The following is a 72,089-nucleotide window of genomic DNA, read 5'->3' as shown; positions in this document are numbered from 1 at the left end:
TCTTAGTTTTTCACGAGCTGCTGCTCATACGTGAAAACACCTGCTTGCTTATTCTGCTGTAATTTTTGCTTACCTTTAGAAGCACTCTCGATTACAAATCTATTATTACTAAATTGCTTTTGTTCCTCAAGTGACTCTTTGTAGTATGTATACTTGGGAGGACTAAGAGATCACTCTCTTAGACGTTTGGTTGTATTAATCTTTCAAGATTAGTGGATTAAGTCCTTTTTGAAGGCGAAATCACATTGGTCGGGTGGACTGGAGTAGCTTTGTGTTATAAGCGAACCAGTATAAAATTCTATGTGTTCTTATTTTTGAAAAAACTTTTATTTTCCAAAACAATTCAAACCCCTTTCTTGTTTTTCTCACCTTCAATAGACGTCGGCGTTGTGGCGGTCGCCGGAGCTGGAGCGGCCATGGATGAAACCGTAGCTCTATGATACCATATTAGAGTGAGAAAAGGGAAGAGAGAAAAGAGAGAGAAGAGAGAGAAAGTAGATCTGAGAAAACAAAATTCAGTTATTGTATTTAATAAAATGAACTGTCACAATGGATATGATTAGGGCTGGAAATGAGTCGAGTCGAGTCGAACCCGTCGTCAGCTCGACTCGACTCGATAAAAATTGGTTTAGCTCGAAACTCGACTCGAGTTCGACACAAACTTTTTTTTAAGCTCGAACTCGACTCGTTTTAAGTTCTTGAACAACTCAGTTCAACTCGTTAGGTCCAGTTCGTTAGGTTCAGTTTGTTTACTTCACGGACTAAAAAGACATTTTTTAAAGTTAAAAAAAATATTTAAAAGGATACAAATCTACAAATTAAATCATATAAATGGTACAAAAATATTTATATAAATAATATTAATAAAGTCAAAAATAATATAAAAGGATACAAATTAAATCATATAAATGGTATAATATTTAAAAAACGTTATTTTTAAAGTGGTAGTTTAAAAAATAAATTTAGAAGTAGTTTAAAATGACACTTTAAAATTAAAAGTCACGGTGCATTATGTTTTTTTTTAGTTAGAAGTATTTTACTTTGTATAAAAAAATGTCACAAGTATTTTTTAAAATATTTAATTTGATAAGTTAAAAGGTTAAAATCTATACATTATTTTTTTAAATGATACTATTGAGATATATGATTTAAAAATATTATATATATATATATATATATATATATATATATATATATATATATATATATATATATATATATATATATATATATATATATATATATATATATATATATATATATATATATATAACCGAGTCGATTCATGAACCTAACGAGTCGAACTATACATAACTCAAGTTCAACTCATTTATTTTACGAACTTAGTTTTGAGTTCAAGTTCGACTCATTTGGTTCATGAACCAAGTCCAACGAATTAATAATCGAATCGAGACTCGAACTATTTTCGAGTTGGTTTGATTCATTTCCGACCCTAGATATGATATATATTTATCTTATCTTGTGCCACTAGCTTAACCTACACCCCACACTAACATACTGCAAGATAGTTGTGCTGATGTGACACTATAGAGTGTACATTAATACTCAACATTTCTTAAATCGGTGTTGAACATCCATATAATCCATAAAACAAGTGTTTAAAAAAAATATATTTTTCTTTATTTTGACACACTTGTACTGTTGTACATTCATTGGATACAAAGATGCATACAATGGATCAACGGGAAATTAAAGACATTAAATTCTGAAACAATGGATCAACGGGAAATTAAAGACATTAAATTTAATTATAATATTTTAAACTATTATTTAGAGAATGGAAAATTTTAATTATGTATTTGATATTGAAGATGTTCGTATTGCTTTAAGTTAGCAAAACTTTAATAAGATTTTGAATTGAAGAAAATGTTATTTTAGTTTGAATTTGTGCTTTTGATAAAGAAGAAATTAGTTTTCTTCTTCATATATAGTTGTATTATATTTTTAATTTTAAAAAACAATCTTATTAGATTTTGTTTTATTTTAAATCTACTATGAAAATGGTGGTTAATTTATATAACAAATAGTCAGTTTTTCTGGTAAACTTTTGTGTTTTCTTTTGTTAATTTCTAATCTGGATCATGTTATATAGCCTATGAATCATCATGCAACTCTATGAATCTCTTAATTTTCCTTAACAACGCGTGACCTTTCATGCTATTGGAAACACCTTTGTCTATAGCCTTCACTAAAGCCAGTGAATCCACGTTAAGCTCCACTCTTTGAATACCTAATATATAGGCGTGCTTCAAGCCTTCAAACCAGAGGCGGTACTAGGAGTTCTGGTGGACCATATGACCCATCCAAATATGGAATTTACTATAATGCCCATAAAAAACATTATTATATAAAAAAAATTCTTTCATTTTAGTCTTCAGTTCACAAAGAACTTTCAAAATTGATGAAATTTCTTCTCTGTTTCTCTTTTTTCTTTCTTTTCTGGATTACATTCCATTGTAGTCTTCACACAAATCCAAATCTTTTCTTCTTCTCTTTGCTTCTTCTTTCTTCCTGTAATTTTTATACTCTTATTTCTCCTAAAATTAAAATTTTATGTTGCTTCCGCTAAAATTTTGTCATAAAAATAGATAAAGAACTCCCTCCGTCTCATAAAAAATATCTTATTTGTATTTTTTTCGATGTCTCAAAATAATTATCCTTTTATAATATCAATATAATATTTATTATTATTTTTTGAATATCATACCCCTATTTATTAGTTTTCACTTTATTCAACCACTCTTTTAATTATAATTAATAGGGGTGTTCTAATAAATCATATTAATTTTATTATCAAAATCAACACAATTAATCATTTTCTTACAACTGTGAATGGTTCAAATTAAACACTTTTTATGAGACGGATGGAGTAAAAGTTAAAATTGTATGTTTCTAATTATTGGATAGTATTTTTATTTATTTATTATTATTGTTATTGATGATCGTTATTGTTATTAACTTGTAAAGTGTTTTTTTCTTCGGTTTGTTATAACTTATAACAATAAGTTTGATTGTGATTCTGAATGTTCGTTGTTATTGTTATTAACTTGTAAAGTATTTTTTCTAGTTTTTTATAACTTATAACAACAAGTTTGATTGTGAATTGTGATTGTGATGGTTCATTATTTGTCACCATTTAATATAAATTTAATTGATTGATTATCGTTGATTTCTTGCAAGACAGAAGAAATAAAGAAGAAGAATGGAAAAATTAATCATTTTTTAAGAGGAAAGCTTGTGAGAATGCTTCTACATTCGAACTGGTTAACGTTTCAAGAATCGAAGAAGTGATAACTTTTATGCCCCAATCAGTTGAAGTTCCACCAATTGAAGAAGTGACCACTGCTACCTCTCAATAAGTTGAAGTTCCATCAATTGAAGAAGTGACAACAACTATCCCTCAACTAGTTGAAGTTTTAGATGATATTTTAAATTCTTTAGAACGTGATCCTGGAAAGAGTCCTCCAATATGAAAATATTCACCAAATCAAGTCGATCAAATACGGAGAGCTTATATGAAATGGGGTCCATATCAAATATGTTCAGAAGAATATCCTTTGTCCGGTAAAGAGGATCATCCAAGACGGTTTCAGAAAACTTAGTTTGAAATCTTTTATTCATGGCTTGAATATTAACAAAGGACCAAGTAAAAATTCTAGATCTGATGTCTATTTTATTACAAGTTTTAAAGGTTGGAAAAGAGTGAGAGATGGAAAGAACTGTGCTTTTCTTAAGCATATAGGGAATGATTACATTGAAGCGAGTCGAGACTACTCGTTCGGGATCACATTTCAATTCTATGTGTAGCTTGATAAATATGTATGGAGCAACTTGTCATGTTTTAAAAAACATTATCAAAGGAAGGAGCAAACTATAATACACATGCGGGGATGGTGATAGTGGTTACAATTAATTGAAGGAATTTGATTTTATATTGATCTTGCATTTGATGAAAGAATTTATGGGGATAACATATGTGCTTTGTCAATCTTTACGACAACAATCTTAAGATGTGGTTAATGCTATGATTTTAGTTCGTGCAACAAAAACTCTTGTTCAAAAGTTGAGAGAAAATGGTTGGGATAAGTTGTATGCTAATGTGACATCTTATTGTGTGAGACATGATATTAAAATTCTTAATCTTGATGATACTCATTCAGCAATAAGATATGGACGTTCTCGTCTTGCAGAGAATCAGGCCACACTATAACATTACTTTAAAGTTGAAATATTTTTTTGCTATTATTGACTAACAATTACAAGAGTTGAATAATAGATTTAGTGAGCAAGCAATTGATTTGTTAACTCTAAGTTATGCTTTGATTCCTACAGGTAATTGTAAAGCTTTTGACATTGATACTATTTGCACTCTAGTTGAAAAATATCCTATAGATTTAAATGAGTAAGAGAAGATTACTTTGCAATTTTAGCTTCGACAATTTCTTGTTGATGCTCGTCAATCAGACGATTTGAAGAATTTATCACCTATTCAAAATTGTGTTCATGTTTGATTATAATTAACCGGAATAAAATTTACTTCTTGATTGATAGACTATTCAGTCTTATCTTGATTCTTCTAGTTTCTACTGTCACAACTGAGAGATCTTTTTCGTAAATGAAAATTATCAAAACTAAGTTGCGAAATAAGATGAAAGGTTTGGTTCTAGCGGATAACATGATTGTTTACATTGAAAGGAAAATTAATGCATGTATTAGTTCAGATTCTATTATTGATGATTTCAAATAACTCAATACACATATAGTATTATTTTAAGGTATGTAGTTTGTTTTTCTAGAATTCAACTTTATGTTTATTACGACTTAAATTTTTATATGCAATATAAAATTTATATTTAATTTAAATATTATAGTTTATTTTACTAGCTCACCCACATTTTTTTCCTGGTTCCATCACTGCTAATTCAGCAACAAACACACTGCACCTTCCAGGATGTCTAGAAAAACCACATATCCATTCACCTATATTGTTACTGATGAGACCATCACAATCAGCTCTAGCGTTGTCTTCACAAGCCCTGTTTGTCTAAAGTTTGAACACATTACTGTAAGGGAGTTTCCACCCTATAATCTCCATAGTTTTGTCTTTTGAGAACATACACTCGTTTTGAGATTTTGCACTATAATAATCCTTCACCATTTGCGCGACGTAACTATTGGGATCATAAGGCCGGGATTTTTTTTTGTCATGCTCCTCTGTTTCTCCATCCATGTCTATAAGCAATTGCAGGATACTGCCCAGTAATCACGCTAAGGGTTATCAATGATGTGTTTCGTATCAATATTCAAAGTTATCCAATTAGTAAGATCAACTTGCAAAAACTAATTCAAGATGTTAGTTGGAATATTGTTTTCCCAAATTTGCATGGCAATCGACCAATCATAGAAATCATGGAGAGTGATTTCTGCACTTCTCCCACAATTTTTACACACCGAATGACTTATCCCCATTTTTCTCTTATTGTAATTGGTGAGAAGTCAATCGTGTGCCATAATCCATACAAAATGTCGAACTCTCTTTGGGACATTCATCTTCTAATTTTTCTTCCAGTCAAAGTCACTTCTATCACCTTCTATTGTAGTGATGATGGCTTTCATACTTTGTTTTGATTGAAAAGTTGCTTGAAGTTATGCCCAGTGTAACTTAAACATCATTTCCTTGTTCTTCTCTCGGGGGAAAACAAGCAGCAATTTTAATCTTCAACTCATGTGGTAGCCAACCTTCAAATATATGCCACTTCCATTCTCCATAATTGTCAACTAGTTCGCATACCTTTAATATCTACTTATAAACTATTTAATGATTATTATAATATACCTAAATTATTTAAAACTTATTAACTTCTTATAAATTGGACCTTATATGTTATTTTTTATTTTTTATTTTGCGTGAAATAGTCTGTTGATCGAATCTGATTTTTTTGGGTATAAAAGAGGGCTTAAGGATCCAAAAAAGAAAAAATAACCTAACGACACACTCTAACACATATAGAGAATGAGACTCCAGAATTATCATCAGCTAGCATAAGATTCAACTTAATCTACATAAAATTCAGAAGAATGAAGTAAAACTATAGTGGGATATCTAATATGCGCATCGATTTCCTTCTCGACAAATATGATTGAATTTGATGTTCCAATTCTTTAAGTCATTCTTTTGATTCCGTGAACTAAGGTTAGTAAGTTGTGATTGTCCCTAATCTCTTGGTTAACCATATCCACTAGGACTTTAGAGTCACTTGTGACCACCAGGTTTGTAATTCTTTTATGTAGTGGTAGCTCAATCCCATGCAACATCACTCACATCTCCATCACGAGAGCATCACAAAAAACTATTTTTTGCGCATATCCTATCACCCAATTATCATCGGAGTCTATGATTATGCCTCCACATCCTGCGGTGGAATTAGATTTTTTGTACACACCATCACAATTGAGTTTAATCCAATTCCCCTCGTGGTGGTGATACAATTGGACATGCTTGATTTCTAGCGCCGAGGATCTAACATTGTTTTGAACACAAATATCAATCTCAATCTCCTTAATCAGATTCGTCATTGTTTAAATTGGGTTGACAGGTCTTTGAAAGCCTTCTTCGAACAAAGCTTTATTCCTCCACTTCTATAAATATTAACACAAAATCATAAATAATGACATCCAATGGTCTTTGTGCAACTCCATAGAATTTTCTTTAAAGTTGTAAAAGATCTAATCCTGCAATAAGAATGAGTCATCTTGTTAGAAGGAACAAGTCTATTTCATACATGTGTGGCATAATAGCAATCATGAAGCACATGGATAAAGTCTTCTTCCTTGTTTGTACACCACTTGCATCCCCCAAGGTAGACAGGTTCCATCTACGACGGTGAGTATTAGTGAAAAGTCTCTCATGATACATAAGCCAAGAGAAAGTTTGGAACCGGTTAGGTCCTTTCCACTTCCATATGATACTCCAGTCCCTATCAGTTTCCCTTAAATTCATGTGAGGAGAAAGATAAATATAGGTGCAACGCATCGAATTTTCAATTAATTATTTAATTAAATTTTTAATTGCTTTTATCTTTCTTTTTTTGTTGGTGAATTTATATGATTTATTTGATAATTGTGAGATTTATTAGATTTTATGTAATTAAAATAATAGAAAATAAAGAACTAGGAGTTTTTGGGTAAAGACTGAATTAATGATAAAATTAGAGTGTAAGGGTGGAATAAAGAAACGTGAAGGGAAAAGTGTAGAAATATTATTATTAAAATAAACTTAAATAAATAAATAAAGTGAGGGGAGTGGGGAATTTTTTCTAATATGTGAAAAGTTGAAAAAAAAAAGAGAAAAATGCAAGGAACCCTAAAGACAACTCTAGGAGGGAGGAGCCAGAATCAAAACATGGATTCTTTATTGAAAAATTATGGTAAGGAAGGATTACTCTAATAATGGTGTCAAATACATGAAGGATAGAGAGGGATCATCACCCTCATCTAGGTTTTTCTCTTACTTTTATCATTGTTGATGTTTATATGTTCTTTTGGATAAGTTCATGTAAAACATATTGTAATTGATGTGAATAACATGAAATTTGTTCATTATTTTATTACTGATTTTCATATGCCTTTGTATGTGATAATCGATTGAGTTGATATCCATGTGCATATTTTTGGCATTATGAACATAACCTTAGATTCATGATAAGAGACAAATTAGGTGTTTAATCATTGAATATATGATGTATTAATCATGGAATGTTATGTATATGTTGTCTTCTGTTTGAATTGGGTGATTCTGGCTCAAAGATCGGAGCTTTGATAGGGCTCCATTTATGGAATCACATTTCTAATTTTTTCAGTTCTGGGTCACTCCGCTTAGCGAGGATGAACGTTGCCTAGTGAGGAAGACGCTCACTTAGAGAGCTATGACAGAATATGTTGTTTTCTAGTTTTTGGTTCTCGTTTAGCGAGCGTAACATCACAGAGTTTCCATTTTTGACTCGAATTGTTGGCCCGTCTCCAATTCTAGCGACTATTGGTTATTGTTTGGTCGTGTTTAATGAGATGAACTGATATGCTTAAGTGTCATGTTAAACTTTTGTTCGATGCATGACATATGTTGTGAAATGCGTGCATAATTATATCATGAGTTATAATTATATGTTGTTGAAGTTGAGAGATATAGTTCAGAGTGAGAACTACTGTGATTACATTATGTGATGTTGTGTATGGTTCAAAGTGGAACCATCACACCTGTAGGTTGATGTTACATATCATGCATAATGAGTGTCAGTGTTGAAAAATGACGAGTCGCTAGTTCAGAAGAGGGGATCAATAATGAGTTTGGTACGAAGAGGAATCAAGTTCAAAGAGAAACCACAGTGAGTGGATAAGTATCAATAACATAACTTTGATGTTCGCAAAATGGTACCACATGCATTGAGTCTAAGTGTTAGTTGCATTGCATACATAAAGGCATTATGAATCGTTTGGTTGATGTGAATGAATTGTGTGTTTGTTGATTGTGTTGAATATGTTACCCTTCATATGTTTTGCACCACTAATAAATTTGAGCATATTCTCACCCCTCTTTTGTTTTGTTTGTGGTGTTTTATACACTATGCTATAGATACTCATAAGAAGTAATAACTTCTATGAGTGGAAGATGGCATTAAGGCTCTTCTTCGTTTTATTTATAATTTCCGTTATTTAGTTTCAATTGCTCTGATTTGTAACACCCGGAACAGGTCGTTCGTTAATGTTTTGGATTTGTTTAAATCTAATCAAGTACTTTATTTTGAAGAGATAAATTGAAGTATGATTTATGTTGAATTTCATTGTCGTGTTTTATGTTTTAAATTGAAAGAATATGCATGTCGAGAATGTGTAACACCTTAATTGAGAATAATATTGTTTATCTTTTAAAATAAAAGAGTCGGAATTTTTAGGGTGTTACTGAAGGTGAGAAAAACAAGAAAGGGGGGGGGGGGTTTGAATTGTTTGAAAAATAAGCGCTTTTGCAAAATGAAATCACACAATGATTTTATACTGGTTCGCTTATAACACAAAGCTACTCCAGTCCACCCGGCCAAGGTGATTTCGCCTTCAACAAGGACTTAATCCACTAATCTTGAAAGATTACAAACAACCCCTAAGAGAGAAGAAAATCTCTTAGTCCTCTCAAGTCTACAGACTACAAAGAGTCACTTGAGGAAATCAAATAAAAATAAGATACAAGATGTGTAATCTAGAGTGCTTCTAAGAAAGCAAATATTACAAACTTAAGAACAAATTTTTCACTTGATAAGCAAAAGCTTAGTGAAAATCTTTGAAGAACAAAGATGTTTTTCTTGAGCGTGATATAATTTCAGTATAGTTTTGGCTAGTGATTTCTTGTTTACTGAATGTTGATTTCTTCTCTATTTATAGGAGTTGAAGTAGAGTTGAAGTAGCGTTGAATCTGTTGGATATTGAGATGTAATTACGCCATTCCATTAATAGCTTCTGCAGTAGACTTTTTCATCTTAGAAGTGACTACTTACCACAATTAGTATCTTCTCTCTTGGAAGTGGAGATTAACGTCTCTTTCTAATTGAGGAAATCCATTTGCAGAACTTTAACTTGGCTTAAACGTTACTTCATCATGATTAACAATTCTGATTAGAGTCTTTGTGTATCTGGAGAATCTTGCTTCTGATGTTATTTCTTGAAAGTTCAGATGGCGCTGATAACTTCAGAATTTACAGAAGGCATTTGTTCAGAGTCAGAGCTTCTAGACTTTACTTCATGTTCAGATGCTTCTGATACTTTGTAGTTTTGTCCAGAGTCAGAGCTTCTTGAATGAGATTCCTCTTTAGATGCTTCTGATACTTGAGATTTTGCATCTGATCTTGTATTGCATCTGATGACATCATCAGATTTATTTCTTCTTTCTATAGAACCCTGCACACTTAGAAACTTTTCGTTAGGGTGCCATTTTTGGTTTCATCCTTTGTTATCATCAAAATCAAGGAATCTGTTGTAGAACAATTTTTGTTCTTACAATCTCCCCCTTTTTGATGATGACAAAACAAATAAAATTATCAGATGAAACTTGAAAAATATTAGATCAGATAGACAAAAGCTCCCCCTGAGTTAGTACTAGGGAGTTCAGAAGTTCTTACCAGAGCTTTCCAAGCAATAAGATTTCTGAAAACTTTCTGCAATTTCTTAATTTTAATGTTAGAGTTATTTAATCAGAGCTATTATTTAATCAGAGCTATTTATATCAGAACTATTTCTATAATTGTTGCAGAATGCTTAAGGTTTTAGACATAATTTTCATCAGAGCTATTAATAATTTCTCCCCCTTTTTGGCATAATCAAAAAGGCATAAAAAATAAAAAGAATAATAAAGAGAAAAACACTTCATTAAAAAGCACAAAGGCAAACAACAGTCAAAACATCAGATTCAAAGACGAATATCAGAGCTAAAAAGAAGACAGAAGCAAAAACATTAGGCAAGCAAACAAAATAAATCCTAAGTGCCTAAGGGTTTGGAGGTTGAGGAAGTCTCTGAAGCAACATGGCAAACATGTTCTGGATGTTTTCATTCAGAGCATCTTGCTTGTCCATCCTGGCACGAAGCTCATTCTGATCTTTCTTGATCTCTTGCTGATCTTGCTTGATCTCCTTCAGAGTGTTAAGAATCAGAGGGATCGCAGAGGAAGACTCCCCCTGAATCAGAGCCTGCTGAGCTTCAGCTTCAGCAGCAGCTTGGGCTTCTGCATCTGCCTGAGCCTTGGCTTCAGCTTCCTGAATCCTTAGAAGTTCTGCTTCCTTTGCCAGTCGTTCTTCTTCTAACCTCTTAGCTTCTTCTTCAGCTTCCCTAGCCAATCTTTCCTCCTCTAATCTTTTGGCCTCAGCTTCTCTGGCCAATCTCTCTTGGAGCCGTTCCTCAGCATCTCTGATGTAGCCATTTCTGACTTGTTCAGAGATACCCTTCAGCCTATAAGACTCAGAGGTCATCCAACTAATGACTCTGTTCCAGTGTGTCCTAACAGATTTAGGATCATCACTAACTTCAGAGTTTTTAGCCAGAGACTTGATCTTCTGGACTGAAGCTTCTGCAACCTGTATAATGGCCTCCTCAAGGGTAGGTATGGTAAGTTCAGGTTCAGGTTCAGGTGAATGAGGTGGAGAGTTTTGAGGGCTGAGATTTAGAGGTTGAGGTTCAGTTTGTTGAGGTTCAGATTCTGCTTGAAGTTCAGAATCTGCGTCTGGTTGAAGACTGGGGGATGAAGCATATAGTGGATTTAGGTCTAATGGGTCAGAGTCTGGTCCAGGTACAGCGGGAATAAATGGTGGAGTGATATTAGAGGTGAAGGGATCAGATGGTTGAGTTTCAGAGGGTAAGGTTGTTGTTTGTTGTGGTGGAAGTGAAGTTTGGAGGGGTGAGGTTACTTCAGATTGTGTTGAGGGTTGTGGAGCGAAATTTTTAGCATAAATTTCAGCTATTGTTGGGGAGTTTGGGTCAGAGTGTTCTTGGTCAGAGGACTCTTGTTCAGAGAACTCTTGGTCAGAAGAAGGGGAAAGGTAAGGGGGTGATTCATATTCAGAGGATGAGGAAGAGCTGTGGTGATATAGTTGATTAGGGTCAGAGGTTGTTGTGAAATTACGAGCAATTTTTAGAACAGGTGGAGGTTGAGAGGTTCTGATGGTTGAAGGAGGGATTTCAGAGGTTGTAAATATTGGTTGAGAGGAGAGAGGGTTAGAGGAAGCCATTATAGATTCAGAAGAGACAGGAGGAATAGACTTACCAGAAGAGACATTCAGAGGTGCTGAAGCTTTGGTGCCAGAGGTTTCTCCAAGTCTGGCTTTCTTTGCCTTCCTTGCTTCCTCAGCTATCTTCTTCTCAGAAAGACCTCTTTTGTATCTGACCAAATCTTCTACAGAGTCCAGACAGTCTTCAAGGCGGAAATCAGAAATATCAATGCCTTCATCCAGACGATCCTGAAGGTAGATAGCAATGGCATCTCTGGGTTCATTCTTGAAGAACCTTTCAAGGCCATGCGGCATCTTCCTCTGATCTTTCAGAGCTTCCCAGGTCACATCCATAGTTGGCTTGACTCTGATGTCTTTGATGATTCCCATACTCCTCAGATTTTTGGCATTCAGAGGCTTTCCCACATCAATTGCCAGATCATCCATACATCTGGTCTTCTCCAGAGCATCTACCAGCCCATGCTCAATGAAGATGTCAGAGAGCAATCTACCCAGAGGAATGTAGGATCTGGGCTTCATGTTATTCCTCGTTTCTCTGACTGAATCCCTCAGATATCTGAAGAGAAGAACAGGGAGGTTGATCGGGATACCCTTCTGAATACAGTAAAGGATGCATTTCTGATCAGCATTTATGTAATCTGAAGAGTTGGAGGCTGGACGATGATGGATTGTTCCCAGAATAATCTTCAGCCAAACTCGGAGGTTCTGATGAAGCTCCTTGTTCTTAGAGGGGTTTCCTTCAACATTTGCTTTGAAGATTGTAGGGTTAATGACTTCTGTGATGCGCTTGGACCTTGGAGGAATGTTGTAAATCCTTTTACCTCCAGCTTTCTCCATGTTTAGCAAGGAAGCAATTGATGCTTCAGTGATGACAATCTTCACACCCAGAACAAAAGAAACAATGAACTGGTCATCAGCATCTGCACATCTCCAGAATTCCTTCACCAGAAGAGGATAGATTGGACCATAAAGCCTGTCGAAGTAGGTTTCCCATCCTTGCTTGCGAAGATCTTCAGTGAGATCAACGCCATTTCTTCTTAAATTCTCAAAATCTACCAGCGATTCACACAGTACATCTAAACCTTCAAAGGGAGTTGAAAGGTTTATGTGTTGTTCACGTTCCAAAATGTGAGGTTCTTGATAGACTGGGGTCGTGGTAACGTCTATAACCATGGGTGTTTGAGTGTTTGAGGTTTGGGGATTAGAACTGGCTTCCATTTGTTGGGAGAAGTTAAAAACTTCTTGCTCTTGAGGATTCATGAAGAAAATTGATGAAGAAGATGAAGAACTGAAGGAGTTGCAGAGAAAACTTCGAGAGAGGGTTTAGGGTTTAAGAGTGAGTGAAAGTGATAAGTGTGTGAAATGTGAGAAAAGTGTTTATATACCTAAGTAAAAACGCATGCAAAACGACACACATACCAGCGTTAGCACAAAAACCAAAATAGCACGTTTGGGGGAAAAATGATTACAGCTCATTAATGAATGTCTAATCCCAACAGTAAGCACACTGCTCGAGGAGATTTCAAGCGTTCTGACCTTTGATTTCTTTTGACAGCTGTCTAGAAGTTCTAGGGTTAGACGCATGTTCCCCACGTGTTGATGTATCTGATCTTCAGGAATACCAAAGGATTTCTGAAGATTTCTAACTCAGATATCTTCTTAACTTGGTAGAAGTATCAGAGTCAGAGGCAGAAGTGTATTTGTTTTTATCAGAGTCTCATTTTACATGTTCAGAGCCAAATTTTACTCAGGGCAATTTTTAATGTTCAGATTTTCTAAGATAAAAAGAAATCTATCTTCAGCTAGAGGCTTAGTAAAGATATCTGCCCATTGATGTTCTGTATCAATGAACTTCAGCGTTACTATCCCTTTCTGAACATAGTCTCTAATAAAATGATATTTTATTTCTATGTGTTTGGCTCTGGAATGTAAAATAGGATTCTTACTCAAACAAATAGCAGCAGTATTATCACAAAAGATAGGAATGTTACTCTCAAATATCTGAAGATCTTCTAGCTGATGCTTCATCCAGAGCATCTGAGTTGTGCATAGTGATGCTGAGATGTATTCTGCTTCTGCAGTTGATAGAGCGATAGTTGACTGTCTTTTGCTAGCCCAGGAGATTAAGTTGTTTCCCAGAAGCTGGCAATTTCCAGAAGTACTTTTTCGTTCTATTCTATCTCCTGCATAATCTGCATCACAATAACCAGAAAGCCTATACTCTGATGTTTTCTCATATATCAGGCCCAGGTTAGGAGTTCCTTTCAGATACTTAAGAATTCTCTTAACAGCTATTAAATGAGATTCTCTAGGATCTGATTGGAATCTGGCACAAAGACAGACGCTGAAGAGAATATCAGGACGAGTAGCAGTCAGATAGAGAAGAGAGCCTATCATACCTCGATAGAGCTTCTGACAAACCTTGTTGCTTACCTCTTCCTTCTCCAGAATGCAAGTTGGATGCATAGGAGTTTTTGCAGACTTGCATTCAGTCATGTCAAACTTCTTCAGAACGTCTTTAATGTACTTGCTTTGATAAATGTACGTGACTTCTGGGGTTTGATTGATTTGAATTCCCAGAAAGAACTTTAGTTCTTGCATTAAACTCATTTCAAATTCTGCCTGCATTAACTTAGAAAATTCTTGGCAAACAGAGATATTAGCAGAACCAAAAATAATATCATCAACATAAATTTGGCATATCATGAGATCATTATTAAGGTTTTTACAGAAGAGTGTAGAATCAACTTTCCCTCTGATAAAATTTTATTCCAGAAGAAAATTGCTCAGACGTTCATACCAAGCTCTGGGAGCTTGTTTAAGTCCATATAAAGATTTCTTAAGTTTGAAAACATGTTCTGGAAAGTTTGAATTTTCAAAGCCTGGAGGTTGATTAACATACACTTCTTCTGAAATATAACCATTAAGAAATGCACTCTTGACATCCATTTGGTATAATTTGATAGAATGATTAATAGCAAAAGATACAAGGAGACGAATAGATTCTAACCTCGCGACTGGAGCAAAAGTTTCATTATAATCAATACCTTCTTGTTGACTATAACCTTGAGCTACCAGTCGAGCTTTGTTTCTGACAACTTCTCCTTTCTCGTTCAGTTTGTTTCTGAAAACCCATCTGGTTCCAATGACATGAGTGCCTCTGGGTTTAGGAACGAGATCCCAGACATCATTCTTGGAGAATTGATCTAACTCTTCTTGCATAGCTGCCACCCAATCGTTATCTTGAAGAGCTTCATCACAGGACGTAGGCTCAATCAGAGACACTAGTCCCAGAGGAATATCTTCAGAAGTTCTGAAGGTAGATCTGGTTCTAACAGGTTCATCTTTGTTTCCCAAAATCAAATCTTCAGATACGTTGCTACGACTCTTGACTTTCCTTGGAATTTCTGGAGATTTAATTTCTTCAGAGTCTGGAGTGACAGTTGCTTCTGGAGTTTTCTCAGATTCTACGAGAGTGATTTCCAAATCTGCAAACTTTTCAACTAGCTTTGACTTTTCAGGGTCAAGCTTATCATCAAATCTAACATGAATTGATTCCTCCACAATTTTGGTTTCTGTGTTGTATACTCTATAGCCTTTAGAGCGTTCTGAGTATCCTAACATAATACCTTTCTGTGCTTTGGAATCAAACTTGTTCAGATGTTCTTTAGTATTTAATATAAAACAAATGCATCCAAAAGGATGAAAATATGAAATGTTGGGTTTTCTTCCCTTACACAGTTCATAGGGAGTCTTATCCAGAATAGGTCTAATAGAGATTCTATTCTGAATGTAACACGCTGTATTTACAGCTTCTGCCCAAAAGTGCTTTGCAACATTTGTTTCATTGATCATGGTTCTGGCCATTTCTTGGAGTGTCCTATTCTTCCTCTCTACAACTCCATTTTGTTGTGGAGTTCTAGGGCAGGAGAAATCATGGGATATTCCATTAGAATCAAATAGTTCTTCAAAATCTTTATTTTCAAATTCTCCACCATGATCACTTCTGACTCTAACAATTTTAGAGTCAAATTCTTTTTGCACTTTAGAACAGAAACTGGTGAATACAGAGTGAGACTCACTCTTGTGCTTTAGGAATTTTACCCATGTCCAGCGGCTGTAATCATCAACGATTACTAGTCCATACTTCTTTCCATTGACTGATGCTGTTTTCACAGGACCAAATAAGTCAATGTGAAGAAGCTCCAGAGGCTTGGAGGTAGAAACAACATTTTTCTTTTTAAAAGATGTTTTTGAAAACTTTCCTTTCTGACAAGCTTCACACAGAGCATCTGAAGAAAACTTCAGTTTAGGTAAGCCTCTGACTAACTCAAGTTTAGTTAGCTGAGAAAGTTTTCTCATGCTAATGTGGCCTAAGCGTCTATGCCATACCCATTGCTCTTCGTGAACTGACATTAAACATTTAACATTTTGATCTTTTAAATCAGAAAGATTTATTTTATAAATGTTGTTTTTCCTCTTGCCTGTAAAAAGGATAGAGCCATCGTTCTGACTAATTGCTTTACACGTTTTTTGATTAAAGATTACATCATAACCGTTATCACTTAATTGACTTATGGATAACAAGTTATGCATTAATCCTTCTACATAAAGAACATCAGATATAGAGGGAAGAGTACCGTTACCAATAGTTCCGGAGCCTCTGATCCTTCCTTTCTGATCTCCTCCAAAGCCTACGAAGCCAGCGTCTTTAAGTTCCAGGCTTTGGAACATAGACTTTCTTCCCGTCATATGTCGCGAGCATCCAGAGTCCAGGTACCATGACTGGTGTCTGAACTTTGCTGCATAGGATATCTGCAACATAGATAATCTTATCTTTCGGTACCCAGAATCTCTTGGGTCCTTTCAGATTAGTTTTCCCAGAGTTTCTTACAACTTTGGGTCTTCTAGCATTTTTAAATTTGTGTTCTTGTGTGTGTGTGTAGTGGTATGAAAAAGGCGATTTAATTTGGTTACTGGTAGAAGTTTTATCAGAATCAGAATCATACCCAATTCCCTTTTTATTATTCTGACTTACTCCATAAATCATGGATGCCATAATACTCCTATTTATCCCATTCTTCAGAAATTGTTGAAAGGCTTCTTCATATTTATAAATAATTTCATTTGAAGTTTGTGGTGCTTGAGACAACACTTCTTCTAATTCTAAGCTTTTCGTTTTAGCTTCATCTCTTTCTAACGTTAAAGATGTGATTGTATCATCTCTTGCTAGAATTGTTGTCTCAAGTTTACTACACTCTTCAGATTTTGCTTTAAGAAGGCCTTTAATGTTTTTAACTTTTTGTTTTAATTTCTGAAGAGAGGTAAGAGTTTCTGATAAACATGATTCTAAGTCAGATCTAGAAAGTTCAGAAAATACCTCTTCAGATTCTTCATCTGAGCTGCTGGATGTGGTAGCCATAAGAGCTACGTTGGCCTGTTCATCAGAGTCAGATTCTGATGATTCGGATTCACTATCGTCCCAGGTGGCCATTAATCCCTTCTTTGTTCTGAAGGCATTTTTCTTGAAGCTTTCTTTCTTAGAGTTATCTTTCTTCAGCTTGGGGCATTCATTTCTATAATGACCTGTTTCTTTACATTCAAAACAGGTAATATCTTTATTAGGTTTACCTTTTGAAGTTGACTCTGATCTATCCCCTCTGGGTCTTGATCTTCTGAAGTTGTTGTTGTTCCTTCTTTTCCAGAGTTGCTTAACTCTTCTGGTTAGTAAGGACAGTTCTTCTTCATCATCAGAGTCTTCAGGTTCAGAGTCGTCAGTATCTGCAGTTTCTGCCTGGAGAGCTTTGGTTCTGTCTGACTTCCGTCTTTCAGGTCTGGACTTCAGCGCCACTGACTTGTTCCTTTTCTGAGGCTCATCCTCCTCCAGTTCTATCTCATGGCTTCTGAGAGAACTAACAAGTTCTTCAAGGCTGATATTGTTCAGATCCTTTGATAACTTCAGAGCAGTAACCATTGGTCTCCATTTCTTTGGCAGACTTCTGACAATCTTCTTAACATGATCTGCAGTCGTATATCCCTTGTCTAGCACTTTAAGACCTGCAATAAGAGTTTGAAATCTGGAAAACATAGCTTCTATAGCTTCGTCATCTTCCATCTTGAAGGCTTCATATTTCTGGATCAGCGCCAGAGCCTTCGTCTCCTTGACTTGGGAATTTCCTTCATGGGTCATCTTCAGAGAGTCAAGTATGTCTTTAGCCGTCTCTCTGTTGGTGATCTTTTCGTATTCGTTGTATGATATAGCATTTAGAAGTATTGTTCTGGCCTTGTGATGATTTTTGAACTCGCGTTTCTGATCTTCTGACATTTTGCTTCTGGGAACTTCAGCTCCATTTAAGGTTGGAGGTTTGTATCCATCTGTGACAATGTCCCAGAGGTCAGCATCATAACCCAGAAAGAAACTTTCGATTCTATCTTTCCAGTAATCAAACTTTTCTCCATCAAAAACAGGAGGCTTGGCATTGTAAGAATCTTTCTCATTTGAGTGGGCCATTTGTTTTTCTCGCACTGGATCTCTCTACACGGTTAAGTGTTTGATTTGAAAATCAATAACAGAGCCGGAGCTCTGATACCAATTGAAGGTGAGAAAAACAAGAAAGGGGGGGTTTGAATTGTTTGAAAAATAAGCGCTTTTGCAAAATGAAATCACACAATGATTTTATACTGGTTCGCTTATAACACAAAGCTACTCCAGTCCACCCGGCCAAGGTGATTTCGCCTTCAACAAGGACTTAATCCACTAATCTTGAAAGATTACAAACAACCCCTAAGAGAGAAGAAAATCTCTTAGTCCTCTCAAGTCTACAGACTACAAAGAGTCACTTGAGGAAATCAAATAAAAATAAGATACAAGATGTGTAATCTAGAGTGCTTCTAAGAAAGCAAATATTACAAACTTAAGAACAAATTTTTCACTTGATAAGCAAAAGCTTAGTGAAAATCTTTGAAGAACAAAGATGTTTTTCTTGAGCGTGATATAATTTCAGTATAGTTTTGGCTAGTGATTTCTTGTTTACTGAATGTTGATTTCTTCTCTATTTATAGGAGTTGAAGTAGAGTTGAAGTAGCGTTGAATCTGTTGGATATTGAGATGTAATTACGCCATTCCATTAATAGCTTCTGCAGTAGACTTTTTCATCTTAGAAGTGACTACTTACCACAATTAGTATCTTCTCTCTTGGAAGTGGAGATTAACGTCTCTTTCTAATTGAGGAAATCCATTTGCAGAACTTTAACTTGGCTTAAACGTTACTTCATCATGATTAACAATTCTGATTAGAGTCTTTGTGTATCTGGAGAATCTTGCTTCTGATGTTATTTCTTGAAAGTTCAGATGGCGCTGATAACTTCAGAATTTACAGAAGGCATTTGTTCAGAGTCAGAGCTTCTAGACTTTACTTCATGTTCAGATGCTTCTGATACTTTGTAGTTTTGTCCAGAGTCAGAGCTTCTTGAATGAGATTCCTCTTTAGATGCTTCTGATACTTGAGATTTTGCATCTGATCTTGTATTGCATCTGATGACATCATCAGATTTATTTCTTCTTTCTATAGAACCCTGCACACTTAGAAACTTTTCGTTAGGGTGCCATTTTTGGTTTCATCCTTTGTTATCATCAAAATCAAGGAATCTGTTGTAGAACAATTTTTGTTCTTACAGTTACATAGTTTGTATTAGAGCAGTTTGGTCCGTTCGGCTAGGTTTTGTGATTTTATTTGTTCCCTAGCATGTGACAGGTGTATAAACATTATTTATGCAATGTTTCTTCTAATGGATGTTTATTGGTATGTAGAGAAACGACTTGAAGAAATGATCACGCAATCACTGATGCTTTAGAGGCTATGACTCATGTGATGGGTCAGACAAATCAGGTGTTACAGAATCAACATGGAACATTAGATGAATTATGTGGGCTAGGAAAGTTCCATAGAAACAATTTGTTGACTTTTAAGGGTAGATACGACCCTGAGGGTGCTCAAAGCTGGTTGCAAGAGATTGAAAAGATCTTCAAAGTGATGACTTTCACGGATGCTCAAAAGGTCCTGTTTGGGGCTCATATGATGGCTAAAGAGGCAGAGTATTGGTGGGATAATTCTCTCCAGAGGTTAGAAGCTGAAGGTATTGAGATCACTTGGGATAACTTCAAGATTGAGTTTCTTGAGAAGTACTTTCCTACCAATGTCCATAGCAAGAAAGAGATCGAGTTCCTTGAGCTGAAGCAACAAAACATGATTGTAGCTGATTATGCGGCTAAATTCAAGGATTTGTCTAGGTTATGTCCTTATTATAATGGGGTCGAATCTGAAGGATCTAAGTGTATTAAGTTTGAGAGTGGAATGCATCTAGAGATCAAGAAATTCATTAGGTACCAAGAGATTCGTCAGTTCTCTGTATTGGTTAATAAGTGTAGGATCTAGGATAAAGATAAATGTGACAAATATGCTTACTACAAGAGTGTTACTGAGAAGAAGAGTGGAAATACACATCGTGGGAAACCTTATAGAGCTCCAGCTGATAAGGGAAAGCAGAAGGCTACGGGTGGAAAAGGAACAAGAGGGGGAAACATTTTTGCTTTTCTTAGATGTTTCAGTTGTGGAAAGATGAGGCATCAAGAAAATGAGTGCAAGAGCTATGATCATAAGTGTTTCAAGTCTGGGAAGCCAGGGCACCATATTATTGACTGTAAGAGTAATGTTATGACTTGTTACAACTGTGGAGATCTAGGTCATATTAGTACTCAGTTCCAAAAACTAAAGAAAGCCCAGTCTGAAGGAAAGTTCTTTGCTTTGATTGTAACTAAGACTATTGGTTTTGATAACTTGATTTGAGGTATGTGTCCCATTAATGGTGTTTTTTTTTGCAATTATTGATATAGACGCATTCGTTCATATCTCTTGACAGTGCTAGAAAGTTGAATCTAGAGGAGTCTTTTACGATTGTTGAAGTGTGGTATATGGGGAAGACAACTTGAAAGCTGTTTGATTGGAATTGCACTAAAATCTATGAACGAAGACGAATACTTTGAGTAACTGAGGCCTATGCTCCGTACTCAAAGGTACTCAGAACAAGGTAGGAATGATATCTCTCGTTCTTTTCTATTGCTTAAGGATCATGGCATGTAACCCGCATCATAACTAACAAGTGCCTATAGAGGTAAAATGGTCATTTTGTTTATGCTTAAAGGGTGCTCAACAGTGATCAAGTATTAATGTCCAGAGTCTTCAGAGTCTTGCATGATAGGTCTTGAGCTTGAATTGGGATCCAGTGTAGTGAAATTACCAAGGTCTAACCCAATCAAGTGATCAAGGGACTTATGATCACTTGACTGGATAGGGGAAGTAAGCAAATTATCCAGGACAAGTCTAAGACAAGGTCCAATATCAAGTGTAGTTAACTGATCAAGCATTAACTTGATCAACTAATTAAAGGGAAAATATTATGCAAAGGATTCACAAACACATGGATTTTATAAGATCAAGAACCAAGATAAGCATAAATCCTAATTCTAAAGAAACTAATTGAAAATTAAATGGAATTAAATCTAAAAACTATATTTAATTAATCATAATTAAAATCTTAAATGTGTTATTATTGTTTAAGAATTTCAATCAAAAGGGTGTATTAATATGGATTAAAAATGTAGAAAAGGTGGCAAAAAAGAAATAATAAAAAACAAATTGATTAAAATGAGAAAAAACAAATGCATGGGGTGTAGTGCCAGAGAGGAGTGTGTGTCAAAGCAGAAAGGGTATTGGGCTTCCTTGAAAGCCCATGTTTGTTGTTGTAGTTCAGAAAGGAGGTACGCATGGAAAAATAGGGTGCAGGACTTAACACTCAGAACTTAACACTTTCTCCAAGTTGAACCAAACTATTTAGGAACCCTAACCGAAGAAAATGAAATTAAATTGAAACGGAGGGGAATCGAGCCTCTCCACCTTGGGGCTTTGATTCCCCTCATTGAGAGCTACATGATGGTAACAACTTTATTAAGAAAGAAGCAAGGAGAGGAAAATACCTATTTGCAAGACCACGGTTTGTCTTGGATTTCATTGGAGGTGCAGATGAGGATCACGAAGAAAAGACCAGAGGAACGTTCAGGTAATGAATTGAATCCTTCACTTCCTTTTGCAGAGATTCTTCTTTCTCTTGTACGCTAGTCCGTAGGCTATGAATGGATTGTTGCTGATTGTGCTGCGTGTAGAGTAGTGTGTAGTGGAGTGTATGAGGATGAGCTCAGTTGTAGCAAGCTTCAATGTGAAGCTTGCTCAACAATGGTGGAACTTGAGCTTTGGTGAGTGGTGAGGAAGAAAGATTGAATGCAGAGAGAATGATGACTGTGTGACTTTGCAGAATGATTGATGTTGCTAATGAATGAATGGATGAACTGTTTATATAGAGGAAATGATGCAACCGCTTCGGGAAAGCTTTTAGGGAAGTTGGTTGAGATTTTGGGCACTGTGAAGGTTGAATGAAATCATGAAGGAGTTAGTTTTGAATCCTAACGTTGTTAATCTTTCTGTTAAATTTTGTTAGTTTAGTTAGTTACAGTTAGTGTAGTCAGAGTTTTGGAATAGGAAATATTAGTTAAAGAGGAGTTGTTAGTTAGAATTGAAGTTAGGAGGTTAGGGTTGTTAGAAGTAACTTGGACAATTAGGTTGTATTATTTGATGTTAGATGTTAATGACTTATGATGAGAAACCGTTAAACTTAGGTGCGTTAGTATAAATTAGTTAGTTAGGTTAGTAGTGTTAGTTGAATTGTGAGAGTTAGGGAATTTTAATGAGTAAGTTGAATGCTATGTTAATGAAGGGGAAAAAAGAACATGAACTAAACGATGCATGTTGTTAGATTAAAGTCAATGTTATAGTTAATTCAGTTATTCATTTAGCATTGAAAGTTAGTTAATTGGAAAAATCATGTTAGCAAGTTAGTATTAGAGATGGAGTAAGTTAGTTGTATGTGAGAATGAATTGAACTGTTATTGGACTGTTAGAATGTTAGTGTAATTAATTGGGTTAGGTCTCTGTTAGTGAACTTTAATATTTGGCTGTTAGAATGGAATTGGAAATTAGTTATACAGTTAGTGTTGAATGTAAATGAGTTAATATTGTTTGAATTAGAGTTAGTTAGGGAATTGCTTTGGATCGAGTTAGTTAGTTATTCTGTAGGTTTCAATTAGTTATTTGAAGGGTGTTAAAAAAGAGGTTAATGAATTAGTTAGTGAAGAAATGAGTTTGAAATGTTAGTAAAGTTGGTTAGAGTTGGAATGTGTTAGTAAGGATTGAGATGAAAAATGTTAGTGAAGAATTGAAGTGCGAGTGAATTAGAAGAGTGAACTAGGTTAGTTTGCAACGTGAAATGAATTAAGGACTGTTAAGACATGTGTTATTGAATCAGTCTGACAGTTAGAATTATTTAATTGATGCTAACTTAGCAAAACCAGCTAGGTTAGTGTTTGGTAAGATGTAAACAGTTAGTAGATTTTGATTGAGTTAGGAAATATGAGTGAAAAGTTAGTTACAGTTAGATTAATGGAAAAATAGTTAAGAGTTTGTTGTTGATGAATTGGGTTGTTATGACATTGGTTCGAAATTTGAAGTTAGTGTGGTTGTTTTAAAAAAACGTTAGTTAAAATGCTTGATTAGTGTTGATGGTTAATGAATTAGTTTTGGAATTTGTTAAGTGAAGAGGTTAGTCTTGTTTGAATTAGTTAGTTAATTGTGATTTTGACTTGGTGTTATGTTAAAAATTCAATGCTAGTAGAGCTTATGAACTGTTATGAAACTTGGATTGAGTATGTTGGCATGGCTGGTTATCAAACTGAAACTTTGTTATGGAATTAGTTATTGTATTTAAATAGTTTGCTAAAATGTTAGAAGTTGTTATTTGTTGATCTGAACTGGGATGGAAAAAATGTTGGTGAATTATAATTTTAATGAATTGCTATGACATGAGTTTTAAATTGAAGTTAATAAGTTAGGTTAGTGAATTGCTTATGAATGAATTGTTTACTATTGAACTGCTATGGTTACTTGAACTGGTGTAATGAGTTAGATAAAGAACATTTGAACTGAGCTTGAAATATTGGGTTGAATGCTATATTAAATTTTTTTTTTGACATGGTACTGCTATGAGGCTTTGGGTTAAAACTGAGCATGTTAGCAGGTGTAATCGGTTAACCACTTTGGTTAATTGGTTACCAACACAACAATTGGTTAATGGTATGCTATGTATGCTAACTGTCAGAATAAAATGAAAGTGGACTAAATATTGTTAGTCGAATTAGGTTAGTTGGTTAACTAATGAAGATTTGAAAGTGACAGTTATGGATTGCTATCAGAACTATCAGTGTGAATGCATCTGTCATGGATTTTGGTGGTACTTTATATTGGCTGTATGTTGAATTTGTTATGAAAAGATTAGTTGTTATGTTAAATGTGGTAGAGATCAATATCATGCTAGGCTATGTGTGAATGTATAACTGATCATGTATGTATCTGGTGTGGTTTTGCAGGATTTGTACACGTGGGAAGGCTTGGCAAGGCATTTTGGTCATGAAGATGCTTATACAAGTCATCAATATGGAAGTCTTTCTTTGGAACACACCAAGAGTCATGAAAAAGCTTGAAGGTTTTAGAGGCTTGGAGACTTGAATGCACAAACAATAAAGTGTCTTGAGGATGAGTAGGAAAGTAGACTAGGGTTTAGGAGCAGGTTGACTTTGGTCAACTGTTTGAGCAAAAAGTCAATAATTGACCAAAAGTCAATTGTAGGTCGAAATGTAATTTTTGTGTAAAATTTCTAATTTGGATTCTTTTGTAATGAATGTTTGAAGGTTTTTTGAAATTGGTCTTTGAATGGCAATGTTGTTTGCATTCTAAAAAAATGTCATTTCCCTCCAAATTGAATTTTGAAATGATCTTGAACAAGAATGGACTCGAATCTTGATTTTTCCTTGAATGTGAGCTTGAATCAAATCTCTTGAAATGAACTATCATGTCTCAAAACAAATAGAATCAAGGCACGTGATAATTTCTAAGTAAACCCACAAGGAGGTGGTCAACAAAAAGTCAAATTTGAGGTTGACTATTGTTGACCAAAATCAATCTTGAGAATGATTTACAACTTTCAATGTCATGATGTCACCCCATAAACAAAGATCTCAAACTAATAATTAGGGTTCCAAGAGATGAACATCCCAAGTCAATGTAACATAATCCCATAGGTTTGATTCCCATGTATGCCATGGAAGAAAACCCTAGCCCATGAGACTTGCCAAGTCATTTGTCATGGATCAAATCCTTGTGTCATAAATAGCAAGAACTTTTGAATCAATGATGTCTATTTTTAAAAATGCAATTGTAAATGAATATGTTACATGCCAATGAGTATGCACATAAACCATAGACCAAAAGTCATATGAAACATGAAAAGGATAGGGAAAATTTTGGGGTACGACAGCATCTCCGAAATTTTTCAACGTTTTAGTTTCCCAGATTTCGGAGATACGTCTCCAGAATTTTCTCAGTAATTGTTTTATTTTTCTTGCTTGTGGTGTTGTTTGCATGCATTAATTGTCAGCTTTACTTTAACTTACAGGTGTAATAGATGATAAACATGATATGATGAGGCACTAGAGGGTTGCATAGCATGCATAAGTGCAGCGAGACAAGAGTCAAGAGGTTTTGGAGGTTTCTGGTCCCTCTGGCCATACAAATTCATCTACTTCTGGGACTTGTGTTTCTCCTCATGCTACTTCATCTTCTTCTTCCTGTAAGAGACGAGATTCACCTACTGACGCATCACTCCTTCCATCCTCCCACAGGCACCAGGTTTACCCTATTTAGGCGTCTTAGTCTGTGTCACCTCCTACTGCTGATGTTGTTGATCCAATGCCACCTCTAGAGGGTGATGCTGTTGTGGATGCTGAGTCAGAGGAGAGGTAACATTAGTTGGATCCAATGCCACCTGTAGATTTGTCATTACTGCCTTTGTATCTAGACCAAACTTTCAGACATATCTGGGACGAAGAGGTAACATTAGTTGGATTCATTCTTTTTACTTACGTTAATTTTAATTGACAAATGTTTGACATTGATTTTTATTTTTTTCAGGAGCGTGATCCGCAGAAGTTTATTAACCACGGGCGAAAGATTATTGGCTTGCCTCATATGGATGAGTATTGGTTTCATGCAGTTTTGTCCTTATCTGGCCAGAAGGACTTGTGTGTGACCGATTATACTACGGTCAACCACGAGATGCTTAATACATTCGTGGAGATATGGCACTTAGAGACCTCGTCATTTTATCTCCTGCTTAGTGAGATGTCTATCACACTCGGTGATGTGTCGTGTTTGCTACATCTTCCGATCATGGGAAGACTCTTAGATCATGGGAAAATTACCAAAGACCAGGCACTCGAGATGATGGAAGACTATCTGGGGTTGACCTAGGGGAGGCGAATGAGAAGTTGGATAGGATCATAGGTGCTCATGCTAGATTTGAATACCTAAAGAAGATATATAAAAATGAGCTACAAAGAGCGCATCAGGCCATGGGTGATGGCGAACGGGTGGGGGCCCACATAGCGCATGCTATGAGAGCATACCTATTATATTTGGTTGACATTGTCATTTTTATGGACAAGAGTTCCACTTATACAGATGTCGTCTACCTACGGTACTTCTAGGATTTCGAAAGGATCCATGAATACAACTAGGGGGGCTCTTGTTTAGTCTACCTTTACTTTAAGTTGAGAGAGGGTATGTGGAAGATGAAGCAGGTCACAAGCAGCGTCACACTATTGACGGTAATAGTTATTGGTCTTTTAATGTTTCTTTTTCATTTTCATTTCATTTTTGAAAATCCATTACTGATAATTTGTGTGATCCAAGCTTTTCATTTCAGGTTTAGATCCTTCAGCACTTCTCGCACATCTCCAGTTGGGCGAGTGTTGAGACTTACACTGAAGATATGTAGCGTGCTACTGTTTTTTCCCCTCTCTGAAGGAACCAGGTGACTGAGCCTTTTAGAGTGTGTCTTGATTGTTTGGTTGTCGAGGACATGCACTTCAGCAACTATGTCGATCACCATCATACGCGGACATTTAATGAGATAGTGTTACACTTTAGATGGTTGGTCGACGGATCACGCCTTACTACTCCTAATCTGCCCGAGCACATCATGCAGAAGTTTGGTTACACTCATATCATTCCCAGACACCTGTTGTTTATGCTTCTCTTGCTTTGACACGTAGACAGATAGATGACATGTTTGATGATTATAAGAGTCATCTGGTATTGGAGGAGACACGGAGTATCATAGATGTGAACGACTGAAGCTACGTCAAAGGGTATATTAGACGGTTCTTCAGGGTGTCACATTCATACATGGTGCATTCTGCTCCAAGAGACCCACCTAGGCCAACTCATCAGGAGATACTAGAGGTACAACAGGTACAGTTAGATCATGTTGAGGATGTCTTGCCTAGATGTTGTCGCATTGTGAAGATTGCGCAAGCATGCATTGATAGAGGTATCTTCCCTAATGGGTCTAATAAGAGGCAGGTCCTAGATGCCATCATGATAGAGATACATGAGGCATTGATGTACTGAAGGCAACGCCGAGGACATAGGGATTGATGGTAGAGGAGGCAGAGTTAATAGAGGAGGCAGGGAGGATGTAGTCATAGTGTCAGACATATATAGTAGTGTTGGTGTAAGCCCTAGAGGCCAATACTCTTGGTACTTATATTGAATTATTTATTATTAATAAAAGATTTTTTCTTTATTATGTTTGTTTAATAAATTCCATAGAATAGCTAGTATGTTTAATGTATCGTGACTTAATCATGAGATCACATTAAACATACGGACATTATTCTTAAAATATTTGTAGTCGAGCTTTGTTGTGAAGTGGAATAACATTAAAGCATTAAGATTATTATGTATATACACTGATGATCACATCTCATGGATTATGGATAAGGAGTTATCAAGTCTTAAACATATGTATGAATATTATGAGTAATATTTATAGTGGATTGACCCGCTATGAGAATACTACATAGAATATTATGCAAAATGTCATAAGTTATTCTCATGGTGATAGTGATGTATATCACCCTTCGATCTGAAACTACTATGGACCTTAGATGTAGAGTCGAGTGCTTTATTGTTGATCAAACATTATCCGTAACTGGATGACCATAAAGACAGTTGATGGATACTCCACGAAGCATGTTGAGGGACATGAGTGACCTAGATGGAATTTGTTTATCCTGCATAATAGGATAAATGTCTAAGGGCCCAATATTGAATTGGACAAGGATGACACGGTCTATGCCTTTTGTTCAATATAGACATAAAGGCAAAAAGGGTAATTGTACACACAAGTATTATCACAAAAAGGGATTTGTCATATCACATGACATTTTCGTGTCTTGGGTAGCAGTGATGTGTTGCTAGATACCGCTCACTATTTATTATGTTAAATACGTGATTTAATATAATTGTCAATGTTAAACCTACAGGGTCACACACAAAAGGATGGATTGATGAGAGGTAGAGTAAATAAGGAACATCATAAGGTACGGTCCACTTAAGTGAATTGTAGAACATCGTAAGGTATGGTTCACTTAGGTAGAATACAAAATATGGTAAGGTACCACGCGCTTAAGTGATTTTCGGTATACCACAAGATATGAGCCACATACACTTAAGTGGACTTTTTAGCTTGCAACCCACACAAGTGGTTCTATAAATAGAACCCTTGTGCAGAAGCATTTCACTTGATGAAATTTTGTTTCTCGCTCTCTCTCACTCAAAACCTTCATTCGTAACAGCTAGCATTGAGACAAGGAATTTGTTTGTGTGGGCTGAGTAGAGGCGTTGTCACCATTCAACGCTCATGTCATTCCTTAGATCTGCATTAAAGGTTTCAATCTCCACAAGAGGTAACGGTTTCTATCACTGATCATGCTCATTCATAAGGATCACTAAAGGAGAAGAAAAAAATGTCGTTGCGTTTTGGATCGCAATTTTTCTTCAAGTAGTGCATTAGTATATAATAGTAGTAATACTATGAATTATATTTTATTTTGGAAAATTTTACCTCATATCCATACAGTTATACCTATACCCCTATATTTTATTTAAAATATCAATTTTACCCTTACTTGATTTTAACCAATTTATCATTTTATTTTTACAAATGTGTTCCGATTAATACACTTATATGCACCGGAACTCTTTTATAAAGATATATGATTTATTCAGTTTGTGTACCAGAACTCTTTTATGAAGACTTCTAGTTTGTGTTGTATTTTTTTTACAATATTTTATTGTTGCTGGTATGAAAATTCTTCCCCAAATATATATAGATACTTCTAATGATTTTTCAACTACTCAAAGATTTGGTACAAAAGAATAGGTGATAAGATAAATTAAAGAGGTTGAAATCCGAAATAAAGTAATTGTTATTATCACTCATTTAGATACTAAAACAGGCAAGAGAGGGAGAAGTAACGAATTAATATTTAGTTATGATAAAGGTGGAAAATACAAGACTACCGAAAAGGAAAAGTTATTTTATATTTTAATTTATAAAATAACTTCTAAATATTATCCATGATATACGTTTAAATTGTTAAGGAGATCATCTCCAAAATATTACGTTTAATGATAATTTTGTGCATCCATAAAATGCATCTCCAAAAACTAAAGGCATTTTAGAAATTTCACATTATGCCTAAGAAACATATATGATGCATTAAAAACCCCCCTTAAAATTGGTTAGGTACTAGATTTAATTAGTGTTCTTGTCCGTTATCCACTTTTGATTCGTATAGTATATTGGTTTGTTTTTTGTTGACTCGTTTTTGTGGACTTTTTTTTAGTTTCTTTTTTTATTCGTGCTTGATTTAATACATTCTCTTTACTTAAAAAACGTGAAAAAGAGAAGTTTTGCTTAGTTAAAACTTAAGGATTTGTCAAAAAATATTCTAAGATATACTAGTTGATAGTTGAAGAGAACAAAAACCCAAAAATAAAAAGACTTAACGCACATTCCTAAACATGAAGTCTCAAAAATGTCAGACTCCGAAAGTCAATAAGGTTTCTAAAATAAGAAAAATCCAATAATCCATGGTGAAACTAAAGTTTGTTAGCCAATCAGCTATTATGTTACCTTCACACCAAGTGTGAATAACATACATCTCCTATCCCACAGCTCTTGCATACTACGATCAATAACGGGTGGTCTCATTGATCTTGCCGTTGTTATTAAGCAGCTTTTGCTGCGTTTAACCAATTAAATACTTTTTTTCATACAAAATACAAATTCCGAATGGGGTGAGACGCTCCTATGCCATAGGAAGTATAGTTTAGCAAGTACAAATAACCTGCTCTCGTTCCCTGCTCTCGAACCGATACCACTATCAGCAGCATGGCATTCAGTAGACAAATGCGCTTCCAAAAATAGACTAGTGGCGGCAAGATAGTCAATCTCTCCGAAAGCTCCCGGACTTTCCCTTAAACCAGTCGAGGACTGGGTATGAGAAGGCCTCCCTATATAAAGCTAATAATCTGGAGAGAAAAGATCTAGTCTAAGTAGGGATGAGAGCTAAAATCTGGGTCTTTATTCTTCCCATGCACATTTGAATTTCTCTGTAAATAGGAAGGTTTCGAGGATCGCACGGTTGCAAGCTGGTAACAGCAGAATCTAATATCCGAGCCACATCTGCTGGAGGGTATTGCCGTTCCGTACAACTCTGCAAGTTGCAAGTTCAACAATAAGTTTTTAAAACAATGCATATACCAATATATGCTGTATTATCAAGAAGGGGTAAGAGGACAAAAACATGATGATAAACATCTTATTTTCATTATTATCATGGTGCATCAGTATGGCATTCAAAAATAGATGCAAGTCCCCAAAGATGTGCTGTTCATAACTTTTTTAAAGAGGGATAACATTAATTTTACAATCAGATAGGGAAATTGTGAAATGGGAAGCGTTCAACATGTCTTAATTACCTGTATCATGGTTAATGTAGCAACACATGAAGTGATGAGCTCTGATGGTATTTCAATATCAACTTCGTCAGAATCTTTCTGCAGTTTTGGACCAGATGCATCATTAAGTAAGGGCTCAGATGCTTTGCAAGTCGATTGATTATGCTGATAAAAACTGCCGTTCACTTGATCTTGGGACCTTATCACAGGCAACCTGTACTTAGTGGACAACTGCTGGTAATCAATAGAATCCAGTGCCTGCCCAATCCTCGTAATAGCATCTTTACCTTCCTTTGTGGCTTGAGACCATGCCTGAATTATAGCATCAAAAAGTGTCAAAAGTTCTTTAGATTGACAGCTTAAATCCATAATTGAATGATGTCAGGTGTAATGTGTCTGTACCACTACAGCCTAGAGCTTTATGTCTACTGTGATCATTCTAAGATTTGTGGCTAAAGAAACAAACACCAGGGATTATAGTTTATAAGTGAATACCGCCTCATGAACAATGAGAATGATTTGCGAGGATAAAATAACAGATAGATGCTCGCAGATCACCAAAATGGGGAGGAAACAAGATGTGAAAAGATCATTTATGCATAGTTTTCACAATGACTGCAAAAGCAGAGTGGGCATAAGATCCTCAGACCATCCATACCTGAAATGCAGCATCCAGCATTGCATGTGCCCGTAGCCTGGATCCTTTAACAATTTCAATGACAGTTGACCTAGACTCTTGTGTCATAGAATTATCCAATACACTAGTAAGATCATCATGAACTTCAAAATCTGCTTTGGGCTTCATCCATGGTGGGAAAGAGTTATCCGTGTAGGTGTTGCGTTGCCTCAATTGAAGCATGGTGTCAGAAACCTGAAAAATATAATCAATCAAATGCTGCTTCAAGGCAAATGCAGAATGCTCTAATCACAGAAATAATCAAAGGAAGCCACATGCCTGTCCACTGGCTTCCTTTAGCTCTACAAGTACCGTGGCATAATGCTTCTTGAAACCTTCGGGATCTTTTAAAGATTCTATACCATTTTGATTTTCCAATATGCCATTATTTGCATTTCGAAGTTCTATTAGCACCGTCTCCTGCAAGAGCATCTCAAAGAAGTAAGAAGAAGACCATTTATAAACAAGGAAAATTTAATAAGGATAGATGAATCCAGTTGAGATTTATCAAATCACCTAGATGAAAACTAGAAGTATAACATTTTCCAAAAGAACTGTACAAAAAATATTAATTTGGGAGCATAAATGCAACGAAAAATATACCTTTTTATCTAGAGCACGCTTTAGTTCAGAAAGTGCATGTATATCAGCTTCTTTAGCTTGATGTTGCATCACTTGAGACGGTTGAGCACAAGCAGCTTGAGCGCAGAGGTTATCAATATTGGTCTGGGAAGTGACATGGTTAGCATCCGCCTGTAAGATTTTAAAGAAATTGTGCAATTAAAATTATTTGTAGAACACGTAATATTTCTACGTTACTGACATCAACAGTGCCATCACAGTGAAAATTAGGACTACTAAACCTTTAAGACATTCCTTTAGGCTTTGTTTTAGAGTCCGGAAAGAAAGGAAGGAGGGGACATGGTAGAGAATAGGAATAGAAATGAAGGGGAGTCTTTCATGGTGCTTCACCTTATTTAGTAGTGTTTTTGGAGCGAATGAGAAGATACTATATATGACTAGTATTTTAGTTGATTTGAGAGTTATGAAGATATGAGAAGGATTTGAAAATTTACTCAAAACCTTCCAAAACTCTCCTAAGTCGTCTCTCAATATTGGAGGATTTTAGTCAAATGAAAAAGAAAAAAAGAAACCTCAAATTCCTCATCCCTTCCCCTTCTAAACTCCGAAACAAAGCTTCAGGGTGTCAGAATATATCATAGGGTGGTAAATTCAACCAGTTTATCATAGCAGTGCAAAACAATGTTGATGTATGCCAAGGTTTGTCCATTAGGCAAAAGCAAAGGAACAAAACTTCAAGTCAAAGGAACAAAACTTAAAGTTGGTCATTAAAAATAGCAACTGCAGAGTATAAATTATTAAAGTAAAAGCATATAAGCACCAAAAACATAACTCTGCGGCATAATGGTAAATTATTAATGCATATTGATATTTGTTAGCCATCTAACCTTTCCTTGCTTTACTGAAGCACTTGAAGAGGGGTGTACCTTCACAGGTGAGGAATGCATTTCACATCCCCCAAAACTTGAATTTCCATTAGTCTGTGGTTCTTTAGTTATAAAAGAGGCTTTTCTGGCACCAATTTGCCTCCTCAAAGCTTCTGGCATATTATCTAATGGATTCAGAGGCATGCAATCAATGTCCTGATCCAAAAATCACACTAATCAAAATAATGAAATTTGGAAACCGTTATCAGATTTTACAAATACCATGCTAATTTTCTTCAATTAAAAGAAAATGTATATACAGCTTTAGATTGTTGGGTTTTAGTGTATGTGGCACATAATGTGCATTTCTCAATGAAATTGCATTAAATGGGACGGGGGGAAATTACGAGAGGAAAAGAAGCCTTGACATAGTGCTCAGAGTTTCTCATGAGTAACCAGGAGGCCGCGGGCTAAAGTGTTAGAATTAGCCTCTAGCAAATGCAAGGTAATGCCAGCTCCTATTAACCTAGAGTGCGTCAGACCTTTCTCTAGACACCATGCATAGCAGAATAACACAAGACACCACTTCTTGTTTATTATTATTACAATATTACAGCATGTAAAGATTGTTTATATGTATAGTAATAAAGATGATTTTGATCATAGATTTTTAACTCCCTCTTGAAGAAGTGCTTAAAACTATTTTTAAAAAAAATGTTATTTAATATATAAATCATAATACCATGATGAATACAACTCCTAACTCAGGACGGTCGAACTGAATCCTGCACTTGTCATGGTCAACAGTAAGCACACTACCATCATGAATCTCTCTTGTTTTGGGGTGAATGGCAATTACTCGTTGTCCAACATATAATGGTCTGGCTAAGTCTGTTGGAAGTCCGTCTCTGACACCAGTCCGCAGCTCAGAATAATGTTTCCTCACTGATTCTCGATACTGTTCAAGTTTTTGTCTTTCTTCATGTAAAAAGTGTTCAGAAAACCTGCGTGGTTTGCCAAGAGAACTGCAGAAACAAGTGCAACACTACAATGTCAAGTAAGTCTTTTACAATTACATACTTTACCACTCACAAGGTTTGGCAGAAAAGAATAGTAACCAAATTGATTTCAAACCTTTTTATGACACTCCACTCAACACGAGTTAGCCTTGGGATATTCCCCAGCCCCACATGGTTTAAGTACTCCACAAATTCTCTTTTGGCAAACCATGGATAATCAAGTGCACTATAAAACCATTCAAAAGTAAACCATCTGCGAACCAAAGAAGATGACAAGCAACTGGAAAGTTTTTCCTGCAAGTTAAAAAGAAAATTTAAATATTTACAAAAAAAAAAATGAAACCTTAAAGCCACTCAATGCTTTAGAAGGCAGAGTCAATCTAAACTAGGAAAAAGCTTGAACCTTTTGGGTAGAGTAATTATTAGGTTGGTTTTTCAATATATTCTCAGAAGACTTCTCTTTAGGCATGGATGGTCTCTGAAAAATCATCTTGCGTCTACTTCTTTGTTTGGTTGGTGAACTAATTTCACTCAAAAGTGGAATTTCAGCGGTTGATATTGCCAAACCTTTCTGATCACCACGCAAGACAACCTCTGGTGGTTTGACCATCTTCAATTGTTTCGGTGAGGCAAAAACCTGATCAGTGTGTTTTCCTTTAATCGCCAGTTTGTTTCCATCATCCACAGCCTGCAGAGAATGTGCAACAACTCTGATAAGTATGTTATAACTACACTCCAGGCATCCTCTAAAATGAGAAGGCAGAGAGATTTGGACATATATATTATATAATGTAGTTGAATAAGGTGATTTGAATTGCTTGAGACTAACCCTAAGCCTTTTGGCACGAATTACTGTCAGAATCATAATTGTGTTTAAAGTTAAAACTCTTGAGTTTAACATAACCAGCACATGATCAAAGAATAGAGGTGGAGAACCTAATGTGGTTCAACTAACGACAAAGGACAAACTAAATAGCTATATCAAAAGGAAAGAAAAAAAAGGTATTCACAATGGTCAATGATAACCACTTAACAGTTAAAAACTCAACCCAAGCACTCCCAATGACTAAGATTTACAGTACTTTATGAACAGACTACTGATTTCATAAAATGTAGGTGATGGCTGTAAAGCTGCCTATATAAGTGTGGACCCTCTGCATCCACTACATAATCTCCTTGAAAATTCACACAGTGGAAAAGCTTCCAACCAGAAAGCTACTGTTGGAAAAAATGACATCTAAACCAAGGTTCCAGTGAGGAGTTCAAGCTTCTTAATAACTATGAAAGACTAAAAAGAAACTCATTCATATTAATGTAGTAATTTGAGACTCCTGATTCTAATCAAATAGGGAAACTAATCATAACAATAATAACTAAAAAATAGCAGAGTAGTCAATCCCGGATAGCAGCTCAGAGCGGCCAACCCCAAAAAGTGGGATAGCATATAACGGGATGACCGGTATTTGATTATTTTTTGGACAAGTTACATATAATAATTATAAAGATATATTGAATGTAAAATTAAACGAATAACTCAACCAATAAAATATTCATAAATCAAATAATGAAATGATGGGGCAGAGGGAGGAGATGGTGGCTGAGAGGGAATAAAGAAATGCAGAGAGAGATGAGGGAGGAGTCTCAAATCAAATTTGATTGAAAAAACCCAAAATTACCCATAAACCGTTTTAAATTTAAGGGGTAATTTTGGCTTTTAAGAGGGAAAAAGGACAGCGGGCCAGAAGCCGCTTTGGACCGGGAACCGCTCCGCTCTACTATCCCGCTATTTACCCTATAGCGGCCACTATAGTGTTCTGCACAGCTAGCTAAGGGTCGCGGCCTGCCTCCGCTATCCCACTATAGCGCCGCTATTGGCTACTCCGAGAAATAGGAAAACTAATCCTAAGAGATAATCAATAATATTTGAATATCGAGATAGATATTATAAATTATATTCAAATCATATTCTAATACTTGTTTGTTTACTGAATCATGTTGTTCCTGCTATAGTTTATAAAACTTTGACCAAAATTCCTTGTAAAAGAGATCTTGTTTTAGAGAAATAATAAACAAAACAAACACGGCATAAATTGCAATGGATAAAACAATTAAAGAATAATCTATACTTACCTTTGAAACAGTGGACTTGTGCTTTCTTTTCCATGTTTTATCAGCAAACGGAAGCTGCTCTTTTGGTTCAGAAAGAGCATTGGTATCATTTGCTATATCCTTTCCTTGTTTAGATTTTTTGGATGTTGAAGTGTCGGCTACAGAGACCCCGCGGAGTCTAACTTTATTTCTCTTATGACTTGTTGAAGTTGCTTCAGGTAAAGTAGACTTATCATCTTTAACAACAGTCATTCTTTCTCCTTTCAACTGGACGGGTGATTCTAGATGGGCAAGGAAGAGTTGAATAATCAATTAAAAGAATTGACTGTTATTCTAGATGTCTCAAGTTGCATGAAATATGACCTGAGAATATGTTTATATAAGTAGTGGACAGTCCTTGTCTTACAAGCCGGTTTTGTAAGACTGTGTTAAACTCAACCCAAATTATAAGATGATGTATGAGTCTATTCAAGATTCTTTGGGCCACCCCCTAGGGTCACGCTCCAGATGACCAGTCTTGGAGGTGAGGGGGTGCGTTCAAAAGTCTCACACTTGATAACATATGGCCTCAAAAATGTGTTTACAAGTGGTGGGCGGTCCTCATCCTCGAGTAAGTTTGTAGGGTTGTGTTAGGCCCAACCCAAATTCTAAGACACTATAAAAAGTACCAATAACTTTATTCTTACCAGATTCTACTTTAGATGTCGGCATCATTAGAGATAGATCAGCCAAAGTTTGCAAAGCATTCAAGGCATGGATTTCATCTGGTTGATAAAAGTAATAAAAGATTATCAATTAAAAGAGATGTGAAAGTAAATGAAATATTATTTCTTGTGTAACCTTGCCCCAGGGTTAAGGCAGGAAAAGGAAATACAGGTTGCATAGACATCTCTGGTGACAATATTACCTCCAAAAAAGAGCTTTTGGCTTTTTTTCCGCTGACTGGTTGGAGAGAATTGCCCAAGCCTTTCATTAGTACCCTCCATATTATTTTCCTTCAAAGACCTAAAACTAAGTCCTTCTTCAGTGCCGCTGCATGCTTCTCCTCCATCATCAAGCTGATCATTTCCAATACTTTCCACTTTCTCTTTTTTTCTATAAAATTTCCCTTTCTTCAGAAGAACTCCAGCGGTGCTCGTTCCTTCCATATCTATCAAGGAACTAGTATCTCTAACATATTCTCCATTTTCAGCTCCCTTGCTTTCTAGACTACCTTCCACAAACTCTTCGTCCACAGGAACATTGTGGAACTTGGCACGAGTTGTTTCTGATATTTGCTGCTAGTTGAAAAATGACAAAAACATATATATCACCTTCAAAACTACAATTAGTGTATCAATCAAGCATAAGCAATACATTCACAACGATTTCCATGAGATCGTATTTGAATGTAGACATGTATTCACACATTCAGAATGTATACTCATTTTGAAGAAAGAATTTAGCCAACAAATACTATGTAATGGCAGGACAGTTGAGTACCATTCTTTCCCGGCTCTGAACAAGAGAGGACTTCTGCCCTGCTCTCCTATGTGGTGTTTGAGAAAGGGGAGAGTCTCCTCTTTGTGAGGCCCTGGTTAATGTCAAAGCTACATGTGCAACTTCGTCATCATTAGCATCAGCAGTTGACTTCAAACTTCTTTTATTAGGTGAAACATAATTCTCCCTATCATCTTTCTTGTAAGAGTGGTAAACTGGAACTCGGGGTGTCCTCTTCCCAACTGCACGAGGCTGGATACCTGATTAATTGAATAGCCATCATTCTTGCAACCCAGTGAAGAATATCTTACACAGTATGAAGAATATGTTACTAGGAATATGAGCACAACTAACAATTCAGAATAATAAAAATTGCTACTCATATTTCAATAATTGGAATTGAGTATGTTTTAAGAGTTAATTATTTTATCTTCATGTTTTATGCTATTTTAAACTCGATGGAAGGGAGGGGGGGAAATTAAGAGGGATCTAATTTTCCACTGCTAATACCCAATTTCAAATTTCTAACTGCAAGGAATTTTCAGATGGGAAAGCAAATCCAGACAAATGATCACTGTGAAATACCCAATTACATTGAGAAAGTAATGCATAATCTGAAATTTTGGTGGAAAAGGTATCATTAGTGTTAGAGAGAAATTGAGAATCTTGAAATTTTGTAAGTAAATTGATACTGAACCTAATCTGAAATGTTTGCAGTACAAACAGCTTTATTATAAACATAGGCTGAAGGCTATCATAGCTCTGTTAGTCTATTTATACTATCAAGTTATCTTATAACTTATAACAATTGCCAAAACTCTGCAACTGACTGTCATTAGAAAGTTCTTGATCATAACTAACTGTACTGCTTTACTGACAGCTGCCAACTAAGCAATGTTTTCGTTTTACATGACTGCAGTGAACTGAGCACTAAACTGATGAGGCTAAAACAAAGAAAGTAGTGAGGCTATGTGGAGTACTTTACCATCAATGCGTCTTTTCTTCAGTAGAGAGAGGCAACCATCACTGGAAGTTACAGACTGAGACTGGACAGGATCCTTTGAAACACTAAGCTGAATTTTTTCACGCCTTCGTTTCACGGGTTTTCGAGATCCTGTTGCATCATTGCTCTCCTTTTCACTATCACTCTCTTCCTGTTGATTTCAAATCCAGAAAACTATAACTCACACATACATACTCAGAGCCAGTTTATCATATCATGAGGGGAAAATAGAAAGGTAATCTGAATTCAGAAGAGCTCGGCTTCCCCAGAAACCAACCCGTCTCAACAAACATAAAGAGAGATATAAATCAGAATTTAAGCATGAATTACATCATTTATAATGCCAGGATAGTTGCTGAAAAAATAGAGATGGAAATATTAACCTGGAGAAGATAGGTCAGAACATCATGGTATAAAACAATAAATTTATAATTTTATTTTTAACTAAGAACGGCAATGGGTAAGGTTTGGGCAGGGTACTATAGTACCCGTAGTTTGAAAAAATCCACATACCCGCGTGGGCACCAACTTTTGTACTTGTACCCGTACCCTATGGATACCTAAATACACATATGCATACCCATTTACCCACGTTTCTAATGAAAAATAATCGATCAATTATAAATTATCATGTCATTTTAAGTTTTTAACAACATTAAAAAAATTCAAGGATGTTATTATTGTGTTAAGAAATAAACAAGTATTTATATTAAAATACGTATAAGTTTAATAGTTATGTATTTATTAAAATTGATAAATTAACATATATACATAACACTAATAATAATAATAATAAAAATATATAAATATATATTGTGCAGATATGGGGCGGGTGGGTACACTAAGGTGCCCGTAGCCACGCCCATACCCACTTACTTTAGTGGGAATTGCTCGTGTCCATGTCCGTGCCCATTTTGCAGGTTTTCAATTGTGATCCCTATTTCCAACAGAATATGTTCACCCTTCTTTCGGAAAACATTTTGTTGTTTTAAAAGACATTCCACACTTAAAGCTGTTCAGAATTTGTTTTATAAAAAAAAGAAAGACCAACAGCACAAAAAAAAGAATGTTGACCATACCAGGACATTATAATGATCAGTCATCATTGCAATGAGGCCCACAACAGAAGCCGTCCCCTCTGGTAGAGATAGGTATGCCTGTTAATCACAACTTGTGGTTTCATAAGTAGGAAAGAGGGGAGGAACAACAAATAAAGCTTGATACCCAATAATGTCTTGTTTTAAGCAATAACAGTAAAAGAAGGAAAGAGGGGAGGAACAACAAATTCCAAAGCTTCCATAAGTAGAAATTGAACAACAAGTAATCAGTTTGTAATAGTGTCATTTAAGTATTTTAAGCCAAATCACTTGCAAAAATAAATACTCACAGACAAGACCTGATTTCTTTAACTAAAGGCCTAATGCATGCAATAAGGCCCATGAGACAAGACTATAGAACAATTTACTGTAGTATTTATTTACCCGATTCATATTGTAAAGAGCTTCCACCATTTCAATGGATCTATTACGTACAGCGGCAGCCACCTGGAAATTCAAATAAATCAATATGAAAGGAGAATAATAACAAGAACTGTAATTTATAATGGTAACGATAAAAATATGACGACAGAAAAAACCAAAATGTCCTCAAGCTTTGAAATGAACAACCAGGATAGAGAGAAAAGAACACAAAAAAAAGCACACCTTCTTCCAATCTTTCCCGTGCTTTCTGTATGCTTCATAGAATCGCTCAAGTTCCTCCTTGCTCCACTGAGATCCCAATTTATTAGACAATTTCTTCTTCTGTGCATCGAACAGAATCCAAAGTTTGAGGTTTAAACAGGAGATGAAATTGTGTTCGTGTTAAGTGAGGACTATAATGAACAGCAGCAAATATTTCATATGATACATGGATACACTCACACCAAATTGGTGATTTGTTTAAATTGTATACCCAACAAATATATGGGTACAATGCACTTGCTTATGTATTTGTTGTATATCCTTTGTTTGGTGAATGCCCAACCACCCATGGAATCATGTTATCAAAAAAAAACAAAAGAAAAAAACTCAAATTCAAGTTCATTCTCACTAATTTCCTCTCTCAAAGCATAAATGATTCTTGAGTCGTGTTATCTTCAAAGTTATCATGCCACATAGAAAACTTTAATAAATAAATGCATTATATGTAATACATATTGGCATACTAACATCTTAACTTTCAAAAAAGAAATTTGAATGTGTAATATGAAGTAACAAATGCCAAATTCATGTACCGGTTAAACATAGTTTACAAGACAATAGTACTTATCTAGTGAACTACACTAATACTGACATAAATATTATTCTATAAATAAAACCCAAGAACTACCATGCAGGATGCAGTGCTGTATTTTATTTACTGTACCCTATTGCTTGATGTTTAGAAATAGAAACTATGATAAATCAATGTATACCCTGTGCTTGTTTTTACTTGAGCTACCTCCATCTTTCTCAGGAGAAAGATCATTTGTATTTGTAAACCGCTTATTCACACTTCTAGACTTCCTTGGTGGTGCCATTGATCATTTATATATCTGAAACAAAAGAAATAGTCACTACCAGCAATATAACCTCCGTAAAAACTCAGCTAGTGAGCTAGTCGAAACACATTATAGAGAATAAAACATATATTTCAAGCGCTTCAACGCAATTCACAAATGGCACCAAACACGTAAATAACAGTCAGAAGTTATAATCCCCTCCCATTCTTAAAAACCAGTATAAGACTTGTGTTCTTCACCTCAAATTAAAATCATAAAAAACAATTTGATTCGCTGCAAGATTTAAAAATTAAAATAAAATAAAAAAGCAACGAAGCTGCACATCTACAAAACACAACTCTCACAATCGCATCAGATTTAACAATTCTCTTCGGGTTTCACAACAATCAAATCATCCAGAAAAAAAAAACGTAAAACATTAACCCTCACTCACCGAAAAATGAAAAAAAACGCTGAATCAAGTGCACTGTGATAAAGAAATCACAGCATGAGTCAACTAAAAACTAGCACCGAACAGCTAAATTTGAAAAGAAGAACAACATTATCATGAAAATCGCAAAGAGAAAACGACAATAAAGAAAATTCAATCTAATTAATTAACAAAATATGTAACGGAAATTTGCAATCATTTCGAAATCGAAACCTAACTTACAGATCCAAGACTGAAACTGATTCTCTGGTTCTTACGGCTGTTAGGGCAAATCAGATTCCCGTAGAAGCACGAGATGAGAGGAAAAGAAGAAGAGAGGCACAGGGTTTAGAGAAAGAGAGAGAAAGATAGGGAATAGAGATGAAATATAAATAAAAAATATAAAAAAGAAAGTGTTGCCGCGAAACTTGAATAAAAATGTGCTTCTAACCAATGAGATTTTTTTGGTTATTTACGTCATTGCGCATTCATGAAGAGGGAGGGTACGGATTTGTATTGTCTTATCATTCACCGAACACTTGTATCCCTAGTTAATATCAACCGTTGTGATTCTACTCCTCATTGAGTGTACCTGTACCCTAAGTTACACAGGACTTTATTTGAAATTTTAAAATTGATTTTTGCAAATATTCCCCTATATTTTCAGTATTGCCGATATCACCTAGCTCATCAGATTTCGCAAGTATTTTTTAACAAATAGGTTGCAAGTTTCAACTTTTTTTAATAACTATTTCTTTGTGATCTATACCGACAAATAAAATATTTTCTTTGTGATATATATATATATATATATATATATATATATATATATATATATATATATACTAGACAACAACAATTTTTATGTCTGATAAAAAAAAGTTTATACAGGCATTTAATAAAATCATAATAAATGTATATTTTAAAAACAAACTTTAAAAAAAATAGCATCATATAAAACTTTTTTTATGACAACTTATTTATTGATTTGAATTCACTTTGTAAAGATGAATAAAATAGAATATCATAAATTTGAATTCGTGTTCATGTTTCTAATATACTTATCAGTTGAATTATTTTAATGATATTTTATAAAAATTTAAGTGTACCTAAATGTAAATATATCTTAAATGATTAGAAATGATTAGAAATGATAAAATAAATGATATTCTTTAGATTTTAAAAAGTATTTTTTATAAATTTTATATTAATTTTTAGTCATAAATATATTTCTTTCGATTACTATTATATTAATGTTAAGACCATGTTTTTTTAAATTTGATTTGATTTTTCTAGTCTTCCTTTCAATACTATGTTAGATTCCAAAATTTCTAAATTATGTTACTTAATATCTAAATTATTATTTTTATTTATAATAAAATTTAAAATATTTTATTTAAAAGATTAAAAATATAAAAATAAAATTATTTTTTAATCTATAACTTTTATATTAAAAAATTGTTAACAAATATAGTCAACTTAATTTATAATCTTTATTAAGTTAAACATATAATCAATTTTTATTTTAAACTTAATAGATAGTTATGTCCTCACAAATGAGTTCGTTTATTTGTTTATTTTTTATACATGAATATTATGTTTTGTTTGAAAATTTAGAGAAGGAAGAAATATAAGACTTTACAAAAAGGAAAGAATAGAGTATAAAGAATTTAAGATTTTGTTATAACTAAGATATTTAACACTAAATGGAATTAGGTTACAGTTGGACTTATAAGTCCATTATGGTTTGTCCCTCTATGGGTTATCAGATTGTTTATAATGTCTGGTTTACTGTCCATTACATTTCTAGAAACATAAACCCTAGCAGCATCATGCGTCGTTTCGTTGTTAACCTTGTGCGTGTGAACAAAATCAATTTTTAGAAATGGATGTTTCATCATCATTCTTCTGTAAGTCATACATGTATTCGTTCGTGGTAAACCATTCAGATCCCAGTTCATCATCTTCACCAACTCAAGGCAATCTAATTCAACTATCAGGCAATTAATTCCTTTCTTTATAGCTAGCTACAACTCAATTTTCATCGCCATGGCTTCAGCTGCCAACGGATCTTTCGCACCTTCCATCCAGCTCAATTTTATCTCCATATTAAGGCCTTTAAAGTTATGGATTATCGCTTGTAATCCATACGCTGCTTCTTTAATAAGACTTGCATCTGTGTTGAGTTTCATTCGCTCTCTATCAATATTCCAGGTAACTTCCTTATTGTTTGTCTTCCTCTTCATTTTGATGTTATAATCTTTGTTTGCATTTTGGTTCTTCCTTTTTGGGTTTAAACTTTGACTTTTTAAGACCCCAATTTTGACCCTAAGATCGCTCATGATATCTCATCATTTGCATTGGTTTTGAGATCACACCTCGGTATCCTCCTTACCCCTCATTCATTGGGTTTGTATTGGGAGAGATCACCAAGCACTTTTGATTGTATCTTACTTTGTTCTTCTTTGTTTACTAACCAAAATACCAAAAATATGTCTAGTATAGTTTCATTTTTTTGTAGGTAGTGTGTGCATTCATATGTGCCTCATCAAGCTTATATCTAGGGTTTTAGACCCTTAGTGCAAGAGATCAATCAAGGAAAGGTTCACATTGGGTCTAAGCATCATATATGGATCCTCATGTTCTTTATTTGTCATTTTGATCAAGATGTCATCAAGAGTTTGAAGTTTGCTTGCCTTGGAAGCCCTAATTCATTTGGGTATCTTGTGTGACTTCCTCGACAAGTTTCTTCACCAATTGATCAAATATCTCAAGGGATACTCCATTTCACTCCATCTTATGCATATTTGATCCTCCATCCAAAGATCAAAAGAACTTCAAGTTTGCAAGTTGGTTCAAAGAGGTTGACCAGAGAAAGTCAACTGGTCAAAGCTAGGGTTCCATAGATCCTATCTCCTACAATTTTTATCATATGAAAATGATTCCAAGAAAAAAGTTACTCTTTATGATATTCCAAATAACTTTCATGTTGACATCAAGAGCTAATTTTGCTTAAGTCATTTTTATGGTGAATGATTATAGGTCATTTTGCATATGCCCTGGATGGAAGGTCATTTTTCAAGAACCATAAATTGCTCAATTTTTATGATATTAAAGTCATCCAAGTTTCATTATCAATCTCAATATGCCTTCTACAATTTTTCTTCTTTGAGAAATGTCAAATTCTACTTGCAAGGGCATTTATAATATGAAACATTATAGGTCATTTTGGGTCATTGATACGTCTCGTGACTGTATATAAAATATAGTTTATTGGGTACTTGACTGCAAGTGCACAATCTATTCGTTTTAGTTTTAAAAGATATCGAACCCACAGGGACCAATGGTCAAACTAATGCTATCGATGTTACTATGTTTAGCTAAGGAGATGATTTTTAGAGGTTTGATTGAACAAAAGTTAAATCTAAAGGAAATTAAGTTTTTAAGAGAATATTAATAGAGGGATATCAGTATGCAACGTATTAATCGTCAGGGTTTCGATAAGTCGCCGGTGAAATTTTATTTACCAAATATCTTTTAGTAGAAAATACTCATTTAAAAGGTTTTATCTCACACTCTCGTGATTGTTAACTCGGACTATACTTTTAAGTCAGAATGTACGCTCTCGCTGTCCCATTTGAAGTTAAAAATATTTTTTGAAAATAAATAAGTTCTAATTGCTTTTAAAGTACTCTCGCTATTTTTAAAATCAATGCCTAGTTTTTACTATCAAGTTCGACCCTCACGCTCTCGCGATTGTCGGTTCTAACCTTAGTTAATTTCCACTCTCGTGGCAAAACCGTATTAAATAGCTTTTCACTCTCGTGACAAAGTTAATTAAATTTAAATTAAAAACTATAGCCAAAAAGATTATTTGAGAAAAGAAGTTTACACCGATTATTATTAAATCCCGTCTAATTAAATTGTTTACATACCGATACCGACAATTTAGCCGGACATGTTAATTAATGCAAACACAGACGAACATAAACAAACCAATAATAAGGCAAACATGATTAAATAATGAAGCAATAATAATAATAATAATTAAATAAAAACCTGGAACTTTGATTAATCGAATATGTCGAATCTTGAAGTACTCGAGCAGTCCTCCACAGGTCGGTAGGATTCTGCTTCTTCGAAACAATTGCCTAAACTAAATTAAATAAATTGCAGTAGTTCCCCAGTGTAGGAAACTACTACTTTTGGCTAAATGAAAAACGGAAAGGGAAGGAAAAAATCAAAGCTCTGAATGGAACGGTAAACAAATTGCGGTAGAAGAAAATAATGTTGCTGAAGAAAAATAATAGAAAACAAAATTTGTTGTGGAAAATAAATGTAGAGAAAGATCTTGAAAGTTGGCTTCAGGGAGGAAAATCAAGTGTGCCTGTAGGTTTCCAACTTCCAACCTTTTATAGTCTCCATTTGGTCTTCGTAGTTTAGAGAAATAAGGGCGACTTGGTTGAGTGAGATATTCACGGGAAAGTGGGTTGAAGAGCGAAAAATGGGGCGTGTGGATCACTTCTGTTAAACAATTCATTACACTGCTTTTGGCCTTGTGACGGTCATAGTGGGCCTGTGACGTTCGTCACAACCAGGGCGTGACGATCGTGACGAGGCTTGTGACGGTCGTCACCTGCACAGAATTCATCCTTTATGGTTTTTCTGTTGTTTCTCTTCTGTTTCTTCTTCTTTTCCTTCCTTTTCCATACTTTGCTCATTTGAGCATGTGAATTGAAATGCCTGCAAAAATAACTCAAACACTTGCGGAATAATCGGAATATAAATGAAAATGGTACGATTTTTTAATGTAAATCAAGGCAAATATACGATGTCTTTTCGCGTTATCAAACTCCCCTATACTTGAATCTTTGCTTTTCCTGAAGCAAATAGTCAGTATGAAATTTGAAACATTAGTTAAACGCGAATACATGACACATTTCCAATTCGTATGTGGTTGTTAGGTATTCTGTTAGAATGACAGATACTCAAATAAAACACTAAAGATACAGTGATGACACAAGCAATAAACATTAACATAGATCTCTCTTTTGTACAAACCAGTTCGAATCATGCTATTATAGCTCAACCTAATGCTTCTCGTTCCTATTTCACCCAGTTTCATTCTAGCGCAATCACATTAAGCCCTTTGCCTTTACACGCACTTAGTGAAGTAGCCGGTTAGTGGCTTTGATCCTTTTTTAGCACGGGGGTCTGGTACACTAGTGTGGTACCCCTTTATATATCCCATTTGATGGTTGTGGGGGCTCGAACTGTAGTTCACCCTACCGAGTCCAGTACCAGGTACCTCTGAACCAATCGGCAACATGTTTTTCTTTCCTTTTGTATATCTTGCACCCGTTTGTATGGTGCATTTTCAATTTCTTGATAGCAAAAGTATGAAGTATCTTCTTAATTCGTAGGCATCAATCACTTATATTCATCGGCTCTTCACATGGTTTGTGTTTAAGACGATGATGATTGCTAGTATAAACTACTAGGGGTTAATTTAGAACGAAGACTTAAGGTATCAGTATATTGGGTATTCAAACTAATCTCGCAAAAGTAAGAGATCTAAGGTGTCGGACGGTATCAATCTTGTTAGATTTTTCTCATCTTCCTAACAGAACCTATGTAAGACAACCTATATACTCGTAGGGCATGCATTTAACATAAAAATAAAAAAAAATTGTTATGGCAAATTAGATATAAATAAATGAACGATTAGATAGGAACAAATAAACGAAAGACAACATTTTTGTTATGGCTAAAAATAGAAACATATGAAGGAAAGACAAGGATTCCCTCCCACACTTAAACAAAGCATTATCCTCAATGCGACAAAATAAAGTGAGAAAAGGGAAGAAATAGGAGGATCGCTAATCTTTGCCACGACGTTGGGCTTTGCATGCTCTAACTCTTGCTCGTGCACGTTCACTTCTACCATGCTGGGTAGGATCCAACCCCACATGCTGAGTGTACTCCTGGATGGCATCAACACGATGTGTCAAGGCACTCATCTCTTCAGAAAGTTTCGCCATCCCTTGGTCATTCCAGTTTGCATAGTCATGCTGATCCCTCTGTATTTGCTGGATCGCTTGCATCATTTCCGTATGGCGCTCTTCCATCCTCTGGTTATATCGCAACATCTCAGCATAGATGTCTTCCATGGTGGCGGGTCGGCGCTCATTTCTTTGTTGGCTTCGGGAAGATATCTCTGTAGCATGCTCGGGAGGTGGCTGTGGCACCTGTCGGTCCAGTTCTTCTTTAATTTCATCGGCTCCATTATTATAAGGATCTTCTTCATTGGGCTCAGGAGCGTTCATATCAAAAATCCAATTTGCCATATTTTACGGATCTGTACGGTTCCTGTTGGGCATAATGATGCATCGAACTATCTTGTTCCGAACCACAGGGTGGTACTTCCCGTCGTCTCTGATCTTGATGAGGTGTGAGGAACGGCAATAGTCGATGTCGAGGAACTCGGCCGACAAGGCAGGTAAGTTGGCGAGCCTATCCCCCAGGTCCAGGCCTAATGCTATGGAGGGGATGATTCCTCCAAAATAGAACATCGTGTTGCCTCTCATGCAGGCAGCTTGGATGTTGGCCAACAAGAACTGGGTGGCATTGAACGCCACCGGAGTGAACAGACAGTGAAGGAAGAAAATTTCTTTAGAGTTTACCTTATGGTTGTTGACTGTTCTGAAGACTGTGTGTCCTAAGACCCGGTGGAAATATCTAATAGCTGGGTTGTGAATGTACGTTGCGTTGAGCGCATCCCAGCTTGTGACGTTCACGTTGGTGAGGTTGTGCCACATTCCAAATGCTATTTTCGACCATCCGTCAGGGATACAGCAGTGAACTTCATCTCCATGTCGGAAACCAAGTATTCGCGCTATTTGAGTTTGGTTCAAGGAATACTCGGTACCGAACATTCTAAATGTGGCGGCTCCGATGAGGAACTGAGTTGCATCGGGAGGTGTTATATAGGAGAACGAACTCAAGAATTCCAGGGTCAGCGCCTCATAAGTTGGTGCTGGGTTAGTGTAGAGCTGCGTCAAACCAAAGGTGTTCAACATCCATTCCAAGCCATCTGAAAGCCCCAACTCCATCAGACAGTCATTCTCAACGTACCTCATAGATTGGACTGAACGTTGATAGAACCTGAGGTAGTTGTCTCTTTGTCGTTTGCATGCTTCTCCCTCTCTGAATGTGATATTTGAAAGATCGAGAGCAGGTCTCTCTTGACGGGCCATTGAGTGTGCGAATTGCAAATTTTGGTTTTGGTGGAAGAGATGGATTTCGTGAGTTATAGGGAACTCACTTGTTTCTTGCTAAAAATAGGATGCGATGGAAGGGTTAATGGAGAAATAAGTGGTGTGAGTGGGATGGTTAAGGAAAACATAAGGATTAGATGAGGAAGAAGAAGAGAAGTGCGCCTGTTTAAATAGGGAAACAGAGCGCACGTTTGAGATCCGTGACGAGCGTCACATGGTTGTTACGATCGTCACGCGTAACGGTCTTGCGTAACGGTCACATGCAACGGTCATGTTCATATGTGACGGGCATGGCGCTTCTGTGACGGGCGTAACACTTCATGTGACGCTCGTCACATGCAACGGTCACAATTTTGCAAAAACGCCAAAAAATTTAAATAATTTACTGCATGCTTAATTTCTAACTGTTTGCATGTTATGAGTGTAAAGACAGTAACATTATAGAAACACAGTAAAGACAGTAGCAACACATAAGTAAATAATTGCAGCAACAGTATAAAATAAAATTGCAGCAGTATGGAATTAACAACAGTAAAATAACAGAATTAAACTGACGGAGGTAGATTAAATTGATCTTAGAAGCAAAAGAAATAACAATGTCGTTTAGATTAAATGTAAAGACTAAAGTTAAATGTAACAGTAAGCATTAAAAGAATAATAGCAATAAAATGCTCCCTCCCCACACTAAAACATAACAGTGTCCTTATTGCTTTAATGTGAGTAGGAAAATTCAGCGATCGATGTAGTTAGCCACGATGTTGTCCCAACGCAGCTACAACCTAGTTCAAGTGATCAAATTGTTCGACGGTGACATCCATTAAGCCTAAGACATCAAGGCGCGTGCTTTTTAGTTCATCTTTCACATTAGTAATGTCAGTATGGAAACCATCCAAACGGGTAAGGATTATGGTCAGATTTTCGGCATAGGATGGAATTTCTGGTTCATCCAGATTATAGTAGTTTGGAGGGGTTTCAGGGTCAGATTCATCAACAGAGATAGGGTCATCTAAATACTCATAAATAGGTGGTGTCTCAGGAGGTGATGGTGGAGCAATATGGTGTTCATCTAAATCATATAGTCAGTTATTTCGGTTATGAACACTTATTCTCTCATGGTTTGGTAAGGTAAATAGCTGGACAACTTCATTATTAATTAGGTAGTCAAAAGTGTCCGGCCTAAGGTTTCCGATAATTCTTCGGTCAAAGCAAAAGTCAATATCCATGGGTCAGATGTGTCTAAAAGGTGTATGCTCGTTAAGTGGGCGTCTAAGTCCAATGGCATCAGCTATCATGGTTACTAGGCCGCCTATTATGATTGGGGCGCGATTGTTCTTTACAAGGCGAACAAATCTTTCCATCATAAATGTTATATCATTGAAATGTCGACCCTGGTCGACACAGGGTAAGATGAAAAGTTCACCCCTTGACACTAAGGTGTTGTTTGCTTCTTTTCCAAATAGGGTGTGGGCTAGTATTTTGTGGAAGTAGCGGATAACAGGGTTGTGTATCATTTGGGAGTGCATCTCGTGTGGGTCAGGGTGGTGGTCTCTAGTTAAACTACCCCAAAAGTAATCTAAGTCAATGTCATTGATTAATTCCTCCTGGCGGATAGTGAATACAAATGGGCCACTAGGAAATCCTAGAAGGTCAGCAAGGTCTCTACAGTTATAAGTGAAATCCATACCAAACAGTCTAAAGGAAAACAACCCTTTGTTGAGTCCGTAACCATGCTTGGGGTTGTAAACTAGGGAGCTAAGGAATTCTAGGGTAAGCTCACGGTATGTGACAAACCTTCTCTTAATAGCAACATTCTCCCAACCTAGTTGGTTAAACATAAACAAGATGCTATCACGGATACCTAACCTATCCATGGCAGGTCCATCATAATATATGGATAAAGCCATATCCTTCTGAGCTAAGTAACCATAACGTCGTCTCTGAACTCTGCCTCTGAAAACTGTATCTACTGGTTGCATGATGAAAGTTAGTTACTAACTAGTTATAAATTCGCCTGTTAATCAGTATCTAATATTTCTAAGTTAGTAACGAGAAATAACAAGTACATTACTGCATAGAATCAAGGAAAGGGAGCAAAATAAAAGTAATAGTCAAAGAAGGGCAATGCTTAAAATGCAAAACATAAAAATAACAAAATCAATAACAAATTAAAAAGAGGCGGGTTGTCTCCCGCTAAACACTTTGTTTAATGTCGTAAGTTCGACAATAACGTTGCGATGTATTAGTTTTGGGGTTGAGCGGGAAGCTCTATAAGTCTTAGACTATTTGAATAGTCTTTATTGTCAATATTATGATAATGTTTTAATCTCTGCCCGTTTACCATGAACGGTTCACTATTTCTACCATTGATTTCTATCGCACCGCTTTTAAAGACTTTTGTATATTCGAAAGGGCCTGGCCACCTAGATTTAAGTTTTCCCGGAAAAAGCTTAAGTCTTGAATTAAATAGTAGCACTATGTCGCCGACATTATACTCTTTCCTAGATATATGTTTACCGTGCCATTTTTTGGTTCGTTCTTTGTATATCTTGGCATTCTCATAGGTGTCTAGTCTAAGTTCTTCCAATTCGTGAATGTCTAAAATTCGCTTCTCGCCTGCGGAAGTATAATTTAGATTTAGGGTCTTAATTGCCCAATAAGCATTTTGTTCTAAATCCATAGGGAGATGACATGATTTACCATAAACTAATGTAAAGGGTGTGGTCCTTATTGGGGTCTTGTAGGCTGTCTTATATGCCCACAGAGCTTCATTTAGTTTAGATATCCCGTCCTTTCTAGATATTCCGACAGTCTTTTCTAGAATTTGTTTGATTTGTCTATTCGAAACTTCAACTTGCCCACTGGTTTGTGGGAGATAAGGTGTTGCTACACGGTTTCGGACTCGATACTTCAGAAGAAATTTGCCAAAGATATTTGATATGAAATGGGAGCCATCGTCACTAACTACTAGTTTCGGCACACCGAATCTAGGAAAGATTATGTTCTTGAACAGCTTAATCACTACTCGTGTGTCATTTGCAGAAGAAGCTACAACCTCGATCCATTTTGAAACGTAATCGACAGCTATGAGTATATACTTATTACCAAAAGAAGACGGGAATGGTCCCATGAAGTCAATCCCCATACATCAAAGACTTCCACTTCTAAGAAGCCTGTTTGTGGCATTTCATCGCGTCTTGAAACATTACCAGTGCGTTGGGACCGGTCGCAATTTATAACCGCATTATGGACATCTTTCCATAGAGTAGGCCAAAAGAGTCCAGTCAGGTGCCAACGCGTTGGGATTTCAAAGTGATTAAAGATGTTTTTAATTGTCCAAACGATGTTAAACATTTCTCATCAAAGATAAAGTCAGCGTCTTTTATTAATAAACCATCCAGTGGTTTGGTAATTTTCGAGAAATCTTTGATAAAACGTCGGTAGAAACAGGCGTGTCCTAAAAAGCTTCGTATTTCTCGTACGGTTTTCGAAGCTTGAAGATTCTCTATGATTTTGATCTTAGATTTGTCTACTTCAATTCCTTTATCAGATACTGTGTGTCCTAACATGATTCCTTGTTGGACCGTGAAATGGCATTTCTCCCAGTTCAATACGAGATTCACCTTTACGCATCTTTCAAGTACCATTTCAAGGTTTGATAGACATCCTTCGAAGCTCTGCCCATAAACAGAAAAATCATCCATAAAGACTTCCATAATGTCATCTATAAAGTCAGTGAAGATTGACATCATGCATCTTTGGAATGTTGCGGGAGCGTTGCATAGTCCAAATGGCGTTCGTCGATAGGCAAATGTACTATAAGGGCATGTGAAGGTTGTTTTCTCTTGGTCGTCATGATGGATAGGAATTTGAAAGAATCCTGAATAACCGTCTAGATAGCAGAAGTGGGAATGCTTAGCCAATCATTCAAGCATTTGATCAATGAAAGGCAGCGGAAAATGATCTTTTCGAGTGGCTTTGCTTAGTTTCCTATAATCGATGCACATTCTACTTCTGGTCACAACTCTTTGTGCTATTGATTCGCCCTTCTTGTTCTTAACAACTGTAACACCCCCTTTCTTGGGTACTACATGAACGGGGATAACCCATTGACTATCGGAGATCGGGTATATGATTCCTGCATCTAATAACTTCTTTACTTCATCCTTGACTACAGTACTTAAGATTGGGTTGATCCTTCTCTGGTGTTCTCTAGAGGTTTTACAATCTTCCTCTAGCATAATGCGATGCATACAGATAGAAGGACTTATTCCTTTTAGGTCGGTGATGTTGTAGCCTAACGCAGTTGGATATTTTCTTAAGACATCTAGTAACTTTTCAGTTTCAATCCGTCCTAAGTCTGTGTTGACTATTACTGGTCTTTTGAGTTTGGTGTCTAGGAATTCGTATCTTAGGTTCTTTGGTAGTGCTTTTAATTCTAGGTCTGGTTTCTTCGGCCATGGCATGTGATTTGGTGTAAGTGATAAGCATTCGCTTAGACTATCATTTTGGTATGGTTCACGCCAATTATCATCTTCAAAGATTGGAGGGATTTGGATTTTCATTATCTCAGAATATGTGGTTTCTTGCATCTCCATCTCTCTTACGCACTCGTCTATGACATCAAGTAGATAACAAGCATCGTCTATAGTTGGCGCTTGTAAGAATTGTGTTAAGATGAATTCAACCTTTTCTTCTCCAACTTCGAATGTTAGCTTACCTCTTTTCACGTTCATTATGGCTCCGACGGTAGCTAAGAATGGCCTTCCTAATATAATAGGTGTAGTGGCATCTTTTTTGATGTCCATGATTATGAAGTCTGTAGGAATATAGAATTGTCCTACACGTACTGGGACATTCTCTAGTATATCAGCAGGATATTTGATTAAGCGGTCAGCTAGTTGAACAGACATCTTGGTTGGTCTTAGTTCTCCCATGTTGAGCCTTTTACAGATGGTTAAGGGCGTTACACTAATGTTGGCTCCTAAGTCGCATAGAGCTTTGTCTATGACGAACTTTCCAATGACACAGGGTATGGAGAAACTACCCGAGTCTTTTAGTTTGAGAGGCATGTTATTTTGGATTATTGCGCTACACTCAGCAGTAAGTGTAACTGTTTCGTTATCCTCGATCTTTTTATTATTGGATAGGATCTCTTTAAGAAACTTGGCATATGAGGGCATTTTTGTGATGGCTTATGTAAAGGGAATTGTAATATCCAGTTGCTTCAGAAGTTCAACAAATTTCTTAAATTGCCCTGCGGTTTTAGAATTTGCGAGTCTTTGAGGATACGAAATTGGTGGTTTATAAGGTGGTGGAGGCACATAAGGTTTTTCTTTCCCTTCGGCCTCTTGGGTATTATCTTCATTCTCCTTCGGTTCACTTACCTTCTCAGTTGTTGTTTTGTCAGGTTTTTGGTACATGGCAGGATTTTGGAGTCTTGGATCTACGGGCCCGTCTAGTTCTTTTCCACTTCTCAATATAACGACATTTGCATGTCCTTTTGGATTAGGTTGTGGTTGTCCAGGAAATGTGCCAGTGGGAGCAGCAGTAGATGCTTGTTGTTGAGCCACTTGTGAAATCTATGTTTCAAGCATTTTGTTGTGGGTGGCTAAGGCACTTTACTCGCTAATTGTTTAAGTTGCTCACTAGTATGTATGTTTTGGTTCAAGAAGTCTTTGTTTGTTTGAGCTTGGGTAGCTATGAAGCTTTCCATCATTAATTCAAGGTTGGACTTCATATGCATGTTAGAAGCATTAGTAGTTGGCTTTTGATATCCAGGTGGAACAGCAGGTACTTGGCCAGGAGCATACAAGGCGTTGTTGTTCTTGCCCGAAAAGTTGGGATGGTTTTTCCAACCTGGGTTGTAGGTATTCGAATAAGGTTTTCCTTGTGCATAATTCACTTGATCAGTGGGGACTCTTGCTAATATCTGACATTCTGGTGCAGTGTGTCCAGGAATTCCATATAACTCACAGTTTGGAGTTACGGCAACCACGGTGGCTGCGGGTGGTATGGTCAAGTTGTCTAACTTTTGAACAAGGGCATCTACCTTTGCATGGACGTGGTCAAGGCTACTGATTTCGTACATTCCACCTTTTGTTTGGGACTTTTCTACTGGAGTTCTTTCACCTCCCTATTGGAAATGATTTTGGGCCATGTTTTCAATGAGTTGATAGGCTTCATTGTATGGCTTGTCCATAAGTGCACCGCCCGTAGCAGCGTCTACTGTCAGTCTTGTGTTATACAGAAGCCCATTGTAAAATGTGTGAATGATCACCCAGACTTCGAGACCGTGATGTGGACATATCCTCATCATGTCTTTGTATCTCTCCCATGCGTCGTAGAGAGATTTTGCATCTTTTTGTCGAAATCCGTTGATTTGAGCTCTCAGCACATCAGTTTTGCTTGGCGGAAAATATCGGGCTAAGAAAACGTTCTTCAGTTCTTCCCATGTAGTAACTGAGTTGGATGGCAAGGATTGTAACCAAGCCCAAGCTCTGTCTCTTAGAGAGAAAGGAAAAAGGCGTAATTTTATCGCAACTTGAGATACACTATTCGCCTTCACAGTGTCTGCGTACTGCACAAACTTGGTCAGATGTTCATTAGGGTCGTCCTAGGATTTCCAGCAAATTGATGTTGTTGGACAACTGATAATAATGAGGGTTCAACTCGAAATCGTTTCGATCGATAGTAGGGGCAACAATGTTGTTGTAAGGTTCTTGTTGGGACGGGGTAGCGTAGAACTTAAGAGGACGATTTTGTGGTCCTACTGCAGCCATGGTTGGTTTTTCAATTGGTTCAGTAGTAGGAAAGAAGATATCGGGAATATTATACCTTCGTTGGTACTCTAGTATTCGGCGTCTTAAATATAAGAAACGCTTTAATTCTGCCATTGGTGGTGCTAAGTTTTCGCCCTGTGAGCGAGTACTTGGCATACAATCGGGAAATAAGGGAAAGGAGATTAGTTTTTACCTTAGTCTATACTGCGCAATGAAAGAATCGCACTATTTGACTAAATCAGGTCCCCGACAATGACGCCAAAAACTTGATACGTCTCGTGACTGTATATAAAATATAGTATATCGGGTACTTGACTGCAAGTGCACAGTCTAGTCGTTTTAGTTTTAAAAGATATCGAACCCACAGGGACCGCTGGTCAAACTAATGTTATCGATGTTACTATGTTTAGCTAAGGAGATGATTTTTAGAGGTTTGATTGAACAAAAATGAAATCTAAAGGAAATTAAGATTTTAAGAGAATATTAATAGAGGGATATCAGTATGCAACACATTAATCGTCAGGGTTTCGATAAGTCACCGGTGAAATTTTAATTAACAAATATCTTTTAGTATAAAATACTTATTTAAAAGGCTTTATCTCACACTCTCGTGATTGTTGACTCAGACTATACTTTTAAGTCAGAATGTACGCTCTCGTTGTCCCATTTGAAGTTAAAAATACTTTTTGAAAATAAATAAGTTCTAATTGCTTTTAAAGTGCTCTCGCTGTTTTTAAAATCAATGCCCAGTTTTTACTATCCAGTTCGACCCTCACGCTCTCGCGATTGTAGGTTCTAACCTTAGTTAATTTCCCACTCTCGTGGCAAAACCGTATTAAATAGCTTCTCACTCTCGTGACAAAGTTAATTAAATTTAAATTAAAAACCAAAGCCAAAAAGATTATTTGAGAAAAGAAGTTTACACCGATTATTATTAAATCCCATTTAATTAAATTGCTTACATACCGATACCGGTAGTTTAGTCAGACATGTTAATTAATGCAAACACATACAAACGTAAACATACCAACAATAAGGCAAACATGATTAAATAATAAATAAATAATAATAATAATAATTGAATAAAAACCTGGAACTTTGATTAATTGAATATGCCGAATCTTGAAGTACTCGAGCGTCCTCCACAGGTCGGTAGGATTCTACTTCTTCGAAACAATTGCCTAAACTAAATTAAATAAATTGCAGTAGTTCCCCAGTGTAGGAAACCACTACTTTTAGATAAATGAAAAATGGAACGGGAAGGGAAAAATTAAAGCTCTGAACGGAACGGTAAACAAATTGCGGTAAAAGAAAACAATGTTGCTGAAGAAAAATAATAGAAAATAAAATTTGTTGTGGAAAATAAATGCAGAGAAAGATCTTGAAAGTTGGCTTCAAGGAGGAAAATCAAGCATGCCTGTAGGTTTCCAACTTCCAACCTTTTATAGTCTCCATTTGGTATTCGTAGTTGAGAGAAATAAGGGGGACTTGGTTGAGTGAGATATTCACGGGAAAGTGGGTTGAGGAGTGAAAAATGGGGCGTGTGGATCACTTATGTTGAACAATTCATTACACTGCTTTTGGCCTTGTGACGGTCGTGGTGGGCCTGTGACGTTCGTCGTAACCAGGGCGTGACGGTCGTGACGAGGCTTGTGACGGTCGTCACCTGCACAGAATTCATCCTTTCTGATTTTTCTGTTGTTTCTCTTATGTTTCTTCTTCTTTTCTTTCCTTTTCTATACTTTGCTCATTTAAGCATGTGAATTGAAATACCTGCAAAAATAACTTGAACACTTGCGGAATAATCAGAATATAAATGAAAATGGTACGATTTTTGAATGTAAATCAAGGCAAATATATGATGTATTTTCGCATTATCAGTCATCGCCATTGAACAAGTAATTTTCCTCAACTTCTAAAATCCATAACTCCATCATGAAAGATTAAAATGGTGTTAAAATTATGACCAAATTTAAGAGTTTTGAAAGATCTATAGCTTTTAAGAATGAACCATTTTCATTTGAAGCTCATAAAAAAAGTTATTCAAGGTGGAAAAAGTGGTCATTTGAGTTTTAACTTAGAAATTTTTCATATATGTTTGATTCCTCCAAATTTCACCTCAAAATTCATCATGATCCAAGATCCAAATGGAAAAAGTTTCAATAGAAAAGTTTCTCCCCTTCATGTTATCTTTCCAAAGAGTCCAAGATCATTGTATTTGGAGTATTTTTGAGTGACTTGTACATAGGTGTAATGCATGACCCTAATTGGAAAGTTTCATAATCATTTTTCAAATTTACATTGCATGGTTCCATGTTATTGTTTCAGCATCATTTGGATTTGAATTTGGACCTATTTGCACCATTCCATGGGCCTTGTGCACACCCATGCAAGCATGCACCATGGTATTTCTATTTTTGGAAGAATTTGGAATGTGTGTGAAAAGCAAGTGAATTGGCTATAAATACATTACCCTTGAGATCAGAATGAAGATCCCCTTGCCCAAGCTTTGACCTACATTTTCCCTAACCTCAATTGAAAGGATAAACTTGAAGGTTTCAATTGAAATTAAGTTTCAATTTCACTTCTGTTTTGAGATTGAAACTCCAAGAGTTCAAACCATTTATCATCCATTTCACTTCCTGCAAGCTAGTAGAAGCAAGCCAAGCCAAATTAAAAGCAAGATCGAGCTCAATTGAAGCAAAACAAAGGTGAATTTTCAGATTTTTCTCTTCTTCGATTCTCCCTCAATTCTCCACCATTTTACTTGATCTTTGGTTGTCTAAAGACCTACCAATGTAGGCAACAAGATTGAGTTGCTTTGAGGTTAAATTGAAGCAACTCAATTCATACTCCTCAATTGTCAATTCCACGTATCTTTCAATATAGTGAGAATTGGAAAATTCTGAGGGCAGATTTGGATTCCTGATATTTTTCTCTTCAAAATAGTGTATGCATCTTTTATTTTCATGAAGGTTGATGGTGGACCAGTCCAGTGAGGTCCACTGGAGAAGATGACCGGAGCCCTAGATCCGGTGATGTGTTGACACCTTCCCAACCATTTGATCATGCATCCACGTTCTAATCATGGCCATTGTTTCTGATTACTCACTTTGTCACGCGTTTGACCAAAGTGTCTGGTGCACCTTAGCGCGTGGTCATCAGATCTGCCACCTCAATTAATTAGGGAAATCTGATGGCCCTTGTTTTTTTGCTTTTTATTTTAATTTATGATTTTCTTTTAATTGCTCCTATTTTATTTAATTCATGTTAAATTCATTTTTAATCCAAAAAATACGGGACTTTCACCAAAAATCTTTAAATATTTTCCTCTTCCATATTTTGAATTAAAATAATTTTTAGGATTAAGTTTGATATTTTTTGTGAATAAAATGATTTTTGACTTGTTTTAAAATATTTTAAAATACTTCTGACTTTCCAAAAATTCTAAATATTTTTGTCTAAGGTCCTTTGACCTTGTTTAACCTAGGATAAGTCCCTTAGCCATTTATTTAATGATTTGAAAGGACTTGAGGTTTTGACTTTTAAATAATGCATTTTAATTCATTTTTAATTTGATTTTTAATTGTTTAATTATTTAAATGTTTGGCTGAGCCATTTGGTTGACCTTGTGATGTTTGACTTTCTGTTTCGCCTTGATCATGGTTGATTTAAACTTTCATTTGATCAATACTATTAGATTTAGGGGGTTGATGAAATGTACATTTCATCCCTGAAAATAAATGGATAGTATTGATCAGATGAAATTCCTCATTTGATCAATTTGGGTATCTATTTCCCCTTCCCTCTTCATCTTTATCCATTCTTATCCCCCAACCCATCATTGACCAATGATTTCTCTACAACCCAAATTGCTAGTTGATTCATCAATGACCTTGTGTCAGATGAATCAACATGAGCTTGGTTTATATATGTCCCTACCATTTTATTTGTGTGTATGGTATGGTTTAGGAGATTGGTTATTTGTACCATGTCTCTAACACACATTAACACCAATTTATTATTGTCGGACCTCAAATAGTTGTGACTTCTACATAAGTCCAATTACGATTGCTTAGCATAGAGCTAAATTGTATCCCTAAAGGCATATCATTCTTGTAAATGAGATTGTAAGTCTCTCATTCTTCATGGCATTGTGTGAAGACTTGACATTTTTTCCATTCATGGGAGCTAGTGACATACTTGTTGATTTATCTAAGTTGGAGGCCTTCTCATGGATGATGTCTTGGTTCATGTCTTCATACTTGTGAATGAATGGTTGAGTGTTCTCCAAAGAATGACTTAAACAAATTGGACTCTTCACTAACATTTAACTAACTTCTTATTAATATTGCTTTACTTTCAAGTCATTTACTTAATGCAATTTAAATTTCAGTATCTTTATCATTCATTGCCATTTACATTTCATGAAAGATGTTATGTTTCATTCCTTTTTACTTTGCTCACTTGAGTCATATCTTGTGATTCTATATATTGTATGCTTGTGACTTTGTTCTGTTTATGGTCTTAGGACCTTAATATACCTAATAAACAATAAAAACCTTAAAAATTATCTTGGTGGACTGTTGGACTTGATTTGAACTTTTTGACTTAGAATAGGCAACCTCCCCATGCTTTGAGGACTTGGCCAGTTCCATTACTTGAGATTGAGCTATCATTGATTGTGCCTTTCGTCTGATGCAAACCTTAAGTGCCTTTGGTTCATCTGTTACTTTGTCTATGTGCTTAAATGGTTATATTATTATTATTGATGTCTAATGATGGTTTCTGAGTTTGCCACAAGGAATATTTCATATGATATATTTTGAAGACATTGAAGACTGCTAGCTATTGGAGTGATTGCTTGGATGTTATGGCTATCTTTATTTGATGCCTCGGTCTTCATATTAATTGCTTGGATATTGTTTATGCTCGTTGCTTGCTCAAAAGTCCAAAGGAAATGAGTTTCTATATGACATTCTTGTCTTGTGGATTTCATCCCATTGATCAGATCTTTTCAACTCTTAACTTTTAATTTTTTTCTAGGGTAGTCCCTTCATCTCCTCCCACCTATTTAATTTCAAGATCTCCCTCTCTCTCTCTCTCTCTCTCTCTCTCTCTCTCTCTCTCTCTCTCTTTTTTCAAAACCTTATTTGCTTGTGATTTCAAACTTAGACCTGTTTTAATGAGTAAAAACTTTGGCCTTATGCCAATGAATTTTCAAACTTTTTCTTAATCAAATTTGTGAATGAACTTAACCATATTGACTTTAATTTCAAAATACAAAAATAAACAACAACCCCATTCAAGTCTTTGGCCTTTTTGTGCCTTTTTCTGCTAAACTTTTGTTAAAACCAATTCACCAACTTCTTTGAAATTTTTACCATAAACTACGAGGTTTTGGTCTCTCATTTTTATGTTGGTACGTAAGTATAAGACCGAAGGTCTTGTCAAACACAAAGATATAGTTAATAAATTATTTTCTCATCCTCTCATTCCATTTTTATCAAACATCATTTCGACTAAAATACCTGCACATAAAAAAGGGCTCCCTAGGAGTACCTAGGATACTTTGGGTGTTGATATCTTCCCTCTGTATAACCAACCCCCTTACCTGTAATCTCTGACATTTTATTAGTTTGTATTTGAAAACTTCTTATCTTTGTGTTTTGTTCGTACTTTTTCCTATTTTCTTTGGAAACAATAAAAGCGTGGTGACGACTCTGGTTTTATGACGTTGAGTTGACCAAAGCTCAGTGTTCATGAATTTACTGCTACAGACCTCTACCTTTCTGCATGTTGATATTATCCTTATTGGCGCTATAAGGCATCGTTAAGGTGTCATTCTCTTTGTCATCTGATTCTCCTTGCTTAATTATTATCGTTGGTTTTCTTTGTTTTATTGTTTTTCTGATTTCTGATGGACCTTTGCGTGTCTTTTTTCCAACTTACATGTCCATTTTCCAAGAAATTAAAGCATTTAATATTAGAATTTTCAACTTTAGTGTAATATCCCATATTCCCTTAAATGCTCAATTAGTTGTCAGTTGAGACCAGTTGAGTTCTTATGTACTCTATCTATTATCAGTTGTAACAATTTGAGTTCATATGTACTCTAAGTGTTATTAGTTGGGACCAATAGAGTAACCAGTGAACTCTGAAGAGATTAATTATTAATAAAAGAGACATATCAATATTAACAAGTATAAGAGAGGACATTTTGATAACATTAATAATTGGTCAATTGGTACTGGAAGATAAAATATCAATTGTGATATTTTATATCACTACCTTCTTTCTCTCTCTCTCTCTCTCTCTCTCTCTCTCTCTCTCTCTCTCTCTCTCTCTCTCTCTCTCGTTGTTGAATATTTGTGCAAGGAGTAAATCTTAATTTATATTCATGATTAAGTTAGATTATTAAATTATTTGAGAGTTGTAAATCTGTTTTGGACGCGGACGGTTGCGTTAGAAAGATAACGTAAAGGACTATTATTCTTATCCCATGTTATAGTATATCATGTGATTTATAAATGCTATGAATTATATTATGATGAATGTTAAACATTGTTGTTATGTTGAATGTGAAATAACATGATTAAAAACCTTACAAAGATGAGTGAGGAAACCTAGGAGAATAACTTGATTAATAACTTAGAAAGATAATCTAGGTTATGGAAATGAGCATACGGTGATGCTTGGACGCAACGGTACCTAGGTGTGTATCGTGGACAAGTATTCACTTGGTAAGCGAATCAATATGCTTTATATGGAACATGTGTGATTTTTGTATGAGAATGGAACATGTTATGATGCCATGAGAATTGATATGATATCATGAGATTGTTTGATATTTTGGTGAGGAACTTTTGTTCAAAAAGTCCTATTTTGGCAAGGAGCGTTGCTCCAAAAGTCCTATTTGTTATTATGAATTAATCACGTATTCGGAATTAGGTTTGATGGTGCACATACCACTTTAAAGGCTTGGGTAAAGCGGTAAGTGGGGATGTGGCACCAACGATTCGTGCCTAATTGGGTTTGAGCCCCAACCATGTCGGACATGGGGGAAAGGTGGACACCTAAGTGGGTTAGAGTCCCGTACGGTTAAAGATACCCTAAGTGGGTTAGAGTTCCATACGGGTGGCGGTCGCTTGAAATGAGTTTGGAACTCATAGAGGACTAGATATCCACCGTGAAAGTCGAATCATACGAGCATGCATGAACCAAGTCTGGCTTAGTCATAAGTCCTCTTAGGGATTGATGTTTCGTGCATCCGAATAGTGATTCGTTGAGTGGACGTACTCAATAACATGTTTCCATACATTTCGAATATCCCTTAGATACTTGAGTCTTAGTTATCTTGTATGCATGATACATAAGTAACGAGAGATGAAGCCTTGAGTTAGGATTTGATTAGGAAACCCTATAGAGTCGGGTGGACCCATATGATAGGAGAACTCACTGAGATTATTATCTCATCCCATTATTATTGTTATTTTTCAAGTATTCCTTGCAGGTTTAATTCAAGATAAGCTATTTACTGATGTTTTTTCAAGGGACGGTGATTATCGTGATCTTCCGTTGTGGAGTTGTGTACAATGAAGATATTGTACACAATCTTTAGATTTTTATTATTTAGGAACTACTGTATACCATAAGCCATTGATGTTTTAGTTCGGACATGTGTATATAATGATGCCATTAGGCACTTATTTTGTGATAGTACCAAAATTTAATACTTATATGATATTATTCTAGATATATATTATACGGGTTGTTACAGTTGGTACCAGAGCAGGTTGATTCTCGACCTAGCCTTGAAACATCATAAGTAAATCTATTCCTGCCTCATATGCGTGTTTAGCCAACATGATTCTTACTATCACTGTATGTAGTATTGGGCCTGATCAACCTAATGTTATGTGCGTGGTAGGTAGGATCATGGTTGAGCGACCACGAGGACTCTAAAGTGTGGGTGGAACTTGTGCTTTGAGGGTAGGCTCAAGCCAATAGTTAGAAAGTAAGGAGAACCGGATAGCCTAGTGTAACACCTCAAAATTTGCCCTCCTCTCTTGGGACTAGCATTATCATTGTACATATCATTTTAGGTCAATAGGCATTGCATATTGCATATCATGTGGTTACATTGTGCAAGCTATCTTCCCAAGTCTTGATCAGGAGATGAGGAAGTCAAAAGTGCAAGCCTAGGGTTTACTGACTGATCATGGGCCATCTGAGGATTGGGCTGTGAATTAGGGTTTGTGATTCTTAGGGGAGATTGATCTTCATCTTGATTGCAATGATACATCATCATCATCATGATTGGGTGTCATCAGGAGATTGAAGAAGATTCCTTGAGATTAGGGTTTTGACCACTGGTCAACCCTAATCAGTTGCATTGGGCCTATCAGGGCATAATCAGGAGATGGGGTCTACGATGGTTATGGGGTCCATAATATGATTATATTGAGCTTATTGAGGCTAGGGTGTCACCCTTGAGCCATTTCAGTTGAAGATTGGGGCTTAACTTGATCAGTGCATTGCCTAATTCATCTGTCAGTTGAAAAGTCAACTGTGGTCAACTGTACATGATCTGATGGATTTAGAGGTGAAAATGAGTTGGATACACTTCATTCATGTTGGGACAAGTGTTAAATGACATTGCAAAGCCTAAGAATGAAGAAAATCAAGTCAGGACAAAAACTGCCAAAAATAGAAAGTGACTTGTAAATGAAGTTTCCAAAAATGGAAAGTTTTTGACCTCAAGACCACGTGTCCAAGGAAGCTTGAAATGAAAATTTGTTCAACATGAAAGTTGTAGATCTTGTTCTCACCTTTCCAAAAAGTCCAAGAACTTGAAATTCCCATGTGTGGTTGGAAAATTATGGCTCAATGAATTTCAAAAATGACCCATAATCAGGAGGCCATAATTTCCACATGGTTTGTCCAAATTGCAAGTTCTCTATATGCACAAACTCCATTTGACATGTACTTTCATGGTGCATAATTGGATTTTTCCAAAAGTGGTCAATGCAAAAAGTCAATTTTCAACTGGACAGTTAATTGGACCAAGGGCAAAATTGTCCAACTTTCAAAATAATTGGAATTTTTGAGTGGGGATTTTTGCAACACCTCATGAATGGTATTTAAAATTTGTTGGAATCATCATTTCATGGAAAAGGCTTGTAATTTGAGATTTGGCTTGAAAAATGAAATGGCAAAAATGGACAAAGTGGCATTCACATGTGATTTTGCAAATTACACAACCAATGAGAGTGAGACAAGTTTCAACAGCTCACACATGGCATTTGGAAGTTGTGTGAGCTGTCAAATAGGTGGCAATGAGCTGTCATTGGAAATTCCCATTTTGCCCTCACTTGGAAATTAGCACTTTCATTAACAATTCCAATTTGCATAATTACATGATTAAGCTTGGATTAGTGCATCATATATAATCTTAATCACATGCTAAGCATAACAGAATTGCACATTCACCAAGATTAGATCTGAAAACTCTTCATTCTCTCAAAATTTCTTCAAGAACACAAAACCAAAAATTCATCAAACTTCTTCAATTTTGCTCAATTTGCGAAATTCTTGTTGCATCAATCTCCAATCATCATATGCTCCATCTGTTTTTGCATTTCAACATCCAAAACCGCGCGAAACTCAACTGTCCAAGCTTGCTCCATTAATGGTGAATCGAGATTTTGCGCACTAGAGGCTACTTCAATCAAACCTGAGCGTTGAATTCAATTTCTTGGAGCTTATATTGCATCTGTTTGGAATCAAAACGAGCAAACTCATCACGATCCATCACTGCTACATCAAGGTACTCAAAATTCGAGTCTCACGATTTTGCCAATTATCATATGCGTTGTGTAGGCCATTGATCATAGGTTAACATGTAGCAATTGGTTTGTAAAATGATTGAGCGAGTTGAGAGAAATGTTGATTCAAAGTCTTGAATGTAAAGCCTATTTCGTTCGATCCAGAGTGTACGTTAGGAATTAGGTAAAATCGAGGACATATTCATACTCCACGTGATGAGACCTTTCCAATGACTATTCGTTTGTGAGTTTTGGTTGAGAAATGAGTAAAACCGGTGTTGGAACGGTGAAAAGGTTGAGAGCGCGGCGAAGAAGAAGATGATTTCCTGGAAAAAACCATTTGATCCGTGTTTTCTGTTTGAAATTTTGAATCCGCCGTTTCCCGCGCCACTGTTCGTGATATTACCATTATGCCATTAATGAATCTTATTTAATTATATTAATTCAATTAATTCTTAAAAAATTACAAACACATTAAAAAATTCATAAAAAATTATAGAAAATTCAGAAAAATATAAGGATTGTTTCTTTGACTTCCTTGTTGACTTTAGGATTTGTTTGACCTATTGGTCAAAGTTGTGCATGGTAGAAATAATATTTGACTTAGGTTTGTTTCACATGTGTTCATTTTTGATACATGCTACCATTTTAATTGTGAAATGCACATAATGTAGAATAAATTCTTGACAATTTTTGTGATGATTGTTGACTGGCTGATGTTCATTTATATGTAAATTTCATGAATTTTTGATACCTGATCATTGAGTTATGAATTTTGGAACTTAGGTGTGACAATGTGTGTCACACCTCATTTTGTCAATTTGCTGGATTTTTCTGATTGGTCTATACTTGTTGGAATGAAAGGAAATTTTGCATGATGATTGATTAACATGTTGAGATGTTGTATGAATTTTTGTGGAATTTTACAATGCATTTTCAAATTGATTGTAATTTTTCATTTCTGTTGGTCAAATATGCAAGTCCATGTGGTACATGTTTGTAATTTTGATGGGAAATGCTCATATGGTATTGGATAATCATGAAATTTGGCATGCTTGTAATAGACACATGATAGGACATCCCTGTTTTGGTCTCATCCATTTCTTTTTTGTTTTCATTGAGTTATGAATTTTTGAAGTGGATGTATGTGTTGATGTTGTGATTTGGAGCCTATAATTGTGTCTGTTTTTGTTGATTTTCATTGACATGGTTCCATTTGCCCAATTAAGCTGAAATTTGGTGTGCCATACCTGGATTAGGCCCTGTTTAGGTGTAATTTATTTGAGAATTTTTGGAAGTGTTTTGAGGTGGATTTGAATGCAATAGTTCTGTTTGGATGTTTTGTGTTCCATTTGACATAAGTTGAATTGTTTTGTGCATGAAATGAGTATAATGAATGATATAAACATGAGACTAATTGTGTTGGCTTTTGTTTGATATTAATTTGACTTTGGATGGTGAATACCTTGCTGTTTAGGAATTTTTCTTGCCTTTGGACCCTAGGTTTAGCCTAGTGGTCTTGTTGCTAATGTTTGCTTGATTTTTCAGGATCAAAAGCATAATGCACATGGATAATGAACCAAGTTAAATGCAATTGATGTTGTTTGATGTTTGTACACTAACATAACATTGTTTTGTAGGTTGTGAAGTTTGGGCTTAAGCTTTGAGCTTGCCTTGTTGTGCATTGATCTGTATAGATTAACTGATTAAACTTTTGCTGTTTAGTTTTGTCTGTCTGAGTACTAACTGTGTTTGACTGTTTCCAGGTACTTTTAGTTGCTCAGTTCCTTGTGAACTTTTGCTTTGCTTTGCTTAAGCAACTTGCATTGAGGTAGGTCCTCTTGACTTCATGTAGTCTGGAGACCCGGCTGTTACCGGGCCGGGCAAATAAATGTCTGAAGTCCTCCTTAAGAGGCAATGATTGTGGTTGTTTACTTTTCGTGCCAAGCAGGTGAAAGTCCTTTAAATAAGGCAATTGGTGGAAGGTAGGGGTATGCAGTCTACCCCCCACTATTCAGTTGAGTCTTCTCCTTGCTCCCATTACATGGTTGTAGCATTGAGATCAAAAGCCCAAGATCCTGTGCAGTGCACATTGTGTCAGTGTCTTCGAGCATAGAAGGGTTCCCCTATTCTGGACCCATGCTCATTTGTCAGAAGCTCTCCCTGGTTAGGGATAAGAGCTGTGAGCTCTCATCCTCACTTCATCCTTTCATCTGCTTCACCTTAGCCTCGTAATGGCAAGGTTAAGAGCAAACCCAGCCCGTACAGACGACTCGCTTCGGCAGTCAAACCTATTGTGTGAGCCTCTTGTTTGGCTATAGTGGGTGCTCTGTGGATATCTGATTGACATGCCTGTTTGAGATGCTTGTTCTCATTTGATGTATGCTTGTATGTTGTTTGCTTGTGTGCTTGCTTCTTTCCTGGTTAGGATAGGCTTGCTTATGCAAGTAGGATAGAAAACCGAACTTAGGGACGACTTTGCATGACAACATCTAGGCTCGAGTCGTAGTCTCCCTAGTGTTGTGTCTCCTTCTGTTCTGGCTAGTAATTCAGTCCCTTTCAGGGGAACTACATCGCCCTGATCCTCGTTCCAGACGAGGTATGTAGGCAGGGGGTCGTGCGAGACCTCTCCGGGCAACCTTTTTCTTTTTGTGTGTGTTTACATGTTATCTGACTGTGTGTTTGGGTTCGGATGCCGACGTAAGCCCAGTGATTGGCAGTCGGGCTCCACGTTTGCCCTTTTGAGTGTGTTCTGGTTCAGATGCCGACGTAATTCCATCAGTGGTTGTCGGGCTCCATGTTTGCCACCCTTGTTTGTTCGCGTGTTTTGTGTTGTTTGGCGTGCGTAAGCCGAACTACAGTGGCTCTGATTCTTGTTCCAGACAAGATATGTAGGCATAAGGTGCGATACCTTATCGAGCTCGTTTCTCCTAACCCCACCTGCGTTCCCCGTGTGTGTGTGTGATGTTTAGCAACCTATTCTTTATTCTAGGACGTGGATCCCGTCGAGTACGACGGACGTGAGGGGTGCTAATACCTTCCCCTTGCGTAACCGACTCCCTTACCCTTTCTCTTTGGTCGCAAGACCATTTCCTTTCCAGGTTTCTCTGAGCGTTTCCTTTCCCTATTTTGGGATAAATAACGCGCAGTGGCGGCTCTGTGTGTGTTTTGTTTTCGAGCCTCGCCGGTTGATTTTTCGCAGGATGCGACAGCTGGCGACTCTGCTGGGGAAACGAATGATGTAGACCTGTGCTGGTCCATCGTCCCTGAGCGAGTCCTTCCTAGCGTTCTAGGATAGTTTAGGTTGCTTGTTTTGTATTATTTATTGCATTTATTATTCTAACCAGTGTGTATCTATATTTGCATTAATGTCTGCATGCATCATACTATCATGTTGTTGCCGTCCTCTATGCAGGTGGTTCCTCTGTGTGGGGTGGGTGTTCTGAGTGGGGCTAAAACCCAGGCCCGAGTATACACCTAGGACTAGTGTGGTCTCATGTCGCCTCCTTCATGTTAGGTCAATATGTACCTGGCGGCATGATGTACCACAAGCCGGACGAGGCTCATTTGATAGTGCTCTTCTCTGTGGATATTCCGCTTTGTTAGAGTCACTTCATTTGAGTTGTTGACTCTGGTGACCGATCATTCCCGGATCTTTGGTTTAGACGATCTTAAGGGAGCTACAATGGCACACCCGAAAGGGCAAACCCATTGAGTATCTCCGCCCGATTGTCGAGACTATTATCCGCCTTAGGATGACCTGTTTAGAATTTACCTGTGAGGGGAGGGTGATTCTTTCAGATGCATGTTCAGATGGTGACTCAGATGGTGACTAATTGTTCCGTGGATCAGAGTCTTACTTATAAGTCGGATTTATGGCCGTTTATTTCTGAGACGCCGGAGTGCTGTCCGAGTTATATATCAGTGGGGATCCGTTTATTTCAGGATTCCCCGGGCCGAGATATTTATCAGTGGGGATCCGTTTATTTCGGATTCCCTGGGCCGATTCAGAGGTTATGGTATCTGCTCAGAGATTGTTTGGAGAGATTGATGATGATGATGATGATGTATCTTTCAGGTCCGTTTATTTCGGAACCAGCGGGTCAGATTTGTGGTTACATATTCCCTCAGATGGTTATGATCAGTTCAGAAACCAGGCTTCAGTACAGATGATCAGATGACTTAGAGGATGGCCCATTGCATTCATTCATCAGCATTAGTTTGCATTCATCTGCACCTAAACACGTCTAGCCATATGGGGAGCATTATTGATTGAGAATCTGGTTGAGAGACATCATGAATTTCAGAATGTGGATGTCAAAATGTTATCTGTCTCGATGAAATCAGGATCGAAGGACAGAAGCTTCCTCATATGGATAGACGTTGCATTCATGCATATTAACCTGTTTGCTGTTTTGCAGGAATCATTGCTCGTGCTCGTAGAGTTGTACCTTTGCACTCAACTCGTCCTCACAGATACTTCACTCGGCGCAACACTCCTAGACTAATGGATCTCCCGAGTACTGATCTCCTTTAGCTGAAAGATAAAATGAACGAGCTGATCAACATAATGCAAGGCTTTGCAGTTGGTCAGAAGGCTCTGGCAGATAAAGTTGAAAAGCTTGAGCGGGCTTCTGCAGCTAACAGTGTTGTTAACCTGGATGGTGTCTCCAACCAGGGGCGGGTTGGTTTCAGAGACGATGAAAAAAGAGCAACCGTAGGTATGGTGAACAACAATGCTGGTTTTGGTACTGCTGGTGGTCAGCCTGGGCCCGGTCTGGGGCATAATCTGAAGGATAATCTGTTCCCGCCTTTCTTTGGGGTGGATGATGACAGAGAGGAGGACCGAGAAGCTGATCAATTCTCCATGCACAATGAGCCATTCGGTCAATATGGTGTCCAGCCACAGAGCAAAGAGATTCAGTTGCTGGCGGAGAAGGTAAAAGCTTTGGAAAGCCATGCTACTCCGGGATTTGTCAATATGTCCAACATGGGGCTGGTTGAGGGGATTGTGATTCCACAGAAGTTCAAGGCGCCCGCATTTGACAAATACAATGGGAGTTCCTGTCCAGAAACTCACCTTCAAGCATTCGTTCGCAAGATCTCTGCATACACAACAGATCAGAAGCTCTGGATGTACTTCTTCCAAGACAGTCTGTCTGGAGGATCCTTGGAGTGGTACACCAAGCTTAAGTCGTCCGATATCAAGAGTTGGCAAGATCTTGGGGATGCCTTCTTTAAACAGTATCAGTTCAATGCTGATATGGCTCCGAGTCGTACCCAACTGCAGGGTATGTCTCAGAAGAATAACGAGGGGTTTAAAGAATATGCTCAGAGGTGGAGGGAGTTGGCTGCCAGAGTGCAACCTCCTCTAGTGGACAGAGAGATGTCTGATCTCTTCATGGGTACCCTGCAGGGGGTTTTTGCTGAGAGAATGGTGGGTTGTCCTGTCACGAACTTTGCCGACATTGTGGTGGCTGGAGAAAGAATCGAAAGTTGGCTGAAAATGGGGAAGATTCAAGGTAATGCTTCGTCATCAGCATCGAAGAAGCCTTCGGAAATGGCCAAAGGAAGAATGACGGAGAATCAAGTGCTGTGTATGACCAGAGAGGACACGGTAGGGATCGTTACTACCAGCACACTGCTGCTGTAACCATCCCTGCTGGTAATCAGTCAGTCCGACAGCAACGTCAATAGAGCTGGGTATCAGGTGAAAGGAAAAGGGGTTGATCGCCATTTTGACAGGCCACCTGTGACATATGCTGTTCTGTTCAAAAAACTGATGGATCTTGGGTTGGTTCAGCCAAGGGCGATGGTTCCGATGAGAACAGATCAGAGGCCTCCCAACTATGATGAGAATGCCCAGTGTGAATTTCATTCTGGAACACCGGGGCATAACATTGAGGGCTGTAGAGCATTCAAGAATGTTGTCCAGGATCTGGTGGACTCTAAGGCTATCAATTTTGCACCATCACCGAATGTTAGTGCTAATCCCATGCCGACACATGGTCAGGTGATGGAGGTGTAAGCGCTGGAAATTCAGGTCACACCTGTGTAGTAGGTGAAGAGACTGATGGTAACTGCAAGTTCAATAGTTGGATAAAGCCGTGCGTACCAGGAAGCGGGAAGGCTTAAAGAGATCAGGACTGTCGCTCATCCTGAAGAGTAATGATTTCTGTTTTGATTTTATCTGCATGAAAGCCATACGTGTTGCCCGACACGCAATGGTCCATTGTAAGGGCCACCTCATGTTCATTATTTGCATTTCTGCATCATTAATAAATGGATGTTTTTCAGTCAAAAAAGCGGTGTTCCCTGTTTTTCATTTATTTTTGCAGTTTAAAAACAAATACAAATGGCAATGTTTATTTTCATTTTTTATCCTTTTGTTTTGTCTCGTTCCGACTTCAAAAACAAGTTTCCGGATCTCGTTGATAACAATTTGGTTACCCCTCATATGACTTCGACAATCCGAGCAATCATGCCGAAGAAGAAGACGAAGAAGATTGTGATCTGCTGGAATTAGCCAGGTTGTTGAAACAAGAGGAGAAGGTGATTCAGCCGCACGAGGAGCGGGTTGAGATTGTTGTTCCAAGCACCGCCGAGGTCAGGAAGGAAATAGGAAAATGAGGCCGCTTCAGAGGCGAGTCGAGAGCAGAATGGTAGCCCTGTTGAAAGAGCAGGTGGATACCTTCGCCTGGTCATG

At 36.5% G+C, this 72,089-nt stretch overlaps 2 protein-coding genes, 1 long non-coding RNA gene and 1 other non-coding gene across 7 annotated transcripts; 3 read left to right on the top strand and 1 right to left on the bottom strand.

Annotated features, from left to right (window-relative positions):
* Positions 1–19,643: 19,643 nt before the first annotated feature.
* On the top strand, positions 19,644–20,773 carry LOC127095468 (uncharacterized). The gene is made up of 3 exons (XM_051034151.1): positions 19,644–20,118; positions 20,227–20,594; positions 20,678–20,773. Exons 1-3 carry the CDS (start codon positions 19,644–19,646, stop codon positions 20,771–20,773), a joined length of 939 nt encoding a protein of 312 aa, XP_050890108.1.
* Positions 20,774–21,512: 739 nt separating this feature from the next.
* LOC127098690 (uncharacterized) lies at positions 21,513–24,666 on the top strand. The gene is made up of 2 exons (XR_007793400.1): positions 21,513–21,900; positions 24,317–24,666. It is a non-coding gene; the product is annotated as an uncharacterized LOC127098690 (long non-coding RNA).
* A 5,205-nt stretch (positions 24,667–29,871) lies between these two features.
* On the bottom strand, positions 29,872–41,941 carry LOC127098689 (protein ALWAYS EARLY 2). 4 transcript variants are annotated; one of them, XM_051037349.1, is made up of 19 exons: positions 41,744–41,941; positions 41,005–41,124; positions 40,253–40,351; positions 40,031–40,093; positions 39,629–39,706; positions 38,532–38,700; positions 37,550–37,806; positions 36,975–37,347; positions 36,754–36,831; positions 36,089–36,348; positions 34,362–34,646; positions 34,074–34,252; positions 33,682–33,964; positions 32,961–33,155; positions 32,095–32,244; positions 31,771–31,911; positions 31,474–31,686; positions 30,837–31,127; positions 29,872–30,571 (listed from the first exon to the last, which is right to left on the bottom strand). In XM_051037349.1, exons 2-19 carry the CDS (start codon positions 41,107–41,109, stop codon positions 30,407–30,409), a joined length of 3,384 nt encoding a protein of 1,127 aa, XP_050893306.1. In that variant the 5' UTR covers positions 41,110–41,124; positions 41,744–41,941; the 3' UTR covers positions 29,872–30,406. The 4 variants fall into 4 exon arrangements, with proteins under 4 accessions (XP_050893306.1, XP_050893308.1, XP_050893309.1 ...); XM_051037351.1 differs by having other exon boundaries at positions 31,804–31,911; XM_051037352.1 differs by having other exon boundaries at positions 33,000–33,155.
* A 13,123-nt stretch (positions 41,942–55,064) lies between these two features.
* On the top strand, positions 55,065–55,171 carry LOC127099219 (small nucleolar RNA R71). Its single transcript, XR_007793749.1, has one exon. It is a non-coding gene; the product is annotated as a small nucleolar RNA R71 (small nucleolar RNA).
* Positions 55,172–72,089: the final 16,918 nt, after the last annotated feature.

This window comes from Lathyrus oleraceus, chromosome 6, assembly GCF_024323335.1.
Source record: "Lathyrus oleraceus cultivar Zhongwan6 chromosome 6, CAAS_Psat_ZW6_1.0, whole genome shotgun sequence".
NCBI lineage: Eukaryota > Viridiplantae > Streptophyta > Magnoliopsida > Fabales > Fabaceae > Lathyrus > Lathyrus oleraceus.
Note: the sequence above shows the minus strand (reverse complement) of the source record. Positions and strands in the feature narration are given on the sequence as shown.

Coding starts and splice junctions, on each gene's coding strand:
- LOC127098689 (XM_051037349.1), bottom strand. CDS start 41,109: ATGGCACCACCAAGGAAGTCTAGAAGTGTGAATAAGCGGTTTACAAAT. Junction 31,912..32,094: donor AGCGTGCTCTAGATAAAAAG/GTATATTTTTCG, acceptor ATGCTCTTGCAG/GAGACGGTGCTAATAGAACT. Junction 30,572..30,836: donor CTACATTAACCATGATACAG/GTAATTAAGACA, acceptor TGCAACTTGCAG/AGTTGTACGGAACGGCAATA.
- LOC127095468 (XM_051034151.1), top strand. CDS start 19,644: ATGACTCATGTGATGGGTCAGACAAATCAGGTGTTACAGAATCAACAT. Junction 20,119..20,226: donor CGAATCTGAAGGATCTAAGT/GTATTAAGTTTG, acceptor TCTAGGATAAAG/ATAAATGTGACAAATATGCT. Junction 20,595..20,677: donor GAAAGTTCTTTGCTTTGATT/GTAACTAAGACT, acceptor TTATTGATATAG/ACGCATTCGTTCATATCTCT.